At 50.7% G+C, this 71,345-nt stretch overlaps 2 long non-coding RNA genes across 2 annotated transcripts; both read left to right on the forward strand.

The window, feature by feature from the left end:
* Window positions 1–16,700: 16,700 nt before the first annotated feature.
* LOC138100548 (uncharacterized) lies at window positions 16,701–24,306 on the forward strand. Its single transcript, XR_011146843.1, has 2 exons — window positions 16,701–17,222; window positions 18,667–24,306. It is a non-coding gene; the product is annotated as an uncharacterized lncRNA (long non-coding RNA).
* Window positions 24,307–37,623: 13,317 nt separating this feature from the next.
* Window positions 37,624–45,229, forward strand: LOC138100547 (uncharacterized). The gene is made up of 2 exons (XR_011146842.1): window positions 37,624–38,145; window positions 39,590–45,229. It is a non-coding gene; the product is annotated as an uncharacterized lncRNA (long non-coding RNA).
* The last annotated feature ends 26,116 nt before the right edge of the window (window positions 45,230–71,345 follow it).

The raw sequence follows: 71,345 nt of genomic DNA on the forward strand, positions 1-71,345 counted from the left end.
CTCAGTGCACCCTGGCTTCCATGTGGATCTGGAGTATCACAAAGGCTCCTTGGTTCCACCAGGTCCTGCTGTGTCACAATGGGTCCTGTGGTCCCTGAGGCCCTCCAAAGTCATCATGGAGGCTTGCTTCCATGAGGTTCCATTATGTGCCAGTGGTCATCTTGGTTCCAGGAGTTTCCTTGGTGTCACAATGCTCTCCATGCTTCCATGATTCCCCACAATGTCCCAATGCTCTCCAGGCTTCCATTAGGCCTTGCTTTGCCACAATGGTCCCCTTGTTTCCATGAGGCCCCGCTGTGTCACAATGGACGTACGGTTCCATGATGTTGCGTGGTGTCACCGTGCTCTTCTTGAATCCGCCGTGTAACAATGGACCATTGGTTCCGTGCGGCCTGGCCGTGTCACAATGGGCTCCTTGATTCCATGATTCCCCACGGTGTCACAATGGAGCCTTGTTTCTAGGAGATTCTGTACTGTCACAATTGTCTCCTTGATGCCATCAGCCCCTGCAGTGTCACAATGGCTCCTTGGTTCCATGAGGAACACAATAGCTTTGCATAAGCATTGAGCAACAGCTGCTGAACACACCTGGCAACATCTGCTTGCATCAAAAGAGGGCGTCAAGCTGACAATGGCACCAGCAGCTTCCATCTGACACAGACACCCAGGGAAAGGACAGGCTGTGCCAATTTGGACAAATGTGGAGGAAAATATCCTCTGATAGAAGGCAGGTTACACCCAGCCCTCCCCCAACAGGTTTGGGAAAAAAGAATTTTCCTGGGAAGAAAGTGAAAGAGATAAAACCTATTTTTTTAACAAACACACAGGAAAAGGATACCAATGCTAAATATTAAAACCTCTCGCTGTGGAGAGAAACCTGGGATAATTTGAGAGTCCTTCCGTGTTTCGGTGGGGTCTCCTGAAACATCCATAGACAGCGAGGCCCGTGCAAAGAAACAGGGAGCGATTCTTGAGAGAAGTTTCAGAGCTCTTTCTTCTCCAGCCACATGGGCGGGGCACTGCCAAAGAACTGAGCAATCACGGCACAACCAGGGCCCTCCTCACACAGGGCAACACAAAATAAGCAGTGCTGAACAGGATTAGGGCACATGTGAGCAGGGAGACCCCCGTGCCCAGGCCATGCCTCTACCCCAGGGTCCCCTCTCCCATGACCTCATGGCAGGGGGGAGGAACCCCAACACTTCCGTAGGTGTAGTCTCTCTCCTCCTCCTTGCAGCTGGCTCATGGGCCCACATTCAGGGCCCCCACCTCGGGAGAAAATTCTCCCAATGTGGTCTGATGTTGAAAGAGTCAAGAAGAGAAGAAGGGAAAAAAACCCCCAAAGTCCCAGGAAAACAAAGTTCAACTCTCCATCTCCCCCCAGAGAAAAGGAGCTGAAAACTGGCTCAAAAGAAACAAAGTTGCTTCCTCCGCTCTTGCTGCAAGCAGGATGCAGAGGAGTGTGTATGTGTGTCCTTGAACAAACGCTCTGAGAAGTTTGTCCGGTTTTTTTTCCTCTCCCCCCTCTCAGGCTCAGTTGAAAGGCACAGAAATGCACAAAGTTCACTTCTGGGCATAGAGCAGCGATAGGGGATACACATGATAAAGTCACCCCAAGACACAGGGACAGAGAATTCAGCGGAAAGACTCCGAGAATTCTGCTCCCAGAGATCATTCCTGCTCACACTGACCCTTGTAGAAAGGGGACATCGTTCCAGGCAGCCTGTACTGAGCATGTGGCTCCTGAGTGGGGTTTGTTGTTTAGGAAACCTGCTCCGGCTTTTCCATTCTTTCCTTCCAAACAGGAAAACTTCTCCTGCGGCTGTGTGCAGGCAGAGCCCTGAGGAGAGCAGGTGGCACATGGTGCGCTGGGCTGGGACAGCCAGCTGCAGAGCTCAAGGGAAGAAGCCCAAAGTGTCACAATGGCTCCTTGCCTTCACATGCAACACCTGGGTCACAATGGTCTCCTTGATTCCATGAGGCCCCACTGTGTCACACTGGCTCCTTGGTTCCATCAGGTTCCGCAGTGTCACCATGGTCTCCTTTGATCCGCATTGTCATCATGGACAATTGGTTCCATGAGGCCCCGCAGTGTCACAATGGTCCCTTGCTTCCATAGGTTTGATGTTGTAACAATGGACTCCTTGCTTCTATGAGCTAGCCTGCTTTTTGCAGAGGTGTCTTTGGTTCCAACAAGGCCCCGCTGTGTCTCAGTGCACCCTGGCTTCCATGTGGATCTGGAGTATCACAAAGGCTCCTTGGTTCCACCAGGTCCTGCTGTGTCACAATGGGTCCTGTGGTCCCTGAGGCCCTCCAAAGTCATCATGGAGGCTTGCTTCCATGAGGTTCCATTATGTGCCAGTGGTCATCTTGGTTCCAGGAGTTTCCTTGGTGTCACAATGCTCTCCATGCTTCCATGATTCCCCACAATGTCACAATGCTCTCCATGCTTCCATTAGGCCCTGCTTTGCCACAATGGTCCCCTTGTTTCCATGAGGCCCCGCTGTGTCACAATGGACGCATGGTTCCGTGATGTTGCGTGGTGTCACCGTGCTCTTCTTGAATCCACAGTGTAACAATGGACCATTGGTTCCATGCGGCCTGGCCGTGTCACAATGGGCTCCTTGATTCCATGATTCCCCACGGTGTCACAATGGAGCCTTGTTTCTAGGAGATTCTGTACTGTCACAATTGTCTCCTTGATGCCATCAGCCCCTGCAGTGTCACAATGGCTCCTTGGTTCCATGAGGAACACAATAGCTTGGCATAAGCATTGAGCAACAGCTGCTGAACACACCTGGCAACATCTGCTTGCATCAAAAGAGGGCTTCAAGCTGACAATGGCACCAGCAGCTTCCATCTGCAACAGAGACCCAGGAAAGGACAGGCTGTGCCGGTTTGGACAAATGTGGAGGAAAATATCCTCTGATAGAAGGCAGGTTACACCCAGCCCTCCCCCACCAGGTTCGGGAAAAAAGAATTTTCCTGGGAAGAAAGTGAAAGAGATAAAACCTATTTTTTTAACAAACACACAGGAAAAGGATACCAATGCTAAATATTAAAACCTCTCGCTGTGGAGAGAAACCTGGGATAATTTGAGAGTCCTTCCGTGTTTCGGTGGGGTCTCCTGAAACATCCATAGACAGCAAGGCCCGTGCAAAGAAACAGGGAGCGATTCTTGAGAGAAGTTTCAGAGCTCTTTCTTCTCCAGCCACATGGGCGGGGCACTGCCAAAGAACTGAGCAATCACGGCACAACCAGGGCCCTCCTCGCACAGGGCAACACAAAATAACCAGTGCTGAACAGGATTAGGGCACATGTGAGCAGGGAGACCCCCGTGCCCAGGCCATGCCTCTACCCCAGGGTCCCCTCTCCCATGACCTCATGGCAGGGGGGAGGAACCCCAACACTTCCGTAGGTGTAGTCTCTCTCCTCCTCCTTGCAGCTGGCTCATGGGCCCACATTCAGGGCCCCCACCTCGGGAGAAAATTCTCCCAATGTGGTCTGATGTGGAAACAGTCAAGAAGAGAAGAAGGGAAAAAAACCCCCAAAGTCCCAGGAAAACAAAGTTCAACTCTCCATCTCCCTCCAGAGAAAAGGAGCTGAAAACTGGCTAAAAAGAAACAAGGTTGCTTCCTCTGCTCTTGCTGCAAGCAGGATGCAGAGGAGTGTGTATGTGTGTCCTTGAACAAACGCTCTGAGAAGTTTGTCCGGTTTTTTTTCCTCTCCCCCCTCTCAGGCTCAGTTGAAAGGCACAGAAATGCACAAAGTTACCTTCTGGGCATAGAGCAGCGATAGGGGATACACATGATAAAGTCACCCCAAGACACAGGGACAGAGAATTCAGTGGAAAGACTCCGAGAATTCTGCTCCCAGAGATCATTCCTGCTCACACTGACCCTTGTAGAAAGGGGACATCGCTCCAGGCAGCCTGTACTGAGCATGTGGCTCCTGAGTGGGGTTTGTTGTTTAGGAAACCTGCTCAGGCTTTTCCATTCTTTCCTTCCAAACAGGAAAACTTCTCCTGGGGCTGTGTGCAGGCAGAGCCCTGAGGAGAGCAGGTGGCACATGGTGCGCTGGGCTGGGACAGCCAGCTGCAGAGCTCAAGGGAAGAAGCCCAAAGTGTCACAATGGCTCCTTGCCTTCACATGCAACACCTGGGTCACAATGGTCTCCTTGATTCCATGAGGCCCCACTGTGTCACAATGGCTCCTTGGTTCCATCAGGTTCCGCAGTGTCACCATGGTCTCCTTTGATCCGCATTGTCATCATGGACAATTGGTTCCATGAGGCCCCGCAGTGTCACAATGGTCCCTTGCTTCCATAGCTTTGATGTTGTAACAATGGACTCCTTGCTTCTATGAGCTAGCCTGCTTTTTGCAGAGGTGTCTTTGGTTCCCACAAGGCCCCGCTGTGTCTCAGTGCACCCTGGCTTCCATGTGGATCTGGAGTATCACAAAGGCTCCTTGGTTCCACCAGGTCCTGCTGTGTCACAATGGGTCCTGTGGTCCCTGAGGCCCTCCAAAGTCATCATGGAGGCTTGCTTCCATGAGGTTCCATTATGTGCCAGTGGTCATCTTGGTTCCAGGAGTTTCCTTGGTGTCACAATGCTCTCCATGCTTCCATGATTCCCCACAATGTCCCAATGCTCTCCAGGCTTCCATTAGGCCTTGCTTTGCCACAATGGTCCCCTTGTTTCCATGAGGCCCCGCTGTGTCACAATGGACGTACGGTTCCATGATGTTGCGTGGTGTCACCGTGCTCTTCTTGAATCCGCCGTGTAACAATGGACCATTGGTTCCGTGCGGCCTGGCCGTGTCACAATGGGCTCCTTGATTCCATGATTCCCCACGGTGTCACAATGGAGCCTTGTTTCTAGGAGATTCTGTACTGTCACAATTGTCTCCTTGATGCCATCAGCCCCTGCAGTGTCACAATGGCTCCTTGGTTCCATGAGGAACACAATAGCTTTGCATAAGCATTGAGCAACAGCTGCTGAACACACCTGGCAACATCTGCTTGCATCAAAAGAGGGCGTCAAGCTGACAATGGCACCAGCAGCTTCCATCTGACACAGACACCCAGGGAAAGGACAGGCTGTGCCAATTTGGACAAATGTGGAGGAAAATATCCTCTGATAGAAGGCAGGTTACACCCAGCCCTCCCCCAACAGGTTTGGGAAAAAAGAATTTTCCTGGGAAGAAAGTGAAAGAGATAAAACCTATTTTTTTAACAAACACACAGGAAAAGGATACCAATGCTAAATATTAAAACCTCTCGCTGTGGAGAGAAACCTGGGATAATTTGAGAGTCCTTCCGTGTTTCGGTGGGGTCTCCTGAAACATCCATAGACAGCGAGGCCCGTGCAAAGAAACAGGGAGCGATTCTTGAGAGAAGTTTCAGAGCTCTTTCTTCTCCAGCCACATGGGCGGGGCACTGCCAAAGAACTGAGCAATCACGGGACAACCAGGGCCCTCCTCACACAGGGCAACACAAAATAAGCAGTGCTGAACAGGATTAGGGCACATGTGAGCAGGGAGACCCCCGTGCCCAGGCCATGCCTCTACCCCAGGGTCCCCTCTCCCATGACCTCATGGCAGGGGGGAGGAACCCCAACACTTCCGTAGGTGTAGTCTCTCTCCTCCTCCTTGCAGCTGGCTCATGGGCCCACATTCAGGGCCCCCACCTCGGGAGAAAATTCTCCCAATGTGGTCTGATGTTGAAAGAGTCAAGAAGAGAAGAAGGGAAAAAAACCCCCAAAGTCCCAGGAAAACAAAGTTCAACTCTCCATCTCCCCCCAGAGAAAAGGAGCTGAAAACTGGCTCAAAAGAAACAAAGTTGCTTCCTCCGCTCTTGCTGCAAGCAGGATGCAGAGGAGTGTGTATGTGTGTCCTTGAACAAACGCTCTGAGAAGTTTGTCCGGTTTTTTTTCCTCTCCCCCCTCTCAGGCTCAGTTGAAAGGCACAGAAATGCACAAAGTTCACTTCTGGGCATAGAGCAGCGATAGGGGATACACATGATAAAGTCACCCCAAGACACAGGGACAGAGAATTCAGCGGAAAGACTCCGAGAATTCTGCTCCCAGAGATCATTCCTGCTCACACTGACCCTTGTAGAAAGGGGACATCGTTCCAGGCAGCCTGTACTGAGCATGTGGCTCCTGAGTGGGGTTTGTTGTTTAGGAAACCTGCTCCGGCTTTTCCATTCTTTCCTTCCAAACAGGAAAACTTCTCCTGCGGCTGTGTGCAGGCAGAGCCCTGAGGAGAGCAGGTGGCACATGGTGCGCTGGGCTGGGACAGCCAGCTGCAGAGCTCAAGGGAAGAAGCCCAAAGTGTCACAATGGCTCCTTGCCTTCACATGCAACACCTGGGTCACAATGGTCTCCTTGATTCCATGAGGCCCCACTGTGTCACACTGGCTCCTTGGTTCCATCAGGTTCCGCAGTGTCACCATGGTCTCCTTTGATCCGCATTGTCATCATGGACAATTGGTTCCATGAGGCCCCGCAGTGTCACAATGGTCCCTTGCTTCCATAGGTTTGATGTTGTAACAATGGACTCCTTGCTTCTATGAGCTAGCCTGCTTTTTGCAGAGGTGTCTTTGGTTCCAACAAGGCCCCGCTGTGTCTCAGTGCACCCTGGCTTCCATGTGGATCTGGAGTATCACAAAGGCTCCTTGGTTCCACCAGGTCCTGCTGTGTCACAATGGGTCCTGTGGTCCCTGAGGCCCTCCAAAGTCATCATGGAGGCTTGCTTCCATGAGGTTCCATTATGTGCCAGTGGTCATCTTGGTTCCAGGAGTTTCCTTGGTGTCACAATGCTCTCCATGCTTCCATGATTCCCCACAATGTCACAATGCTCTCCATGCTTCCATTAGGCCCTGCTTTGCCACAATGGTCCCCTTGTTTCCATGAGGCCCCGCTGTGTCACAATGGACGCATGGTTCCATGATGTTGCGTGGTGTCACCGTGCTCTTCTTGAATCCACAGTGTAACAATGGACCATTGGTTCCATGCGGCCTGGCCGTGTCACAATGGGCTCCTTGATTCCATGATTCCCCACGGTGTCACAATGGAGCCTTGTTTCTAGGAGATTCTGTACTGTCACAATTGTCTCCTTGATGCCATCAGCCCCTGCAGTGTCACAATGGCTCCTTGGTTCCATGAGGAACACAATAGCTTGGCATAAGCATTGAGCAACAGCTGCTGAACACACCTGGCAACATCTGCTTGCATCAAAAGAGGGCTTCAAGCTGACAATGGCACCAGCAGCTTCCATCTGCAACAGAGACCCAGGAAAGGACAGGCTGTGCCGGTTTGGACAAATGTGGAGGAAAATATCCTCTGATAGAAGGCAGGTTACACCCAGCCCTCCCCCACCAGGTTCGGGAAAAAAGAATTTTCCTGGGAAGAAAGTGAAAGAGATAAAACCTATTTTTTTAACAAACACACAGGAAAAGGATACCAATGCTAAATATTAAAACCTCTCGCTGTGGAGAGAAACCTGGGATAATTTGAGAGTCCTTCCGTGTTTCGGTGGGGTCTCCTGAAACATCCATAGACAGCAAGGCCCGTGCAAAGAAACAGGGAGCGATTCTTGAGAGAAGTTTCAGAGCTCTTTCTTCTCCAGCCACATGGGCGGGGCACTGCCAAAGAACTGAGCAATCACGGCACAACCAGGGCCCTCCTCGCACAGGGCAACACAAAATAAGCAGTGCTGAACAGGATTAGGGCACATGTAAGCAGGGAGACCCCCGTGCCCAGGCCATGCCTCTACCCCAGGGTCCCCTCTCCCATGACCTCATGGCAGGGGGGAGGAACCCCAACACTTCCGGAGGTGTAGTCTCTCTCCTCCTCCTTGCAGCTGGCTCATGGGCCCACATTCAGGGCCCCCACCTCGGGAGAAAATTCTCCCAATGTGGTCTGATGTGGAAACAGTCAAGAAGAGAAGAAGGGAAAAAAACCCCCAAAGTCCCAGGAAAACAAAGTTCAACTCTCCATCTCCCTCCAGAGAAAAGGAGCTGAAAACTGGCTAAAAAGAAACAAGGTTGCTTCCTCCGCTCTTGCTGCAAGCAGGATGCAGAGGAGTGTGTATGTGTGTCCTTGAACAAACGCTCTGAGAAGTTTGTCCGGTTTTTTTTCCTCTCCCCCCTCTCAGGCTCAGTTGAAAGGCACAGAAATGCACAAAGTTACCTTCTGGGCATAGAGCAGCGATAGGGGATACACATGATAAAGTCACCCCAAGACACAGGGACAGAGAATTCAGTGGAAAGACTCCGAGAATTCTGCTCCCAGAGATCATTCCTGCTCACACTGACCCTTGTAGAAAGGGGACATCGCTCCAGGCAGCCTGTACTGAGCATGTGGCTCCTGAGTGGGGTTTGTTGTTTAGGAAACCTGCTCAGGCTTTTCCATTCTTTCCTTCCAAACAGGAAAACTTCTCCTGGGGCTGTGTGCAGGCAGAGCCCTGAGGAGAGCAGGTGGCACATGGTGCGCTGGGCTGGGACAGCCAGCTGCAGAGCTCAAGGGAAGAAGCCCAAAGTGTCACAATGGCTCCTTGCCTTCACATGCAACACCTGGGTCACAATGGTCTCCTTGATTACATGAGGCCCCACTGTGTCACAATGGCTCCTTGGTTCCATCAGGTTCCGCAGTGTCACCATGGTCTCCTTTGATCCGCATTGTCATCATGGACAATTGGTTCCATGAGGCCCCGCAGTGTCACAATGGTCCCTTGCTTCCATAGCTTTTACGTTGTAACAATGGACTCCTTGCTTCTATGAGCTAGCCTGCTTTTTGCAGAGGTGTCTTTGGTTCCAACAAGGCCCCGCTGTGTCTCAGTGCACCCTGGCTTCCATGTGGATCTGGAGTATCACAAAGGCTCCTTGGTTCCACCAGGTCCTGCTGTGTCACAATGGGTCCTGTGGTCCCTGAGGCCCTCCAAAGTCATCATGGAGGCTTGCTTCCATGAGGTTCCATTATGTGCCAGTGGTCATCTTGGTTCCAGGAGTTTCCTTAGTGTCACAATGCTCTCCATGCTTCCATGATTCCCCACAATGTCCCAATGCTCTCCAGGCTTCCATTAGGCCCCGCTTTGCCACAATGGTCCCCTTGTTTCCATGAGGCCCCGCTGTGTCACAATGGACGTATGGTTCCATGATGTTGCGTGGTGTCACCGTGCTCGTCTTGAATCCGCCGTGTAACAATGGACCATTGGTTCCGTGCGGCCTGGCCGTGTCACAATGGGCTCCTTGATTCCATGATTCCCCACGGTGTCACAATGGAGCCTTGTTTCTAGGAGGTTCTGTACTGTCACAATTGTCTCCTTGATGCCATCAGCCCCTGCAGTGTCACAATGGCTCCTTGGTTCCATGAGGAACACAATAGCTTGGCATAAGCATTGAGCAACAGCTGCTGAACACACCTGGCAACATCTGCTTGCATCAAAAGAGGGCGTCAAGCTGACAATGGCACCAGCAGCTTCCATCTGCAACAGACACCCAGGGAAAGGACAGGCTGTGCCAATTTGGACAAATTTGGAGGAAAATATCCTCTGATAGAAGGCAGGTTACACCCAGCCCTCCCCCACCAGGTTCGGGAAAAAAGAATTTTCCTGGGAAGAAAGTGAAAGAGATAAAACCTATTTTTTTAACAAACACACAGGAAAAGGATACCAATGCTAAATATTAAAACCTCTCGCTGTGGAGAGAAACCTGGGATAATTTGAGAGTCCTTCCGTGTTTCGGTGGGGTCTCCTGAAACATCCATAGACAGCGAGGCCCGTGCAAAGAAACAGGGAGCGATTCTTGAGAGAAGTTTCAGAGCTCTTTCTTCTCCAGCCACATGGGCGGGGCACTGCCAAAGAACTGAGCAATCACAGGACAACCAGGGCCCTCCTGGCACAGGGCAACACAAAATAAGCAGTGCTGAACAGGATTAGGGCACATGTGAGCAGGGAGACCCCCGTGCCCAGGCCATGCCTCTACCCCAGGGTCCCCTCTCCCATGACCTCATGGCAGGGGGGAGGAACCCCAACACTTCCGTAGGTGTAGTCTCTCTCCTCCTCCTTGCAGCTGGCTCATGGGCCCACATTCAGGGCCCCCACCTCGGTAGAAAATTCTCCCAATGTGGTCTGATGTGGAAACAGTCAAGAAGAGAAGAAGGGAAAAAAAAACCCCAAAGTCCCAGGAAAACAAAGTTCAACTCTCCATCTCCCCCCAGAGAAAAGGAGCTGAAAACTGGCTCAAAAGAAACAAGGTTGCTTCCTCTGCTCTTGCTGCAAGCAGGATGCAGAGGAGTGTGTATGTGTGTCCTTGAACAAACGCTCTGAGAAGTTTGTCCGGTTTATTTTCCTCTCCCCCCTCTCAGGCTCAGTTGAAAGGCACAGAAATGCACAAAGTTCACTTCTGGGCATAGAGCAGCGATAGGGGATACACATGATAAAGTCACCCCAAGACACAGGGACAGAGAATTCAGTGGAAAGACTCCGAGAATTCTGCTCCCAGAGATCATTCCTGCTCACACTGACCCTTGTAGAAAGGGGACATCGCTCCAGGCAGCCTGTACTGAGCATGTGGCTCCTGAGTGGGGTTTGTTGTTTAGGAAACCTGCTCAGGCTTTTCCATTCTTTCCTTCCAAACAGGAAAACTTCTCCTGGGGCTGTGTGCAGGCAGAGCCCTGAGGAGAGCAGGTGGCACATGGTGCGCTGGGCTGGGACAGCCAGCTGCAGAGCTCAAGGGAAGAAGCCCAAAGTGTCACAATGGCTCCTTGCCTTCACATGCAACACCTGGGTCACAATGGTCTCCTTGATTACATGAGGCCCCACTGTGTCACAATGGCTCCTTGGTTCCATCAGGTTCCGCAGTGTCACCATGGTCTCCTTTGATCCGCATTGTCATCATGGACAATTGGTTCCATGAGGCCCCGCAGTGTCACAATGGTCCCTTGCTTCCATAGCTTTTACGTTGTAACAATGGACTCCTTGCTTCTATGAGCTAGCCTGCTTTTTGCAGAGGTGTCTTTGGTTCCAACAAGGCCCCGCTGTGTCTCAGTGCACCCTGGCTTCCATGTGGATCTGGAGTATCACAAAGGCTCCTTGGTTCCACCAGGTCCTGCTGTGTCACAATGGGTCCTGTGGTCCCTGAGGCCCTCCAAAGTCATCATGGAGGCTTGCTTCCATGAGGTTCCATTATGTGCCAGTGGTCATCTTGGTTCCAGGAGTTTCCTTAGTGTCACAATGCTCTCCATGCTTCCATGATTCCCCACAATGTCCCAATGCTCTCCAGGCTTCCATTAGGCCCCGCTTTGCCACAATGGTCCCCTTGTTTCCATGAGGCCCCGCTGTGTCACAATGGACGTATGGTTCCATGATGTTGCGTGGTGTCACCGTGCTCGTCTTGAATCCGCCGTGTAACAATGGACCATTGGTTCCGTGCGGCCTGGCCGTGTCACAATGGGCTCCTTGATTCCATGATTCCCCACGGTGTCACAATGGAGCCTTGTTTCTAGGAGGTTCTGTACTGTCACAATTGTCTCCTTGATGCCATCAGCCCCTGCAGTGTCACAATGGCTCCTTGGTTCCATGAGGAACACAATAGCTTGGCATAAGCATTGAGCAACAGCTGCTGAACACACCTGGCAACATCTGCTTGCATCAAAAGAGGGCGTCAAGCTGACAATGGCACCAGCAGCTTCCATCTGCAACAGACACCCAGGGAAAGGACAGGCTGTGCCAATTTGGACAAATTTGGAGGAAAATATCCTCTGATAGAAGGCAGGTTACACCCAGCCCTCCCCCACCAGGTTCGGGAAAAAAGAATTTTCCTGGGAAGAAAGTGAAAGAGATAAAACCTATTTTTTTAACAAACACACAGGAAAAGGATACCAATGCTAAATATTAAAACCTCTCGCTGTGGAGAGAAACCTGGGATAATTTGAGAGTCCTTCCGTGTTTCGGTGGGGTCTCCTGAAACATCCATAGACAGCGAGGCCCGTGCAAAGAAACAGGGAGCGATTCTTGAGAGAAGTTTCAGAGCTCTTTCTTCTCCAGCCACATGGGCGGGGCACTGCCAAAGAACTGAGCAATCACAGGACAACCAGGGCCCTCCTGGCACAGGGCAACACAAAATAAGCAGTGCTGAACAGGATTAGGGCACATGTGAGCAGGGAGACCCCCGTGCCCAGGCCATGCCTCTACCCCAGGGTCCCCTCTCCCATGACCTCATGGCAGGGGGGAGGAACCCCAACACTTCCGTAGGTGTAGTCTCTCTCCTCCTCCTTGCAGCTGGCTCATGGGCCCACATTCAGGGCCCCCACCTCGGTAGAAAATTCTCCCAATGTGGTCTGATGTGGAAACAGTCAAGAAGAGAAGAAGGGAAAAAAAAACCCCAAAGTCCCAGGAAAACAAAGTTCAACTCTCCATCTCCCCCCAGAGAAAAGGAGCTGAAAACTGGCTCAAAAGAAACAAGGTTGCTTCCTCTGCTCTTGCTGCAAGCAGGATGCAGAGGAGTGTGTATGTGTGTCCTTGAACAAACGCTCTGAGAAGTTTGTCCGGTTTATTTTCCTCTCCCCCCTCTCAGGCTCAGTTGAAAGGCACAGAAATGCACAAAGTTCACTTCTGGGCATAGAGCAGCGATAGGGGATACACATGATAAAGTCACCCCAAGACACAGGGACAGAGAATTCAGTGGAAAGACTCCGAGAATTCTGCTCCCAGAGATCATTCATTCCTGCTCACACTGACCCTTGTAGAAAGGGGACATCGCTCCAGGCAGCCTGTACTGAGCATGTGGCTCCTGAGTGGGGTTTGTTGTTTAGGAAACCTGCTCAGGCTTTTCCATTCTTTCCTTCCAAACAGGAAAACTTCTCCTGCGGCTGTGTGCAGGCAGAGCCTTGAGGAGAGCAGGTGGCGCATGGTGCGCTGGGCTGGGACAGCCAGCTGCAGAGCTCAAGGGAAGAAGCCCAAAGTGTCACAATGGCTCCTTGCCTTCACATGCAACACCTGGGTCACAATGGTCTCCTTGATTCCATGAGGCCCCACTGTGTCACAATGGCTCCTTGGTTCCATCAGGTTCCGCAGTGTCACCATGGTCTCCTTTGATCCGCATTGTCATCATGGACAATTGGTTCCATGAGGCCCCGCAGTGTCACAATGGTCCCTTGGTTCCATAGGTTTGATGTTGTAACAATGGACTCCTTGCTTCTATGAGCTAGCCTGCTTTTTGCAGAGGTGTCTTTGGTTCCCACAAGGCCCCGCTGTGTCTCAGTGCACCCTGGCTTCCATGTGGATCTGGAGTATCACAAAGGCTCCTTGGTTCCACCAGGTCCTGCTGTGTCACAATGGGTCCTGTGGTCCCTGAGGCCCTCCAAAGTCATCATGGAGGCTTGCTTCCATGAGGTTCCATTATGTGCCAGTGGTCATCTTGGTTCCAGGAGTTTCCTTAGTGTCACAATGCTCTCCATGCTTCCATGATTCCCCACAATGTCCCAATGCTCTCCAGGCTTCCATTAGGCCCTGCTTTGCCACAATGGTCCCCTTGTTTCCATGAGGCCCCGCTGTGTCACAATGGACGTACGGTTCCAGGATGTTGCGTGGTGTCACCGTGCTCTTCTTGAATCCGCCGTGTAACAATGGACCATTGGTTCCGTGCGGCCTGGCCGTGTCACAATGGGCTCCTTGATTCCATGATTCTCCACGGTGTCACAATGGAGCCTTGTTTCTAGGAGGTTCTGTACTGTCACAATTGTCTCCTTGATGCCATCAGCCCCTGCAGTGTCACAATGGCTCCTTGGTTCCATGAGGAACACAATAGCTTTGCATAAGCATTGAGCAACAGCTGCTGAACACACCTGGCAACATCTGCTTGCATCAAAAGAGGGCGTCAAGCTGAGAATGGCGCCAGCAGCTTCCATCTGCAACAGACACCCAGGGAAAGGACAGGCTGTGCCAATTTGGACAAATGTGGAGGAAAATATCCTCTGATAGAAGGCAGGTTACACCCAGCCCTCCCCCACTAGGTTCGGGAAAAAAGAATTTTCCTGGGAAGAAAGTGAAAGAGATAAAACCTCTTTTTTTAACAAACACACAGGAAAAGGATACCAATGCTAAATATTAAAACCTCTCGCTGTGGAGAGAAAGCTGGGATAATTTGAGAGTCCTTCCGTGTTTCGGTGGGGTCTCCTGAAACATCCATAGACAGCGAGGCCCGTGCAAAGAAACAGGGAGTGATTCTTGAGAGAAGTTTCAGAGCTCTTTCTTCTCCAGCCACACGGGCGGGGCACTGCCAAAGAACTGAGCAATCAAGGGACAACCAGGGCCCTCCTCACACAGGGCAACACAAAATAAGCAGTGCTGAACAGGATTAGGGCACATGTAAGCAGGGAGACCCCGTGCCCAGGCCATGCCTCTACCCCAGGGTCCCCTCTCCCATGACCTCATGGCAGGGGGGAGGAACCCCAACACTTCCGTAGGTGTAGCCTCTCTCCTCCTCCTTGCAGCTGGCTCATGGGCCCACATTCAGGGCCCCCACCTCGGGAGAAAATTCTCCCAATGTGGTCTGATGTGGAAACAGTCAAGAAGAGAAGAAGGGAAAAAAAACCCCCAAAGTCCCAGGAAAACAAAGTTCAACTCTCCATCTCCCTCCAGAGAAAAGGAGCTGAAAACTGGCTCAAAAGAAACAAGGTTGCTTCCTCTGCTCTTGCTGCAAGCAGGATGCAGAGGAGTGTGTATGTGTGTCCTTGAACAAACGCTCTGAGAAGTTTGTCCGGTTTATTTTCCTCTCCCCCCTCTCAGGCTCAGTTGAAAGGCACATAAATGCACAAAGTTCACTTCTGGGCATAGAGCAGCGATAGGGGATACACATGATAAAGTCACCCCAAGACACAGGGACAGAGAATTCAGTGGAAAGACTCCGAGAATTCTGCTCCCAGAGATCATTCATTCCTGCTCACACTGACCCTTGTAGAAAGGGGACATCGTTCCAGGCAGCCTGTACTGAGCATGTGGCTCCTGAGTGGGGTTTGTTGTTTAGGAAACCTGCTCCGGCTTTTCCATTCTTTCCTTCCAAACAGGAAAACTTCTCCTGGGGCTGTGTGCAGGCAGAGCCCTGAGGAGAGCAGGTGGCACATGGTGCGCTGGGCTGGGACAGCCAGCTGCAGAGCTCAAGGGAAGAAGCCCAAAGTGTCACAATGGCTCCGTGCCTTCACATGCAACACCTGGGTCACAATGGTCTCCTTGATTCCATGAGGCCCCACTGTGTCACAATGGCTCCTTGGTTCCATCAGGTTCCGCAGTGTCACCATGGTCTCCTTTGATCCGCATTGTCATCATGGACAATTGGTTCCATGAGGCCCCGCAGTGTCACAATGGTCCCTTGCTTCCATAGGTTTGATGTTGTAACAATGGACTCCTTGCTTCTATGAGCTAGCCTGCTTTTTGCAGAGGTGTCTTTGGTTCCCACAAGGCCCCGCTGTGTCTCAGTGCACCCTGGCTTCCATGTGGATCTGGAGTATCACAAAGGCTCCTTGGTTCCACCAGGTCCTGCTGTGTCACAATGGGTCCTGTGGTCCCTGAGGCCCTCCAAAGTCATCATGGAGGCTTGCTTCCATGAGGTTCCATTATGTGCCAGTGGTCATCTTGGTTCCAGGAGTTTCCTTGGTGTCACAATGCTCTCCATGCTTCCATGATTCCCCACAATGTCCCAATGCTCTCCAGGCTTCCATTAGGCCCTGCTTTGCCACAATGGTCCCCTTGTTTCCATGAGGCCCTGCTGTGTCACAATGGACCTATGGTTCCATGATGTTGCGTGGTGTCACCGTGCTCTTCTTGAATCCGCAGTGTAACCATGAACCATTGGTTCCGTGCGGCCTGGCCGTGTCACAATGGGCTCCTTGATTCCATGATTCCCCACGGTGTCACAATGGAGCCTTGTTTCTAGGAGGTTCTGTACTGTCACAATTGCCTCCTTGATGCCATCAGCCCCTGCAGTGTCACAATGGCTCCTTGGTTCCATGAGGAACACAATAGCTTGGCATAAGCATTGAGCAACAGCTGCTGAACACACCTGGCAACATCTGCTTGCATCAAAAAAGGGGGGGTCAAGCTGAGAATGGCACCAGCAGCTTCCATCTGTACCAGACACCCAGGGAAAGGACAGGCTGTGCCAATTTGGACAAATGTGGAGGAAAATATCCTCTGATAGAAGGCAGGTTACACCCAGCCCTCCCCCAACAGGTTCGGGAAAAAAGAATTTTCCTGGGAAGAAAGTGAAAGAGATAAAACCTATTTTTTTAACAAACACACAGGAAAAGGATACCAATGCTAAATATTAAAACCTCTCGCTGTGGAGAGAAACCTGGGATAATTTGAGAGTCCTTCCGTGTTTCGGTGGGGTCTCCTGAAACATCCATAGACAGCGAGGCCCGTGCAAAGAAACAGGGAGCGATTCTTGAGAGAAGTTTCAGAGCTCTTTCTTCTCCAGCCACATGGGCGGGGCACTGCCAAAGAACTGAGCAATCACGGGACAACCAGGGCCCTCCTCACACAGGGCAACACAAAATAAGCAGTGCTGAACAGGATTAGGGCACATGTGAGCAGGGAGACCCCCGTGCCCAGGCCATGCCTCTACCCCAGGGTCCCCTCTCCCATGACCTCATGGCAGGGGGGAGGAACCCCAACACTTCCGTAGGTGTAGTCTCTTGTAGAGAGCTTATCTGAGGAATGGCTGCGCAGCAGAGGACATGATAAGATAGAGCCTTGCAGGATGTAGGAGTTAGCCTGTCGTGGGAAAAGGGGTTTCTTATCATCAAGGTGTCCAACAGGACACAAGCCAGAGCAGATTGGAATGAAGAAACCATCACCGCGGGGTGTGTTGTTCCCACGAGAGAAGATGACCAATCGTGAGCTCAGGTTTTGCAATATGTATGAGCTGTTTAAGTGTTGTATAAATAAGAGATGAAAAGACAATAAAATCGAGGCTTGCCGATCATGAAATCATGAGCTTGTCTCCCGCGCCTTTCCCGACATCTGACGCCCGAACAGAAGGCACGTCATGTACCCCCCCCTACCCCCACTTCCACAAGGAAAGGTGCGTTGGGTTCAGGTCCTGCAGCTAGAGGGACGGCAATAAGAGCGGAGAACAACTGTTTCCGTCTCCGTGCCCGAACGACCACACCGGTGGGTTCGCTGATACGTGCTGCCGAAGCCTGGAGGGCTAGCAACGGTACCGTAAGTATGGATAGGCAAGCAGCACAGGATTTATTTAAAGCTTTTCTTCTTAAGCGTCACTTTAAAGCTTTTAACTTAGAAAAAGACCTCCCTTCCCTACTAACTCACGCGCGTTCTTATGGTTTCTTTAAGGACCCTCACAGCATTCACGAATTAGCAGAATGGCGGAGGTACGGGGATGAACTTTTTAGCCTTGTTTTAGACGATGATAAGTCAGCCAAGAAAATAAGCAAACTTTGGAAAGCAGTTCATAATGAGTTACTGTTAGTGCAGGCAGAGAAGCAAGCAGTCATAGGTTTTAAGACAGCGCATTCCCGTAACCAAGATAATGACTCCTCGGTTTTCCCTACAGCCCCCAACCCCCCCGCCTTTGCCACTATTGAGATTCCTCCAGAGCCACCCCCCACTGACAGTCAATCCCCCGCGCTGCCTAACCCCCTGCCTGCCCCCCCACCTTCCGCTTCAATCGCCGTTTCTGCATTAACCCCCTCATGCCCGCCGCTGCCGCCCGACCCCTCTAATGCCACGGAGCCTGTCCCTGGGGCAGAATCTGACCCGGCGGAGGCTATGGCAGCAAGGAGGAGAGAGTTGTGGCAGGCGCTTGCCCGAGACGGCATGGAAAGGGGAGATTCCGAGCTCCTAGCAGCGGCACAAGAAGCGATGGCTTTCCCTGTTGTTTTCACTACTAATGCGCAAGGGGGTCAGAACGCGCAGTTTGCCCATCTCGACTGGAAACTCCTGTCCCAGCTGAGAGCAACAGTCAGTAACTTTGGGGTGTCTAGTGAACCAGCTAAGCAGATGTTAGATTATCTTTTTAATGCCCACATTCTCCTGCCTGCCGATATCCTGGCTATCACGAAACTCATTTACACCCCCTCTCAGAGATTGCTTTTTGAGGCAAGGTGGAGAGAGGAAGCGGCAAGTAGCACTAATCTCCCCAGACCCCAAGGGGATCCCTTAACAGGCCTTACTGTAGACGAGCTTATGGGACAGGGCCTGTATCTCAGAGTTGAAGCTCAAGCTGGACTAGGGCCACATAAACTTAGGGAGGCAATGGCAGTAGCTAAGAGAGCAATAGATAAAGTCAGGACATCGGGAGGGACCCCCCTATATATGAGCATCAAGCAGGGTCGTGATGAATCGTTAAGCTCCTTTGTTGATAAGGTTATGGATGCTATCTCTAGGGCAGGGATACCCGATCATATGCAAGATGCTATTTTAAGACAGTGCATTTTGCAAAATAGCAATCCTGCCACTAGATCTCTGATTACCTCTATACCTGGTGATTGGACCACTCAGGCATTACTAGATAAAGCTGCGACCTTGCCCTCAGGTGCTCAAGCCTTTTTAGTCCACGCATTAGAAAAGCTGGGGGAGGGATTGAAGGAACAAGCAGCTAGTGCTCAGACGCAGGTAATGGCCGCCCTTGCTCCCCTCCAAGCAGCAGCCACGCGCCCCCGGTTGCCTCCAGAGAGAAACAGAATGAGATGCTATCGATGTGGCCAGTCGGGTCACCTTCGTCGGGAGTGCTCAGCATCCGGAGTTTGGTGCAACAAATGCCAATCCAACACGCATAACTCGAATGCCTGCCGCAACAAGAAGCAGGGAAACTCCCGGAGCAGCGCGTCCAGCAGCCGCGCAGGGACACAAGTAGCAGCTGCAAACCCTTGCCCTGCCTCCAGCCAGCAACAAGTGGCAGCATCGGCCTGGACTTGGCAGCCTCAGTAGACTGTGATCTCCTGACGTCTGAAATCCATAACATCCCTACAGGACTCACAGGACCCATCTGCCTCAATGGTACACCAGTAGGAGGCTTGATTCTTGGCCGATCATCTGCCACTGCCCTAGGACTGTTCGTTCAACCAGGCGTGGTGGACGCTGACTCACAGGGTGATATCTTCATACTGGCTTATACTGTTCATCCACCTGTAAGGATTCCTAAAGGCCAAAGACTAGCTCAATTTGTACCTTTGCCTCAAGCCACACAAGGCATGCAACCCTTGCAGGCTCAACCAAATGCTCATACAGGCTACGGCTCAACTGGGGAACTAACCTTGCTCACCATCGATCTTAATAGCCGTCCACGGAAGCCGTGTGCCCTAACCTATAAAGGAGAAACAATCACGTTACAGAGCCTCCTAGACACAGGGGCAGACTCCAGCATTGTCGATGTGAACACATGGCCCTCACATTGGCCTCTTCTGCCAGCAATGACAGCCATCACTGGTGTCGGAGGAATGAAACTAGCACACAAATCTCCACTGATAACTGTAGAAATTGAGGGCAAGAAAACTACCGCAACCTTTTCTATCGCCCCTCTACCCCCCACAGTTGACTGCCTCATTGGAAGAGATGTATTGGCCCAAATGAGTTTTGTGCTTACCGATGATCGCCATTTCTGCTAAGGGCCGTTGCTTGGAATTTCCCGCTGCCACTAAGATGGACTGACAATAACCCTGTAGTGGTTAAGCAATGGCCTTTAAAACGGGAAAATCTGCTTCAAGCACACGCTCTAGTCAATGAGCAGCTTCAACAAGGACATCTCAAGCCGTCGACAAGCCCATGGAACACCCCAATTTTTGTCATCCAAAAGAAAAATGGCACGTTTCGTCTGCTACAAGACCTTCGAACTGTCAATGCTCGTATGGAGCCTATGGGAGCGCTGCAGCCAGGACTCCCTAATCCAGCAATGTTGCCACAAGATTGGCCTCTTCTCATTATTGACTTAAAAGATTGCTTTTTCACAATTCCACTACATCCAGATGATACAAAGCGATTTGCCTTTTCATTGCCTGCTCTCAATCGTGGTGAACCAGACAAACGTTTTGAGTGGACTGTATTGCCGCAAGGAATGCGCAACTCTCCCACCATATGTCAATTGTATGTCGATGCAGCATTACAGCCACTGCGACAAAAGTTACCTCAGACCATCATTTATCATTATATGGATGATATTTTGTTTGCGCAGAAGAAGCCTTTTGACCAAACAGAAATTCAGCTTATTACCTCCTCTCTTCAAGAATGGTCTTTAGTAATAGCTGCTAACAAAATTCAAATATCCTCCCCGTGGAAGTATTTAGGATGGGTCATCACCAATCAAAGAGTGAAGCCTCAAAAACTGCATATCCAAGCCTCAATCACCACTTTAAATGATGCTCAAAAACTGTTAGGTGATCTGCAGTGGTTAAAGCCAATAGTAGGAATCCCTAATGTTCTTTTAGACCAGCTCCGTCCCTTACTAAAAGGATCAGATCCATGCACACCGGTACACCTAACGCCGCAGCAGCAAGAAGCTCTACAACAAATCACCACCTGTATCACAGACGGTTTTGTTTCGCGTCTTAATCCAGACATCCCCCTCTCTCTTACTATTTGGAATTCTGAAACTCACCTCTTCGGCGCAATTACGCAGCTAAAGAAAACGGGGGAGCTGACGGTTTTAGAATGGATATCACCACAGTTGCAGCAGCGAAAAACTATTACCACAAAACTTGAAAATTTGGCTAATTTAATTAAGAAAGGACGTTTGCGCATTCTGGAAATTGGAGGACAAGAACCTGAGTGCATCAATCTCCCGATGGAAAAACCTGCCTTGGACTGGTACTTGCTAAATTCTTCATCACTCACGGAAGCGCTGTTGTCCTCAGGAGCCAAAATTCAGACTGGTCCCCTGTTTCCCAAGGCATTACAGTGGATAGGAGCATGGAACTGGATTTCAAAACCCTTGCGAGAAGATAAGCCTATCCACAATGCCATTACTGCATTCACAGACGCCGGAAGAAAGACAAGGAAAGCAGCCGTCGTATGGAAACAAGACCAGCAATGGCATCAGCATTTAATAAACGCCTCGTCAGATGATACCCTGCAAACCTTAGAATTACTTGCAGTCGTTTGGGCAGTAACCCACCTCACAGGACCCTTAAACGTAGTTTCGGACTCGCTGTATGTAGTGGGCGTCGCCTCAAGAATTGAGGATGCAGTCATTAAGGAAGTACAAAACAAAAGGCTTTATGAACTCTTTCTGCAACTAAAACGCGCCCTAAGAGAACGGTCACACCCCTATTCCATTCTCCATATTCGCAGCCACATGTGGAATGAAGGCCTGGGTGAAGGAAACGAAAGAGCAGATAAACTTGTCTCGCTTGCCCAAAATATTCTCCCGAAACAAACAATGGCGCGAGAAAGCCATGCTATTTTTCATCAGAATTCCAAAGGCTTGTCAAGGGAATTTGGTATCCCAATTGAAGAGGCAAAAGCCATAGTTAAAGCGTGTCCCGTGTGCAGTTTCCACAATAAGGGGCTAGGTTTAGGAGCAGGTGTTAACCCCAGGGGCCTAAAGGCTAACGAAATTTGGCAAATGGATGTCACTCATGTCGCCAGCTTTGGACGGCTAAAATATGTTCATGTTACTATAGACACCTATAGTCATTTTATGTGGGCAACTGCTCAAGCAGGAGAAACAGCCAAACATGTTGAACGCCACATGAATAGCTGTATTGCTATTATGGGAGTCCCTATAACAGTTAAAACAGACAATGGGCCCGCCTATTGCAGTATGCGAATAGCCAAATATATGACCCAATGGAATATTGTCCACAAAAGGGGAATTCCTCACTCCCCCACGGGTCAAGCAATTGTGGAAAGAGCACACGGTACATTAAAACAGTATCTAGAAAAATATCCTGACATTCCTAATACCCAAGACAAACTACTGAAATGCTTATTTGTTTTAAATCATCTTTGCATTTTTGGAGATAGACAGTCTCCTCCTGCCATAATCCATTTTACCCCACCTTCTAATCCGCAACCAGAAGTGTGGGTCAGATTTAAAGACCCCCAGTCAGGATTATGGCAGGACCCAGCCAAAGTTTTGTACTGGGGCAGAGGTTATGTTTGTGTTTCTACCCCGACAGGACCGCAGTGGATCCCTGCCAAATGGACTAAGCCAGCTTATACGCAGGGACAGTCCGCGACAGAGGAAGAAGAGACGACTCCAACAGGTGGTCTCACAAGTGCTACATAACACCGAAGAGGAATTCCATACTAAATTTCTAATAGACTCTGAACGGGAAATTGAAGAGACCCTCATTCCCCGATTATACGCGGACTTTTTGCCACATTGCCAACGCTCATGCATTGTTTGTTATAATTGTTGCCATTTAAGCTCGGGTTAGAATTCATTGCAGAGGTTGTAATTTACAGTGGTGGATCTTTCAGCGACAAGTGTCCACAGGGTTAAGGTGTCTCAATTGTGAGTTTCAGTGGAATCGAGCATCAGCTCAGGAAAATCTTGGTAAACTAACGGGAGTACCTCTAGATCAGAGTTTAGCGTTACTAGAAAATATCAAAGACCTCCACCTACGAGAATTGCGGTGGGAATTAAAGCATATTAGCTAACAAACGTTCCGCTATCCTAGAAGCCCGTTGCAAGACAGGCCTTGATGTCCCAGAGCTGTGGCAGGTTAAACCCCGTGACTGGGACAATGTGTGCCGCCGGTATACTCGCCGTATTGGGTCTTCTAAGCGTCCCAGGCACTTTGGCCCTCAAGCATAGATACCCTCCTAAGCTATTCGATCCAAGGCAAAATGTTTGGGTATCTTTGGCACACGAATTAAATACAACTACGTTCTGTGCCAGCTTAGCTACCCCAAGTACTCCTTTTCTTACGTGCCTAATAGGAGTCCCCCTAACAAATACAACTTGGCTCCATTTCAGGTCAGCCGCCAATGATACAGGGTTCCGATCAGGCCGAATTACTGGCAATAACATCATTGAAAGTTTCGAGCAGTATGATGTATGGGATGACCGCCTCCCATTCGGGCCTGAGCCGCAAGAGATTGAATTGATTGATTCTTTAAACGCCACTAGTTGCTTTTATATAGATAGCAGAAATTCACACTGCTCTGAAGGCACGCATACCAACTGCTGGAAAAATGTATCTACTCCTACTTGGTTGTCTCCCATAGGGAACAGTTTAGAATGGGAAAAATCGTGGTGCAACCACACTGGTAGGACACAGGAAAAACCTGCACCAGGCACAGTCATACCCAGAAGGCTGCCCCCTGGATATTTTCTAATTTGCGGAAATCGTGCTTGGTCCGGCATCCCTACCTTGCCCGTTGGCGGTCCGTGTACAATCGGACAGCTTAGTTTAGCCCTTCCACAGCACCACCCAAATAAAACCCACCCCACCAGATGGCGCAGAGACCTATCCCAGACCCTCCAATCAAATTGTGATGATGAATTGACCTTGTGGAACAAGTGGGAGGTAATTTTTTCATCACTATTTTTGCCTGGAGGGGCAGCAGCTCGAGCTCATCGCAATATAGAGAGATTAAGCTGCTGGGTAGTGAAGCAAGCAAATGGAACAAGTAGAGTACTGTCCGCACTTGCAGATGATTTAAGCACAGTCCAGCATGCTGTATTACAAAATAGAGCTGCTATTGATTTTCTGTTGTTAGCTCATGGACACGGGTGTGAAGAATTTGAGGGATTATGCTGCATGGATCTAAATGATCATTCTCGCTCTATTCATGCAGAGATTCAACAGCTTATAAATCACTCTCAAAAAATTAAGGAAGATACAGGTTTCTTTGGCCTAGATGGGCTGGTCAGTGAACTGGGATTGGGTGGTTGGGTAAGAAGCATGGTAAAAACATTGTTTCTCTTATTGATTATGGTTTTGGTAGGATTAGTCCTGTTCAGCTGCGCTCTAACTTGTATCAAGAGGGTACTGCTAAAAACAACAACTCTGAGCATGATAGCACATAAAGAAAACGGGGGAAGTGTAGAGAGCTTATCTGAGGAATGGCTGCGCAGCAGAGGACATGATAAGATAGAGCCTTGCAGGATGTAGGAGTTAGCCTGTCGTGGGAAAAGGGGTTTCTTATCATCAAGGTGTCCAACAGGACACAAGCCAGAGCAGATTGGAATGAAGAAACCATCACCGCGGGGTGTGTTGTTCCCACGAGAGAAGATGACCAATCGTGAGCTCAGGTTTTGCAATATGTATGAGCTGTTTAAGTGTTGTATAAATAAGAGATGAAAAGACAATAAAATCGAGGCTTGCCGATCATGAAATCATGAGCTTGTCTCCCGCGCCTTTCCCGACAGTCTCTCTCCTCCTCCTTGCAGCTGGCTCATGGGCCCACATTCAGGGCCCCCACCTCGGGAGAAAATTCTCCCAATGTGGTCTGATGTGGAAACAGTCAAGAAGAGAAGAAGGGAAAAAAACCCCCAAAGTCCCAGGAAAACAAAGTTCAACTCTCCATCTCCCTCCAGGGAAAAGGAGCTGAAAACTGGCTAAAAAGAAACAAGGTTGCTTCCTTCGCTCTTGCTGCAAGCAGGATGCAGAGGAGTGTGTATGTGTGTCCTTGAACAAACGCTCTGAGAAGTTTGTCCGGTTTTTTTTCCTCTCCCCCCTCTCAGGCTCAGTTGAAAGGCACAGAAATGCACAAAGTTCACTTCTGGGCATAGAGCAGCGATAGGGGATACACATGATAAAGTCACCCCAAGACACAGGGACAGAGAATTCAGTGGAAAGACTCCGAGAATTCTGCTCCCAGAGATCATTCATTCCTGCTCACACTGACCCTTGTAGAAAGGGGACATCGTTCCAGGCAGCCTGTACTGAGCATGTGGCTCCTGAGTGGGGTTTGTTGTTTAGGAAACCTGCTCCGGCTTTTCCATTCTTTCCTTCCAAACAGGAAAACTTCTCCTGGGGCTGTGTGCAGGCAGAGCCCTGAGGAGAGCAGGTGGCACATGGTGCGCTGGGCTGGGACAGCCAGCTGCAGAGCTCAAGGGAAGAAGCCCAAAGTGTCACAATGGCTCCTTGCCTTCACATGCAACACCTGGGTCACAATGGTCTCCTTGATTCCATGAGGCCCCACTGTGTCACAATGGCTCCTTGGTTCCATCAGGTTCCGCAGTGTCACCATGGTCTCCTTTGATCCGCATTGTCATCATGGACAATTGGTTCCATCAGGCCCCGCAGTGTCACAATGGTCCCTTGCTTCCATAGCTTTGATGTTGTAACAATGGACTCCTTGCTTCTATGAGCTAGCCTGCTTTTTGCAGAGGTGTCTTTGGTTCCCACAAGGCCCCGCTGTGTCTCAGTGCACCCTGGCTTCCATGTGGATCTGGAGTATCACAAAGGCTCCTTGGTTCCACCAGGTCCTGCTGTGTCACAATGGGTCCTGTGGTCCCTGAGGCCCTCCAAAGTCATCATGGAGGCTTGCTTCCATGAGGTTCCATTATGTGCCAGTGGTCATCTTGGTTCCAGGAGTTTCCTTGGTGTCACAATGCTCTCCATGCTTCCATGATTCCCCACAATGTCCCAATGCTCTCCAGGCTTCCATTAGGCCTTGCTTTGCCACAATGGTCCCCTTGTTTCCATGAGGCCCCGCTGTGTCACAATGGACGTATGGTTCCATGATGTTGCGTGGTGTCACCGTGCTCTTCTTGAATCCGCCGTGTAACAATGGACCATTGGTTCCGTGCGGCCTGGCCGTGTCACAATGGGCTCCTTGATTCCATGATTCCCCACGGTGTCACAATGGAGCCTTGTTTCTAGGAGGTTCTGTACTGTCACAATTGTCTCCTTGATGCCATCAGCCCCTGCAGTGTCACAATGGCTCCTTGGTTCCATGAGGAACACAATAGCTTTGCATAAGCATTGAGCAACAGCTGCTGAACACACCTGGCAACATCTGCTTGCATCAAAAGAGGGCGTCAAGCTGACAATGGCACCAGCAGCTTCCATCTGACACAGACACCCAGGGAAAGGACAGGCTGTGCCAATTTGGACAAATGTGGAGGAAAATATCCTCTGATAGAAGGCAGGTTACACCCAGCCCTCCCCCAACAGGTTTGGGAAAAAAGAATTTTCCTGGGAAGAAAGTGAAAGAGATAAAACCTATTTTTTTAACAAACACACAGGAAAAGGATACCAATGCTAAATATTAAAACCTCTCGCTGTGGAGAGAAACCTGGGATAATTTGAGAGTCCTTCCGTGTTTCGGTGGGGTCTCCTGAAACATCCATAGACAGCGAGGCCCGTGCAAAGAAACAGGGAGCGATTCTTGAGAGAAGTTTCAGAGCTCTTTCTTCTCCAGCCACATGGGCGGGGCACTGCCAAAGAACTGAGCAATCAAGGGACAACCAGGGCCCTCCTGGCACAGGGCAACACAAAATAAGCAGTGCTGAACAGGATTAGGGCACATGTGAGCAGGGAGACCCCCGTGCCCAGGCCATGCCTCTACCCCAGGGTCCCCTCTCCCATGACCTCATGGCAGGGGGGAGGAACCCCAACACTTCCGTAGGTGTAGTCTCTCTCCTCCTCCTTGCAGCTGGCTCATGGGCCCACATTCAGGGCCCCCACCTCGGTAGAAAATTCTCCCAATGTGGTCTGATGTGGAAACAGTCAAGAAGAGAAGAAGGGAAAAAAACCCCCGAAGTCCCAGGAAAACAAAGTTCAACTCTCCATCTCCCTCCAGGGAAAAGGAGCTGAAAACTGGCTAAAAAGAAACAAGGTTGCTTCCTTCGCTCTTGCTGCAAGCAGGATGCAGAGGAGTGTGTATGTGTGTCCTTGAACAAACGCTCTGAGAAGTTTGTCCGGTTTTTTTTCCTCTCCCCCCTCTCAGGCTCAGTTGAAAGGCACAGAAATGCACAAAGTTCACTTCTGGGCATAGAGCAGCGATAGGGGATACACATGACAAAGTCACCCCAAGACACAGGGACAGAGAATTCAGTGGAAAGACTCCGAGAATTCTGCTCCCAGAGATCATTCATTCCTGCTCACACTGACCCTTGTAGAAAGGGGACATCGTTCCAGGCAGCCTGTACTGAGCATGTGGCTCCTGAGTGGGGTTTGTTGTTTAGGAAACCTGCTCAGGCTTTTCCATTCTTTCCTTCCAAACAGGAAAACTTCTCCTGGGGCTGTGTGCAGGCAGAGCCCTGAGGAGAGCAGGTGGCACATGGTGCGCTGGGCTGGGACAGCCAGCTGCAGATCTCAAGGGAAGAAGCCCAAAGTGTCACAATGGCTCCTTGCCTTCACATGCAACACCTGGGTCACAATGGTCTCCTTGATTCCATGAGGCCCCACTGTGTCACAATGGCTCCTTGGTTCCATCAGGTTCCGCAGTGTCACCGTGGTCTCCTTTGATCCGCATTGTCATCATGGACAATTGGTTCCATGAGGCCCCGCAGTGTCACAATGGTCCCTTGCTTCCATAGGTTTGATGTTGTAACAATGGACTCCTTGCTTCTATGAGCTAGCCTGCTTTTTGCAGAGGTGTCTTTGGTTCCAACAAGGCCCCGCTGTGTCTCAGTGCACCCTGGCTTCCATGTGGATCTGGAGTATCACAAAGGCTCCTTGGTTCCACCAGGTCCTGCTGTGTCACAATGGGTCCTGTGGTCCCCGAGGCCCTCCAAAGTCATCATGGAGGCTTGCTTCCATGAGGTTCCATTATGTGCCAGTGGTCATCTTGGTTCCAGGAGTTTCCTTGGTGTCACAATGCTCTCCATGCTTCCATGATTCCCCACAATGTCACAATGCTCTCCATGCTTCCATTAGGCCCTGCTTTGCCACAATGGTCCCCTTGTTTCCATGAGGCCCCGCTGTGTCACAATGGACCTATGGTTCCATGATGTTGCGTGGTGTCACCGTGCTCTTCTTGAATCCGCAGTGTAACCATGGACCATTGGTTCCATGCGGCCTGGCCGTGTCACAATGGGCTCCTTGATTCCATGATTCCCCACGGTGTCACAATGGAGCCTTGTTTCTAGGAGGTTCTGTACTGTCACAATTGCCTCCTTGATGCCATCAGCCCCTGCAGTGTCACAATGGCTCCTTGGTTCCATGAGGAACACAATAGCTTGGCATAAGCATTGAGCAACAGCTGCTGAACACACCTGGCAACATCTGCTTGCATCAAAAGAGGGCTTCAAGCTGACAATGGCACCAGCACCTTCCATCTGCAACAGAGACCCAGGAAAGGACAGGCTGTGCCGGTTCGGACAAATGTGGAGGAAAATATCCTCTGATAGAAGGCAGGTTACACCCAGCCCTCCCCCACCAGGTTTGGGAAAAAAGAATTTTCCTGGGAAGAAAGTGAAAGAGATAAAAACTATTTTTTTAACAAACACACAGGAAAAGGATAACAATGCTAAATATTAAAAGCTCTCGCTGTGCAGAGAAAGCTGGGATAATTTGAGAGTCCTTCCGTGTTTCGGTGGGGTCTCCTGAAACATCCATAGACAGCAAGGCCCGTGCAAAGAAACAGGGAGCGATTCTTGAGAGAAGTTTCAGAGCTCTTTCTTCTCCAGCCACACGGGCGGGGCACTGCCAAAGAACTGAGCAATCAAGGGACAACCAGGGCCCTCCTCACACAGGGCAACACAAAATAAGCAGTGCTGAACAGGATTAGGGCACATGTAAGCAGGGAGACCCCGTGCCCAGGCCATGCCTCTACCCCAGGGTCCCCTCTCCCATGACCTCATGGCAGGGGGGAGGAACCCCAACACTTCCGTAGGTGTAGCCTCTCTCCTCCTCCTTGCAGCTGGCTCATGGGCCCACATTCAGGGCCCCCACCTCGGGAGAAAATTCTCCCAATGTGGTCTGATGTGGAAACAGTCAAGAAGAGAAGAAGGGAAAAAAAACCCCCAAAGTCCCAGGAAAACAAAGTTCAACTCTCCATCTCCCTCCAGAGAAAAGGAGCTGAAAACTGGCTCAAAAGAAACAAGGTTGCTTCCTCTGCTCTTGCTGCAAGCAGGATGCAGAGGAGTGTGTATGTGTGTCCTTGAACAAACGCTCTGAGAAGTTTGTCCGGTTTATTTTCCTCTCCCCCCTCTCAGGCTCAGTTGAAAGGCACATAAATGCACAAAGTTCACTTCTGGGCATAGAGCAGCGATAGGGGATACACATGATAAAGTCACCCCAAGACACAGGGACAGAGAATTCAGTGGAAAGACTCCGAGAATTCTGCTCCCAGAGATCATTCATTCCTGCTCACACTGACCCTTGTAGAAAGGGGACATCGTTCCAGGCAGCCTGTACTGAGCATGTGGCTCCTGAGTGGGGTTTGTTGTTTAGGAAACCTGCTCCGGCTTTTCCATTCTTTCCTTCCAAACAGGAAAACTTCTCCTGGGGCTGTGTGCAGGCAGAGCCCTGAGGAGAGCAGGTGGCACATGGTGCGCTGGGCTGGGACAGCCAGCTGCAGAGCTCAAGGGAAGAAGCCCAAAGTGTCACAATGGCTCCGTGCCTTCACATGCAACACCTGGGTCACAATGGTCTCCTTGATTCCATGAGGCCCCACTGTGTCACAATGGCTCCTTGGTTCCATCAGGTTCCGCAGTGTCACCATGGTCTCCTTTGATCCGCATTGTCATCATGGACAATTGGTTCCATGAGGCCCCGCAGTGTCACAATGGTCCCTTGGTTCCATAGGTTTGATGTTGTAACAATGGACTCCTTGCTTCTATGAGCTAGCCTGCTTTTTGCAGAGGTGTCTTTGGTTCCCACAAGGCCCCGCTGTGTCTCAGTGCACCCTGGCTTCCATGTGGATCTGGAGTATCACAAAGGCTCCTTGGTTCCACCAGGTCCTGCTGTGTCACAATGGGTCCTGTGGTCCCTGAGGCCCTCCAAAGTCATCATGGAGGCTTGCTTCCATGAGGTTCCATTATGTGCCAGTGGTCATCTTGGTTCCAGGAGTTTCCTTGGTGTCACAATGCTCTCCATGCTTCCATGATTCCCCACAATGTCCCAATGCTCTCCAGGCTTCCATTAGGCCCTGCTTTGCCACAATGGTCCCCTTGTTTCCATGAGGCCCTGCTGTGTCACAATGGACCTATGGTTCCATGATGTTGCGTGGTGTCACCGTGCTCTTCTTGAATCCGCAGTGTAACCATGAACCATTGGTTCCGTGCGGCCTGGCCGTGTCACAATGGGCTCCTTGATTCCATGATTCCCCACGGTGTCACAATGGAGCCTTGTTTCTAGGAGGTTCTGTACTGTCACAATTGCCTCCTTGATGCCATCAGCCCCTGCAGTGTCACAATGGCTCCTTGGTTCCATGAGGAACACAATAGCTTGGCATAAGCATTGAGCAACAGCTGCTGAACACACCTGGCAACATCTGCTTGCATCAAAAAAGGGGGGGTCAAGCTGAGAATGGCACCAGCAGCTTCCATCTGTACCAGACACCCAGGGAAAGGACAGGCTGTGCCAATTTGGACAAATGTGGAGGAAAATATCCTCTGATAGAAGGCAGGTTACACCCAGCCCTCCCCCAACAGGTTCGGGAAAAAAGAATTTTCCTGGGAAGAAAGTGAAAGAGATAAAACCTATTTTTTTAACAAACACACAGGAAAAGGATACCAATGCTAAATATTAAAACCTCTCGCTGTGGAGAGAAACCTGGGATAATTTGAGAGTCCTTCCGTGTTTCGGTGGGGTCTCCTGAAACATCCATAGACAGCGAGGCCCGTGCAAAGAAACAGGGAGCGATTCTTGAGAGAAGTTTCAGAGCTCTTTCTTCTCCAGCCACATGGGCGGGGCACTGCCAAAGAACTGAGCAATCAAGGGACAACCAGGGCCCTCCTGGCACAGGGCAACACAAAATAAGCAGTGCTGAACAGGATTAGGGCACATGTGAGCAGGGAGACCCCCGTGCCCAGGCCATGCCTCTACCCCAGGGTCCCCTCTCCCATGACCTCATGGCAGGGGGGAGGAACCCCAACACTTCCGTAGGTGTAGTCTCTCTCCTCCTCCTTGCAGCTGGCTCATGGGCCCACATTCAGGGCCCCCACCTCGGGAGAAAATTCTCCCAATGTGGTCTGATGTGGAAACAGTCAAGAAGAGAAGAAGGGAAAAAAACCCCCAAAGTCCCAGGAAAACAAAGTTCAACTCTCCATCTCCCCCCAGAGAAAAGGAGCTGAAAACTGGCTCAAAAGAAACAAGGTTGCTTCCTTCGCTCTTGCTGCAAGCAGGATGCAGAGGAGTGTGTATGTGTGTCCTTGAACAAACGCTCTGAGAAGTTTGTCCGGTTTTTTTTCCTCTCCCCCCTCTCAGGCTCAGTTGAAAGGCACAGAAATGCACAAAGTTCACTTCTGGGCATAGAGCAGCGATAGGGGATACACATGATAAAGTCACCCCAAGACACAGGGACAGAGAATTCAGTGGAAAGACTCCGAGAATTCTGCTCCCAGAGATCATTCATTCCTGCTCACACTGACCCTTGTAGAAAGGGGACATCGTTCCAGGCAGCCTGTACTGAGCATGTGGCTCCTGAGTGGGGTTTGTTGTTTAGGAAACCTGCTCCGGCTTTTCCATTCTTTCCTTCCAAACAGGAAAACTTCTCCTGGGGCTGTGTGCAGGCAGAGCCCTGAGGAGAGCAGGTGGCACATGGTGCGCTGGGCTGGGACAGCCAGCTGCAGAGCTCAAGGGAAGAAGCCCAAAGTGTCACAATGGCTCCTTGCCTTCACATGCAACACCTGGGTCACAATGGTCTCCTTGATTCCATGAGGCCCCACTGTGTCACAATGGCTCCTTGGTTCCATCAGGTTCCGCAGTGTCACCATGGTCTCCTTTGATCCGCATTGTCATCATGGACAATTGGTTCCATGAGGCCCCGCAGTGTCACAATGGTCCCTTGCTTCCATAGCTTTGATGTTGTAACAATGGACTCCTTGCTTCTATGAGCTAGCCTGCTTTTTGCAGAGGTGTCTTTGGTTCCCACAAGGCCCCGCTGTGTCTCAGTGCACCCTGGCTTCCATGTGGATCTGGAGTATCACAAAGGCTCCTTGGTTCCACCAGGTCCTGCTGTGTCACAATGGGTCCTGTGGTCCCTGAGGCCCTCCAAAGTCATCATGGAGGCTTGCTTCCATGAGGTTCCATTATGTGCCAGTGGTCATCTTGGTTCCAGGAGTTTCCTTGGTGTCACAATGCTCTCCATGCTTCCATGATTCCCCACAATGTCCCAATGCTCTCCAGGCTTCCATTAGGCCTTGCTTTGCCACAATGGTCCCCTTGTTTCCATGAGGCCCCGCTGTGTCACAATGGACGTATGGTTCCATGATGTTGCGTGGTGTCACCGTGCTCTTCTTGAATCCGCCGTGTAACAATGGACCATTGGTTCCGTGCGGCCTGGCCGTGTCACAATGGGCTCCTTGATTCCATGATTCCCCACGGTGTCACAATGGAGCCTTGTTTCTAGGAGGTTCTGTACTGTCACAATTGTCTCCTTGATGCCATCAGCCCCTGCAGTGTCACAATGGCTCCTTGGTTCCATGAGGAACACAATAGCTTTGCATAAGCATTGAGCAACAGCTGCTGAACACACCTGGCAACATCTGCTTGCATCAAAAGAGGGCGTCAAGCTGACAATGGCACCAGCAGCTTCCATCTGACACAGACACCCAGGGAAAGGACAGGCTGTGCCAATTTGGACAAATGTGGAGGAAAATATCCTCTGATAGAAGGCAGGTTACACCCAGCCCTCCCCCAACAGGTTTGGGAAAAAAGAATTTTCCTGGGAAGAAAGTGAAAGAGATAAAACCTATTTTTTTAACAAACACACAGGAAAAGGATACCAATGCTAAATATTAAAACCTCTCGCTGTGGAGAGAAACCTGGGATAATTTGAGAGTCCTTCCGTGTTTCGGTGGGGTCTCCTGAAACATCCATAGACAGCGAGGCCCGTGCAAAGAAACAGGGAGCGATTCTTGAGAGAAGTTTCAGAGCTCTTTCTTCTCCAGCCACATGGGCGGGGCACTGCCAAAGAACTGAGCAATCAAGGGACAACCAGGGCCCTCCTGGCACAGGGCAACACAAAATAAGCAGTGCTGAACAGGATTAGGGCACATGTGAGCAGGGAGACCCCCGTGCCCAGGCCATGCCTCTACCCCAGGGTCCCCTCTCCCATGACCTCATGGCAGGGGGGAGGAACCCCAACACTTCCGTAGGTGTAGTCTCTCTCCTCCTCCTTGCAGCTGGCTCATGGGCCCACATTCAGGGCCCCCACCTCGGTAGAAAATTCTCCCAATGTGGTCTGATGTGGAAACAGTCAAGAAGAGAAGAAGGGAAAAAAACCCCCAAAGTCCCAGGAAAACAAAGTTCAACTCTCCATCTCCCTCCAGGGAAAAGGAGCTGAAAACTGGCTAAAAAGAAACAAGGTTGCTTCCTTCGCTCTTGCTGCAAGCAGGATGCAGAGGAGTGTGTATGTGTGTCCTTGAACAAACGCTCTGAGAAGGTTGTCCGGTTTTTTTTCCTCTCCCCCCTCTCAGGCTCAGTTGAAAGGCACAGAAATGCACAAAGTTCACTTCTTGGCATAGAGCAGCGATAGGGGATACACATGATAAAGTCACCCCAAGACACAGGGACAGAGAATTCAGTGGAAAGACTCCGAGAATTCTGCTCCCAGAGATCATTCCTGCTCACACTGACCCTTGTAGAAAGGGGACATCGTTCCAGGCAGCCTGTACTGAGCATGTGGCTCCTGAGTGGGGTTTGTTGTTTAGGAAACCTGCTCAGGCTTTTCCATTCTTTCCTTCCAAACAGGAAAACTTCTCCTGGGGCTGTGTGCAGGCAGAGCCCTGAGGAGAGCAGGTGGCACATGGTGCGCTGGGCTGGGACAGCCAGCTGCAGAGCTCAAGGGAAGAAGCCCAAAGTGTCACAATGGCTCCGTGCCTTCACATGCAACACCTGGGTCACAATGGTCTCCTTGATTCCATGAGGCCCCACTGTGTCACAATGGCTCCTTGGTTCCATCAGGTTCCGCAGTGTCACCATGGTCTCCTTTGATCCGCATTGTCATCATGGACAATTGGTTCCATCAGGCCCCGCAGTGTCACAATGGTCCCTTGCTTCCATAGGTTTGATGTTGTAACAATGGACTCCTTGCTTCTATGAGCTAGCCTGCTTTTTGCAGAGGTGTCTTTGGTTCCCACAAGGCCCCGCTGTGTCTCAGTGCACCCTGGCTTCCATGTGGATCTGGAGTATCACAAAGGCTCCTTGGTTCCACCAGGTCCTGCTGTGTCACAATGGGTCCTGTGGTCCCTGAGGCCCTCCAAAGTCATCATGGAGGCTTGCTTCCATGAGGTTCCATTATGTGCCAGTGGTCATCTTGGTTCCAGGAGTTTCCTTAGTGTCACAATGCTCTCCATGCTTCCATGATTCCCCACAATGTCCCAATGCTCTCCAGGCTTCCATTAGGCCCTGCTTTGCCACAATGGTCCCCTTGTTTCCATGAGGCCCCGCTGTGTCACAATGGACCTATGGTTCCATGATGTTGCGTGGTGTCACCGTGCTCTTCTTGAATCCGCAGTGTAACAATGGACCATTGGTTCCGTGCGGCCTGGCCGTGTCACAATGGGCTCCTTGATTCCATGATTCCCCACGGTGTCACAATGGAGCCTTGTTTCTAGGAGGTTCTGTACTGTCACAATTGTCTCCTTGATGCCATCAGCCCTTGCAGTGTCACAATGGCTCCTTGGTTCCATGAGGAACACAATAGCTTGGCATAAGCATTGAGCAACAGCTGCTGAACACACCTGGCAACATCTGCTTGCATCAAAAGAGGGCTTCAAGCTGACAATGGCACCAGCAGCTTCCATCTGCAACAGAGACCCAGGAAAGGACAGGCTGTGCCGGTTTGGACAAATGTGGAGGAAAATATCCTCTGATAGAAGGCAGGTTACACCCAGCCCTCCCCCACCAGGTTTGGGAAAAAAGAATTTTCCTGGGAAGAAAGTGAAAGAGATAAAACCTATTTTTTTAACAAACACACAGGAAAAGGATACCAATGCTAAATATTAAAAGCTCTCGCTGTGCAGAGAAACCTGGGATAATTTGAGAGTCCTTCCGTGTTTCGGTGGGGTCTCCTGAAACATCCATAGACAGCGAGGCCCGTGCAAAGAAACAGGGAGCGATTCTTGAGAGAAGTTTCAGAGCTCTTTCTTCTCCAGCCACACGGGCGGGGCACTGCCAAAGAACTGAGCAATCACGGCACAACCAGGGCCCTCCTGGCACAGGGCAACACAAAATAAGCAGTGCTGAACAGGATTAGGGCACATGTAAGCAGGGAGACCCCCGTGCCCAGGCCATGCCTCTACCCCAGGGTCCCCTCTCCCATGACCTCATGGCAGGGGGGAGGAACCCCAACACTTCCGTAGGTGTAGTCTCTCTCCTCCTCCTTGCAGCTGGCTCATGGGCCCACATTCAGGGCCCCCACCTCGGTAGAAAATTCTCCCAATGTGGTCTGATGTGGAAACAGTCAAGAAGAGAAGAAGGGAAAAAAACCCCCGAAGTCCCAGGAAAACAAAGTTCAACTCTCCATCTCCCTCCAGGGAAAAGGAGCTGAAAACTGGCTAAAAAGAAACAAGGTTGCTTCCTTCGCTCTTGCTGCAAGCAGGATGCAGAGGAGTGTGTATGTGTGTCCTTGAACAAACGCTCTGAGAAGTTTGTCCGGTTTTTTTTCCTCTCCCCCCTCTCAGGCTCAGTTGAAAGGCACAGAAATGCACAAAGTTACCTTCTGGGCATAGAGCAGCGATAGGGGATACACATGACAAAGTCACCCCAAGACACAGGGACAGAGAATTCAGTGGAAAGACTCCGAGAATTCTGCTCCCAGAGATCATTCATTCCTGCTCACACTGACCCTTGTAGAAAGGGGACATCGTTCCAGGCAGCCTGTACTGAGCATGTGGCTCCTGAGTGGGGTTTGTTGTTTAGGAAACCTGCTCCGGCTTTTCCATTCTTTCCTTCCAAACAGGAAAACTTCTCCTGGGGCTGTGTGCAGGCAGAGCCCTGAGGAGAGCAGGTGGCACATGGTGCGCTGGGCTGGGACAGCCAGCTGCAGAGCTCAAGGGAAGAAGCCCAAAGTGTCACAATGGCTCCGTGCCTTCACATGCAACACCTGGGTCACAATGGTCTCCTTGATTCCATGAGGCCCCACTGTGTCACAATGGCTCCTTGGTTCCATCAGGTTCCGCAGTGTCACCATGGTCTCCTTTGATCCGCATTGTCATCATGGACAATTGGTTCCATGAGGCCCCGCAGTGTCACAATGGTCCCTTGCTTCCATAGGTTTGATGTTGTAACAATGGACTCCTTGCTTCTATGAGCTAGCCTGCTTTTTGCAGAGGTGTCTTTGGTTCCCACAAGGCCCCGCTGTGTCTCAGTGCACCCTGGCTTCCATGTGGATCTGGAGTATCACAAAGGCTCCTTGGTTCCACCAGGTCCTGCTGTGTCACAATGGGTCCTGTGGTCCCTGAGGCCCTCCAAAGTCATCATGGAGGCTTGCTTCCATGAGGTTCCATTATGTGCCAGTGGTCATCTTGGTTCCAGGAGTTTCCTTGGTGTCACAATGCTCTCCATGCTTCCATGATTCCCCACAATGTCCCAATGCTCTCCAGGCTTCCATTAGGCCCTGCTTTGCCACAATGGTCCCCTTGTTTCCATGAGGCCCTGCTGTGTCACAATGGACCTATGGTTCCATGATGTTGCGTGGTGTCACCGTGCTCTTCTTGAATCCGCAGTGTAACCATGAACCATTGGTTCCGTGCGGCCTGGCCGTGTCACAATGGGCTCCTTGATTCCATGATTCCCCACGGTGTCACAATGGAGCCTTGTTTCTAGGAGGTTCTGTACTGTCACAATTGCCTCCTTGATGCCATCAGCCCCTGCAGTGTCACAATGGCTCCTTGGTTCCATGAGGAACACAATAGCTTGGCATAAGCATTGAGCAACAGCTGCTGAACACACCTGGCAACATCTGCTTGCATCAAAAAAGGGGGGGTCAAGCTGAGAATGGCACCAGCAGCTTCCATCTGTACCAGACACCCAGGGAAAGGACAGGCTGTGCCAATTTGGACAAATGTGGAGGAAAATATCCTCTGATAGAAGGCAGGTTACACCCAGCCCTCCCCCAACAGGTTCGGGAAAAAAGAATTTTCCTGGGAAGAAAGTGAAAGAGATAAAACCTATTTTTTTAACAAACACACAGGAAAAGGATACCAATGCTAAATATTAAAACCTCTCGCTGTGGAGAGAAACCTGGGATAATTTGAGAGTCCTTCCGTGTTTCGGTGGGGTCTCCTGAAACATCCATAGACAGCGAGGCCCGTGCAAAGAAACAGGGAGCGATTCTTGAGAGAAGTTTCAGAGCTCTTTCTTCTCCAGCCACATGGGCGGGGCACTGCCAAAGAACTGAGCAATCACGGGACAACCAGGGCCCTCCTCACACAGGGCAACACAAAATAAGCAGTGCTGAACAGGATTAGGGCACATGTGAGCAGGGAGACCCCCGTGCCCAGGCCATGCCTCTACCCCAGGGTCCCCTCTCCCATGACCTCATGGCAGGGGGGAGGAACCCCAACACTTCCGTAGGTGTAGTCTCTTGTAGAGAGCTTATCTGAGGAATGGCTGCGCAGCAGAGGACATGATAAGATAGAGCCTTGCAGGATGTAGGAGTTAGCCTGTCGTGGGAAAAGGGGTTTCTTATCATCAAGGTGTCCAACAGGACACAAGCCAGAGCAGATTGGAATGAAGAAACCATCACCGCGGGGTGTGTTGTTCCCACGAGAGAAGATGACCAATCGTGAGCTCAGGTTTTGCAATATGTATGAGCTGTTTAAGTGTTGTATAAATAAGAGATGAAAAGACAATAAAATCGAGGCTTGCCGATCATGAAATCATGAGCTTGTCTCCCGCGCCTTTCCCGACATCTGACGCCCGAACAGAAGGCACGTCATGTACCCCCCCCTACCCCCACTTCCACAAGGAAAGGTGCGTTGGGTTCAGGTCCTGCAGCTAGAGGGACGGCAATAAGAGCGGAGAACAACTGTTTCCGTCTCCGTGCCCGAACGACCACACCGGTGGGTTCGCTGATACGTGCTGCCGAAGCCTGGAGGGCTAGCAACGGTACCGTAAGTATGGATAGGCAAGCAGCACAGGATTTATTTAAAGCTTTTCTTCTTAAGCGTCACTTTAAAGCTTTTAACTTAGAAAAAGACCTCCCTTCCCTACTAACTCACGCGCGTTCTTATGGTTTCTTTAAGGACCCTCACAGCATTCACGAATTAGCAGAATGGCGGAGGTACGGGGATGAACTTTTTAGCCTTGTTTTAGACGATGATAAGTCAGCCAAGAAAATAAGCAAACTTTGGAAAGCAGTTCATAATGAGTTACTGTTAGTGCAGGCAGAGAAGCAAGCAGTCATAGGTTTTAAGACAGCGCATTCCCGTAACCAAGATAATGACTCCTCGGTTTTCCCTACAGCCCCCAACCCCCCCGCCTTTGCCACTATTGAGATTCCTCCAGAGCCACCCCCCACTGACAGTCAATCCCCCGCGCTGCCTAACCCCCTGCCTGCCCCCCCACCTTCCGCTTCAATCGCCGTTTCTGCATTAACCCCCTCATGCCCGCCGCTGCCGCCCGACCCCTCTAATGCCACGGAGCCTGTCCCTGGGGCAGAATCTGACCCGGCGGAGGCTATGGCAGCAAGGAGGAGAGAGTTGTGGCAGGCGCTTGCCCGAGACGGCATGGAAAGGGGAGATTCCGAGCTCCTAGCAGCGGCACAAGAAGCGATGGCTTTCCCTGTTGTTTTCACTACTAATGCGCAAGGGGGTCAGAACGCGCAGTTTGCCCATCTCGACTGGAAACTCCTGTCCCAGCTGAGAGCAACAGTCAGTAACTTTGGGGTGTCTAGTGAACCAGCTAAGCAGATGTTAGATTATCTTTTTAATGCCCACATTCTCCTGCCTGCCGATATCCTGGCTATCACGAAACTCATTTACACCCCCTCTCAGAGATTGCTTTTTGAGGCAAGGTGGAGAGAGGAAGCGGCAAGTAGCACTAATCTCCCCAGACCCCAAGGGGATCCCTTAACAGGCCTTACTGTAGACGAGCTTATGGGACAGGGCCTGTATCTCAGAGTTGAAGCTCAAGCTGGACTAGGGCCACATAAACTTAGGGAGGCAATGGCAGTAGCTAAGAGAGCAATAGATAAAGTCAGGACATCGGGAGGGACCCCCCTATATATGAGCATCAAGCAGGGTCGTGATGAATCGTTAAGCTCCTTTGTTGATAAGGTTATGGATGCTATCTCTAGGGCAGGGATACCCGATCATATGCAAGATGCTATTTTAAGACAGTGCATTTTGCAAAATAGCAATCCTGCCACTAGATCTCTGATTACCTCTATACCTGGTGATTGGACCACTCAGGCATTACTAGATAAAGCTGCGACCTTGCCCTCAGGTGCTCAAGCCTTTTTAGTCCACGCATTAGAAAAGCTGGGGGAGGGATTGAAGGAACAAGCAGCTAGTGCTCAGACGCAGGTAATGGCCGCCCTTGCTCCCCTCCAAGCAGCAGCCACGCGCCCCCGGTTGCCTCCAGAGAGAAACAGAATGAGATGCTATCGATGTGGCCAGTCGGGTCACCTTCGTCGGGAGTGCTCAGCATCCGGAGTTTGGTGCAACAAATGCCAATCCAACACGCATAACTCGAATGCCTGCCGCAACAAGAAGCAGGGAAACTCCCGGAGCAGCGCGTCCAGCAGCCGCGCAGGGACACAAGTAGCAGCTGCAAACCCTTGCCCTGCCTCCAGCCAGCAACAAGTGGCAGCATCGGCCTGGACTTGGCAGCCTCAGTAGACTGTGATCTCCTGACGTCTGAAATCCATAACATCCCTACAGGACTCACAGGACCCATCTGCCTCAATGGTACACCAGTAGGAGGCTTGATTCTTGGCCGATCATCTGCCACTGCCCTAGGACTGTTCGTTCAACCAGGCGTGGTGGACGCTGACTCACAGGGTGATATCTTCATACTGGCTTATACTGTTCATCCACCTGTAAGGATTCCTAAAGGCCAAAGACTAGCTCAATTTGTACCTTTGCCTCAAGCCACACAAGGCATGCAACCCTTGCAGGCTCAACCAAATGCTCATACAGGCTACGGCTCAACTGGGGAACTAACCTTGCTCACCATCGATCTTAATAGCCGTCCACGGAAGCCGTGTGCCCTAACCTATAAAGGAGAAACAATCACGTTACAGAGCCTCCTAGACACAGGGGCAGACTCCAGCATTGTCGATGTGAACACATGGCCCTCACATTGGCCTCTTCTGCCAGCAATGACAGCCATCACTGGTGTCGGAGGAATGAAACTAGCACACAAATCTCCACTGATAACTGTAGAAATTGAGGGCAAGAAAACTACCGCAACCTTTTCTATCGCCCCTCTACCCCCCACAGTTGACTGCCTCATTGGAAGAGATGTATTGGCCCAAATGAGTTTTGTGCTTACCGATGATCGCCATTTCTGCTAAGGGCCGTTGCTTGGAATTTCCCGCTGCCACTAAGATGGACTGACAATAACCCTGTAGTGGTTAAGCAATGGCCTTTAAAACGGGAAAATCTGCTTCAAGCACACGCTCTAGTCAATGAGCAGCTTCAACAAGGACATCTCAAGCCGTCGACAAGCCCATGGAACACCCCAATTTTTGTCATCCAAAAGAAAAATGGCACGTTTCGTCTGCTACAAGACCTTCGAACTGTCAATGCTCGTATGGAGCCTATGGGAGCGCTGCAGCCAGGACTCCCTAATCCAGCAATGTTGCCACAAGATTGGCCTCTTCTCATTATTGACTTAAAAGATTGCTTTTTCACAATTCCACTACATCCAGATGATACAAAGCGATTTGCCTTTTCATTGCCTGCTCTCAATCGTGGTGAACCAGACAAACGTTTTGAGTGGACTGTATTGCCGCAAGGAATGCGCAACTCTCCCACCATATGTCAATTGTATGTCGATGCAGCATTACAGCCACTGCGACAAAAGTTACCTCAGACCATCATTTATCATTATATGGATGATATTTTGTTTGCGCAGAAGAAGCCTTTTGACCAAACAGAAATTCAGCTTATTACCTCCTCTCTTCAAGAATGGTCTTTAGTAATAGCTGCTAACAAAATTCAAATATCCTCCCCGTGGAAGTATTTAGGATGGGTCATCACCAATCAAAGAGTGAAGCCTCAAAAACTGCATATCCAAGCCTCAATCACCACTTTAAATGATGCTCAAAAACTGTTAGGTGATCTGCAGTGGTTAAAGCCAATAGTAGGAATCCCTAATGTTCTTTTAGACCAGCTCCGTCCCTTACTAAAAGGATCAGATCCATGCACACCGGTACACCTAACGCCGCAGCAGCAAGAAGCTCTACAACAAATCACCACCTGTATCACAGACGGTTTTGTTTCGCGTCTTAATCCAGACATCCCCCTCTCTCTTACTATTTGGAATTCTGAAACTCACCTCTTCGGCGCAATTACGCAGCTAAAGAAAACGGGGGAGCTGACGGTTTTAGAATGGATATCACCACAGTTGCAGCAGCGAAAAACTATTACCACAAAACTTGAAAATTTGGCTAATTTAATTAAGAAAGGACGTTTGCGCATTCTGGAAATTGGAGGACAAGAACCTGAGTGCATCAATCTCCCGATGGAAAAACCTGCCTTGGACTGGTACTTGCTAAATTCTTCATCACTCACGGAAGCGCTGTTGTCCTCAGGAGCCAAAATTCAGACTGGTCCCCTGTTTCCCAAGGCATTACAGTGGATAGGAGCATGGAACTGGATTTCAAAACCCTTGCGAGAAGATAAGCCTATCCACAATGCCATTACTGCATTCACAGACGCCGGAAGAAAGACAAGGAAAGCAGCCGTCGTATGGAAACAAGACCAGCAATGGCATCAGCATTTAATAAACGCCTCGTCAGATGATACCCTGCAAACCTTAGAATTACTTGCAGTCGTTTGGGCAGTAACCCACCTCACAGGACCCTTAAACGTAGTTTCGGACTCGCTGTATGTAGTGGGCGTCGCCTCAAGAATTGAGGATGCAGTCATTAAGGAAGTACAAAACAAAAGGCTTTATGAACTCTTTCTGCAACTAAAACGCGCCCTAAGAGAACGGTCACACCCCTATTCCATTCTCCATATTCGCAGCCACATGTGGAATGAAGGCCTGGGTGAAGGAAACGAAAGAGCAGATAAACTTGTCTCGCTTGCCCAAAATATTCTCCCGAAACAAACAATGGCGCGAGAAAGCCATGCTATTTTTCATCAGAATTCCAAAGGCTTGTCAAGGGAATTTGGTATCCCAATTGAAGAGGCAAAAGCCATAGTTAAAGCGTGTCCCGTGTGCAGTTTCCACAATAAGGGGCTAGGTTTAGGAGCAGGTGTTAACCCCAGGGGCCTAAAGGCTAACGAAATTTGGCAAATGGATGTCACTCATGTCGCCAGCTTTGGACGGCTAAAATATGTTCATGTTACTATAGACACCTATAGTCATTTTATGTGGGCAACTGCTCAAGCAGGAGAAACAGCCAAACATGTTGAACGCCACATGAATAGCTGTATTGCTATTATGGGAGTCCCTATAACAGTTAAAACAGACAATGGGCCCGCCTATTGCAGTATGCGAATAGCCAAATATATGACCCAATGGAATATTGTCCACAAAAGGGGAATTCCTCACTCCCCCACGGGTCAAGCAATTGTGGAAAGAGCACACGGTACATTAAAACAGTATCTAGAAAAATATCCTGACATTCCTAATACCCAAGACAAACTACTGAAATGCTTATTTGTTTTAAATCATCTTTGCATTTTTGGAGATAGACAGTCTCCTCCTGCCATAATCCATTTTACCCCACCTTCTAATCCGCAACCAGAAGTGTGGGTCAGATTTAAAGACCCCCAGTCAGGATTATGGCAGGACCCAGCCAAAGTTTTGTACTGGGGCAGAGGTTATGTTTGTGTTTCTACCCCGACAGGACCGCAGTGGATCCCTGCCAAATGGACTAAGCCAGCTTATACGCAGGGACAGTCCGCGACAGAGGAAGAAGAGACGACTCCAACAGGTGGTCTCACAAGTGCTACATAACACCGAAGAGGAATTCCATACTAAATTTCTAATAGACTCTGAACGGGAAATTGAAGAGACCCTCATTCCCCGATTATACGCGGACTTTTTGCCACATTGCCAACGCTCATGCATTGTTTGTTATAATTGTTGCCATTTAAGCTCGGGTTAGAATTCATTGCAGAGGTTGTAATTTACAGTGGTGGATCTTTCAGCGACAAGTGTCCACAGGGTTAAGGTGTCTCAATTGTGAGTTTCAGTGGAATCGAGCATCAGCTCAGGAAAATCTTGGTAAACTAACGGGAGTACCTCTAGATCAGAGTTTAGCGTTACTAGAAAATATCAAAGACCTCCACCTACGAGAATTGCGGTGGGAATTAAAGCATATTAGCTAACAAACGTTCCGCTATCCTAGAAGCCCGTTGCAAGACAGGCCTTGATGTCCCAGAGCTGTGGCAGGTTAAACCCCGTGACTGGGACAATGTGTGCCGCCGGTATACTCGCCGTATTGGGTCTTCTAAGCGTCCCAGGCACTTTGGCCCTCAAGCATAGATACCCTCCTAAGCTATTCGATCCAAGGCAAAATGTTTGGGTATCTTTGGCACACGAATTAAATACAACTACGTTCTGTGCCAGCTTAGCTACCCCAAGTACTCCTTTTCTTACGTGCCTAATAGGAGTCCCCCTAACAAATACAACTTGGCTCCATTTCAGGTCAGCCGCCAATGATACAGGGTTCCGATCAGGCCGAATTACTGGCAATAACATCATTGAAAGTTTCGAGCAGTATGATGTATGGGATGACCGCCTCCCATTCGGGCCTGAGCCGCAAGAGATTGAATTGATTGATTCTTTAAACGCCACTAGTTGCTTTTATATAGATAGCAGAAATTCACACTGCTCTGAAGGCACGCATACCAACTGCTGGAAAAATGTATCTACTCCTACTTGGTTGTCTCCCATAGGGAACAGTTTAGAATGGGAAAAATCGTGGTGCAACCACACTGGTAGGACACAGGAAAAACCTGCACCAGGCACAGTCATACCCAGAAGGCTGCCCCCTGGATATTTTCTAATTTGCGGAAATCGTGCTTGGTCCGGCATCCCTACCTTGCCCGTTGGCGGTCCGTGTACAATCGGACAGCTTAGTTTAGCCCTTCCACAGCACCACCCAAATAAAACCCACCCCACCAGATGGCGCAGAGACCTATCCCAGACCCTCCAATCAAATTGTGATGATGAATTGACCTTGTGGAACAAGTGGGAGGTAATTTTTTCATCACTATTTTTGCCTGGAGGGGCAGCAGCTCGAGCTCATCGCAATATAGAGAGATTAAGCTGCTGGGTAGTGAAGCAAGCAAATGGAACAAGTAGAGTACTGTCCGCACTTGCAGATGATTTAAGCACAGTCCAGCATGCTGTATTACAAAATAGAGCTGCTATTGATTTTCTGTTGTTAGCTCATGGACACGGGTGTGAAGAATTTGAGGGATTATGCTGCATGGATCTAAATGATCATTCTCGCTCTATTCATGCAGAGATTCAACAGCTTATAAATCACTCTCAAAAAATTAAGGAAGATACAGGTTTCTTTGGCCTAGATGGGCTGGTCAGTGAACTGGGATTGGGTGGTTGGGTAAGAAGCATGGTAAAAACATTGTTTCTCTTATTGATTATGGTTTTGGTAGGATTAGTCCTGTTCAGCTGCGCTCTAACTTGTATCAAGAGGGTACTGCTAAAAACAACAACTCTGAGCATGATAGCACATAAAGAAAACGGGGGAAGTGTAGAGAGCTTATCTGAGGAATGGCTGCGCAGCAGAGGACATGATAAGATAGAGCCTTGCAGGATGTAGGAGTTAGCCTGTCGTGGGAAAAGGGGTTTCTTATCATCAAGGTGTCCAACAGGACACAAGCCAGAGCAGATTGGAATGAAGAAACCATCACCGCGGGGTGTGTTGTTCCCACGAGAGAAGATGACCAATCGTGAGCTCAGGTTTTGCAATATGTATGAGCTGTTTAAGTGTTGTATAAATAAGAGATGAAAAGACAATAAAATCGAGGCTTGCCGATCATGAAATCATGAGCTTGTCTCCCGCGCCTTTCCCGACAGTCTCTCTCCTCCTCCTTGCAGCTGGCTCATGGGCCCACATTCAGGGCCCCCACCTCGGGAGAAAATTCTCCCAATGTGGTCTGATGTGGAAACAGTCAAGAAGAGAAGAAGGGAAAAAAACCCCCAAAGTCCCAGGAAAACAAAGTTCAACTCTCCATCTCCCTCCAGGGAAAAGGAGCTGAAAACTGGCTAAAAAGAAACAAGGTTGCTTCCTTCGCTCTTGCTGCAAGCAGGATGCAGAGGAGTGTGTATGTGTGTCCTTGAACAAACGCTCTGAGAAGTTTGTCCGGTTTTTTTTCCTCTCCCCCCTCTCAGGCTCAGTTGAAAGGCACAGAAATGCACAAAGTTCACTTCTGGGCATAGAGCAGCGATAGGGGATACACATGATAAAGTCACCCCAAGACACAGGGACAGAGAATTCAGTGGAAAGACTCCGAGAATTCTGCTCCCAGAGATCATTCATTCCTGCTCACACTGACCCTTGTAGAAAGGGGACATCGTTCCAGGCAGCCTGTACTGAGCATGTGGCTCCTGAGTGGGGTTTGTTGTTTAGGAAACCTGCTCCGGCTTTTCCATTCTTTCCTTCCAAACAGGAAAACTTCTCCTGGGGCTGTGTGCAGGCAGAGCCCTGAGGAGAGCAGGTGGCACATGGTGCGCTGGGCTGGGACAGCCAGCTGCAGAGCTCAAGGGAAGAAGCCCAAAGTGTCACAATGGCTCCTTGCCTTCACATGCAACACCTGGGTCACAATGGTCTCCTTGATTCCATGAGGCCCCACTGTGTCACAATGGCTCCTTGGTTCCATCAGGTTCCGCAGTGTCACCATGGTCTCCTTTGATCCGCATTGTCATCATGGACAATTGGTTCCATCAGGCCCCGCAGTGTCACAATGGTCCCTTGCTTCCATAGCTTTGATGTTGTAACAATGGACTCCTTGCTTCTATGAGCTAGCCTGCTTTTTGCAGAGGTGTCTTTGGTTCCCACAAGGCCCCGCTGTGTCTCAGTGCACCCTGGCTTCCATGTGGATCTGGAGTATCACAAAGGCTCCTTGGTTCCACCAGGTCCTGCTGTGTCACAATGGGTCCTGTGGTCCCTGAGGCCCTCCAAAGTCATCATGGAGGCTTGCTTCCATGAGGTTCCATTATGTGCCAGTGGTCATCTTGGTTCCAGGAGTTTCCTTGGTGTCACAATGCTCTCCATGCTTCCATGATTCCCCACAATGTCCCAATGCTCTCCAGGCTTCCATTAGGCCTTGCTTTGCCACAATGGTCCCCTTGTTTCCATGAGGCCCCGCTGTGTCACAATGGACGTATGGTTCCATGATGTTGCGTGGTGTCACCGTGCTCTTCTTGAATCCGCCGTGTAACAATGGACCATTGGTTCCGTGCGGCCTGGCCGTGTCACAATGGGCTCCTTGATTCCATGATTCCCCACGGTGTCACAATGGAGCCTTGTTTCTAGGAGGTTCTGTACTGTCACAATTGTCTCCTTGATGCCATCAGCCCCTGCAGTGTCACAATGGCTCCTTGGTTCCATGAGGAACACAATAGCTTTGCATAAGCATTGAGCAACAGCTGCTGAACACACCTGGCAACATCTGCTTGCATCAAAAGAGGGCGTCAAGCTGACAATGGCACCAGCAGCTTCCATCTGACACAGACACCCAGGGAAAGGACAGGCTGTGCCAATTTGGACAAATGTGGAGGAAAATATCCTCTGATAGAAGGCAGGTTACACCCAGCCCTCCCCCAACAGGTTTGGGAAAAAAGAATTTTCCTGGGAAGAAAGTGAAAGAGATAAAACCTATTTTTTTAACAAACACACAGGAAAAGGATACCAATGCTAAATATTAAAACCTCTCGCTGTGGAGAGAAACCTGGGATAATTTGAGAGTCCTTCCGTGTTTCGGTGGGGTCTCCTGAAACATCCATAGACAGCGAGGCCCGTGCAAAGAAACAGGGAGCGATTCTTGAGAGAAGTTTCAGAGCTCTTTCTTCTCCAGCCACATGGGCGGGGCACTGCCAAAGAACTGAGCAATCAAGGGACAACCAGGGCCCTCCTGGCACAGGGCAACACAAAATAAGCAGTGCTGAACAGGATTAGGGCACATGTGAGCAGGGAGACCCCCGTGCCCAGGCCATGCCTCTACCCCAGGGTCCCCTCTCCCATGACCTCATGGCAGGGGGGAGGAACCCCAACACTTCCGTAGGTGTAGTCTCTCTCCTCCTCCTTGCAGCTGGCTCATGGGCCCACATTCAGGGCCCCCACCTCGGTAGAAAATTCTCCCAATGTGGTCTGATGTGGAAACAGTCAAGAAGAGAAGAAGGGAAAAAAACCCCCGAAGTCCCAGGAAAACAAAGTTCAACTCTCCATCTCCCTCCAGGGAAAAGGAGCTGAAAACTGGCTAAAAAGAAACAAGGTTGCTTCCTTCGCTCTTGCTGCAAGCAGGATGCAGAGGAGTGTGTATGTGTGTCCTTGAACAAACGCTCTGAGAAGTTTGTCCGGTTTTTTTTCCTCTCCCCCCTCTCAGGCTCAGTTGAAAGGCACAGAAATGCACAAAGTTCACTTCTGGGCATAGAGCAGCGATAGGGGATACACATGACAAAGTCACCCCAAGACACAGGGACAGAGAATTCAGTGGAAAGACTCCGAGAATTCTGCTCCCAGAGATCATTCATTCCTGCTCACACTGACCCTTGTAGAAAGGGGACATCGTTCCAGGCAGCCTGTACTGAGCATGTGGCTCCTGAGTGGGGTTTGTTGTTTAGGAAACCTGCTCAGGCTTTTCCATTCTTTCCTTCCAAACAGGAAAACTTCTCCTGGGGCTGTGTGCAGGCAGAGCCCTGAGGAGAGCAGGTGGCACATGGTGCGCTGGGCTGGGACAGCCAGCTGCAGATCTCAAGGGAAGAAGCCCAAAGTGTCACAATGGCTCCTTGCCTTCACATGCAACACCTGGGTCACAATGGTCTCCTTGATTCCATGAGGCCCCACTGTGTCACAATGGCTCCTTGGTTCCATCAGGTTCCGCAGTGTCACCGTGGTCTCCTTTGATCCGCATTGTCATCATGGACAATTGGTTCCATGAGGCCCCGCAGTGTCACAATGGTCCCTTGCTTCCATAGGTTTGATGTTGTAACAATGGACTCCTTGCTTCTATGAGCTAGCCTGCTTTTTGCAGAGGTGTCTTTGGTTCCAACAAGGCCCCGCTGTGTCTCAGTGCACCCTGGCTTCCATGTGGATCTGGAGTATCACAAAGGCTCCTTGGTTCCACCAGGTCCTGCTGTGTCACAATGGGTCCTGTGGTCCCCGAGGCCCTCCAAAGTCATCATGGAGGCTTGCTTCCATGAGGTTCCATTATGTGCCAGTGGTCATCTTGGTTCCAGGAGTTTCCTTGGTGTCACAATGCTCTCCATGCTTCCATGATTCCCCACAATGTCACAATGCTCTCCATGCTTCCATTAGGCCCTGCTTTGCCACAATGGTCCCCTTGTTTCCATGAGGCCCCGCTGTGTCACAATGGACCTATGGTTCCATGATGTTGCGTGGTGTCACCGTGCTCTTCTTGAATCCGCAGTGTAACCATGGACCATTGGTTCCATGCGGCCTGGCCGTGTCACAATGGGCTCCTTGATTCCATGATTCCCCACGGTGTCACAATGGAGCCTTGTTTCTAGGAGGTTCTGTACTGTCACAATTGCCTCCTTGATGCCATCAGCCCCTGCAGTGTCACAATGGCTCCTTGGTTCCATGAGGAACACAATAGCTTGGCATAAGCATTGAGCAACAGCTGCTGAACACACCTGGCAACATCTGCTTGCATCAAAAGAGGGCTTCAAGCTGACAATGGCACCAGCACCTTCCATCTGCAACAGAGACCCAGGAAAGGACAGGCTGTGCCGGTTCGGACAAATGTGGAGGAAAATATCCTCTGATAGAAGGCAGGTTACACCCAGCCCTCCCCCACCAGGTTTGGGAAAAAAGAATTTTCCTGGGAAGAAAGTGAAAGAGATAAAAACTATTTTTTTAACAAACACACAGGAAAAGGATAACAATGCTAAATATTAAAAGCTCTCGCTGTGCAGAGAAAGCTGGGATAATTTGAGAGTCCTTCCGTGTTTCGGTGGGGTCTCCTGAAACATCCATAGACAGCAAGGCCCGTGCAAAGAAACAGGGAGCGATTCTTGAGAGAAGTTTCAGAGCTCTTTCTTCTCCAGCCACACGGGCGGGGCACTGCCAAAGAACTGAGCAATCAAGGGACAACCAGGGCCCTCCTCACACAGGGCAACACAAAATAAGCAGTGCTGAACAGGATTAGGGCACATGTAAGCAGGGAGACCCCGTGCCCAGGCCATGCCTCTACCCCAGGGTCCCCTCTCCCATGACCTCATGGCAGGGGGGAGGAACCCCAACACTTCCGTAGGTGTAGCCTCTCTCCTCCTCCTTGCAGCTGGCTCATGGGCCCACATTCAGGGCCCCCACCTCGGGAGAAAATTCTCCCAATGTGGTCTGATGTGGAAACAGTCAAGAAGAGAAGAAGGGAAAAAAAACCCCCAAAGTCCCAGGAAAACAAAGTTCAACTCTCCATCTCCCTCCAGAGAAAAGGAGCTGAAAACTGGCTCAAAAGAAACAAGGTTGCTTCCTCTGCTCTTGCTGCAAGCAGGATGCAGAGGAGTGTGTATGTGTGTCCTTGAACAAACGCTCTGAGAAGTTTGTCCGGTTTATTTTCCTCTCCCCCCTCTCAGGCTCAGTTGAAAGGCACATAAATGCACAAAGTTCACTTCTGGGCATAGAGCAGCGATAGGGGATACACATGATAAAGTCACCCCAAGACACAGGGACAGAGAATTCAGTGGAAAGACTCCGAGAATTCTGCTCCCAGAGATCATTCATTCCTGCTCACACTGACCCTTGTAGAAAGGGGACATCGTTCCAGGCAGCCTGTACTGAGCATGTGGCTCCTGAGTGGGGTTTGTTGTTTAGGAAACCTGCTCCGGCTTTTCCATTCTTTCCTTCCAAACAGGAAAACTTCTCCTGGGGCTGTGTGCAGGCAGAGCCCTGAGGAGAGCAGGTGGCACATGGTGCGCTGGGCTGGGACAGCCAGCTGCAGAGCTCAAGGGAAGAAGCCCAAAGTGTCACAATGGCTCCGTGCCTTCACATGCAACACCTGGGTCACAATGGTCTCCTTGATTCCATGAGGCCCCACTGTGTCACAATGGCTCCTTGGTTCCATCAGGTTCCGCAGTGTCACCATGGTCTCCTTTGATCCGCATTGTCATCATGGACAATTGGTTCCATGAGGCCCCGCAGTGTCACAATGGTCCCTTGGTTCCATAGGTTTGATGTTGTAACAATGGACTCCTTGCTTCTATGAGCTAGCCTGCTTTTTGCAGAGGTGTCTTTGGTTCCCACAAGGCCCCGCTGTGTCTCAGTGCACCCTGGCTTCCATGTGGATCTGGAGTATCACAAAGGCTCCTTGGTTCCACCAGGTCCTGCTGTGTCACAATGGGTCCTGTGGTCCCTGAGGCCCTCCAAAGTCATCATGGAGGCTTGCTTCCATGAGGTTCCATTATGTGCCAGTGGTCATCTTGGTTCCAGGAGTTTCCTTGGTGTCACAATGCTCTCCATGCTTCCATGATTCCCCACAATGTCCCAATGCTCTCCAGGCTTCCATTAGGCCCTGCTTTGCCACAATGGTCCCCTTGTTTCCATGAGGCCCTGCTGTGTCACAATGGACCTATGGTTCCATGATGTTGCGTGGTGTCACCGTGCTCTTCTTGAATCCGCAGTGTAACCATGAACCATTGGTTCCGTGCGGCCTGGCCGTGTCACAATGGGCTCCTTGATTCCATGATTCCCCACGGTGTCACAATGGAGCCTTGTTTCTAGGAGGTTCTGTACTGTCACAATTGCCTCCTTGATGCCATCAGCCCCTGCAGTGTCACAATGGCTCCTTGGTTCCATGAGGAACACAATAGCTTGGCATAAGCATTGAGCAACAGCTGCTGAACACACCTGGCAACATCTGCTTGCATCAAAAAAGGGGGGGTCAAGCTGAGAATGGCACCAGCAGCTTCCATCTGACACAGACACCCAGGGAAAGGACAGGCTGTGCCAATTTGGACAAATGTGGAGGAAAATATCCTCTGATAGAAGGCAGGTTACACCCAGCCCTCCCCCAACAGGTTCGGGAAAAAAGAATTTTCCTGGGAAGAAAGTGAAAGAGATAAAACCTATTTTTTTAACAAACACACAGGAAAAGGATACCAATGCTAAATATTAAAACCTCTCGCTGTGGAGAGAAACCTGGGATAATTTGAGAGTCCTTCCGTGTTTCGGTGGGGTCTCCTGAAACATCCATAGACAGCGAGGCCCGTGCAAAGAAACAGGGAGCGATTCTTGAGAGAAGTTTCAGAGCTCTTTCTTCTCCAGCCACATGGGCGGGGCACTGCCAAAGAACTGAGCAATCAAGGGACAACCAGGGCCCTCCTGGCACAGGGCAACACAAAATAAGCAGTGCTGAACAGGATTAGGGCACATGTGAGCAGGGAGACCCCCGTGCCCAGGCCATGCCTCTACCCCAGGGTCCCCTCTCCCATGACCTCATGGCAGGGGGGAGGAACCCCAACACTTCCGTAGGTGTAGTCTCTCTCCTCCTCCTTGCAGCTGGCTCATGGGCCCACATTCAGGGCCCCCACCTCGGGAGAAAATTCTCCCAATGTGGTCTGATGTGGAAACAGTCAAGAAGAGAAGAAGGGAAAAAAACCCCCAAAGTCCCAGGAAAACAAAGTTCAACTCTCCATCTCCCCCCAGAGAAAAGGAGCTGAAAACTGGCTCAAAAGAAACAAGGTTGCTTCCTTCGCTCTTGCTGCAAGCAGGATGCAGAGGAGTGTGTATGTGTGTCCTTGAACAAACGCTCTGAGAAGTTTGTCCGGTTTTTTTTCCTCTCCCCCCTCTCAGGCTCAGTTGAAAGGCACAGAAATGCACAAAGTTCACTTCTGGGCATAGAGCAGCGATAGGGGATACACATGATAAAGTCACCCCAAGACACAGGGACAGAGAATTCAGTGGAAAGACTCCGAGAATTCTGCTCCCAGAGATCATTCATTCCTGCTCACACTGACCCTTGTAGAAAGGGGACATCGTTCCAGGCAGCCTGTACTGAGCATGTGGCTCCTGAGTGGGGTTTGTTGTTTAGGAAACCTGCTCCGGCTTTTCCATTCTTTCCTTCCAAACAGGAAAACTTCTCCTGGGGCTGTGTGCAGGCAGAGCCCTGAGGAGAGCAGGTGGCACATGGTGCGCTGGGCTGGGACAGCCAGCTGCAGAGCTCAAGGGAAGAAGCCCAAAGTGTCACAATGGCTCCTTGCCTTCACATGCAACACCTGGGTCACAATGGTCTCCTTGATTCCATGAGGCCCCACTGTGTCACAATGGCTCCTTGGTTCCATCAGGTTCCGCAGTGTCACCATGGTCTCCTTTGATCCGCATTGTCATCATGGACAATTGGTTCCATGAGGCCCCGCAGTGTCACAATGGTCCCTTGCTTCCATAGCTTTGATGTTGTAACAATGGACTCCTTGCTTCTATGAGCTAGCCTGCTTTTTGCAGAGGTGTCTTTGGTTCCCACAAGGCCCCGCTGTGTCTCAGTGCACCCTGGCTTCCATGTGGATCTGGAGTATCACAAAGGCTCCTTGGTTCCACCAGGTCCTGCTGTGTCACAATGGGTCCTGTGGTCCCTGAGGCCCTCCAAAGTCATCATGGAGGCTTGCTTCCATGAGGTTCCATTATGTGCCAGTGGTCATCTTGGTTCCAGGAGTTTCCTTGGTGTCACAATGCTCTCCATGCTTCCATGATTCCCCACAATGTCCCAATGCTCTCCAGGCTTCCATTAGGCCTTGCTTTGCCACAATGGTCCCCTTGTTTCCATGAGGCCCCGCTGTGTCACAATGGACCTATGGTTCCATGATGTTGCGTGGTGTCACCGTGCTCTTCTTGAATCCGCCGTGTAACAATGGACCATTGGTTCCGTGCGGCCTGGCCGTGTCACAATGGGCTCCTTGATTCCATGATTCCCCACGGTGTCACAATGGAGCCTTGTTTCTAGGAGGTTCTGTACTGTCACAATTGTCTCCTTGATGCCATCAGCCCCTGCAGTGTCACAATGGCTCCTTGGTTCCATGAGGAACACAATAGCTTTGCATAAGCATTGAGCAACAGCTGCTGAACACACCTGGCAACATCTGCTTGCATCAAAAGAGGGCGTCAAGCTGACAATGGCACCAGCAGCTTCCATCTGACACAGACACCCAGGGAAAGGACAGGCTGTGCCAATTTGGACAAATGTGGAGGAAAATATCCTCTGATAGAAGGCAGGTTACACCCAGCCCTCCCCCAACAGGTTTGGGAAAAAAGAATTTTCCTGGGAAGAAAGTGAAAGAGATAAAACCTATTTTTTTAACAAACACACAGGAAAAGGATACCAATGCTAAATATTAAAACCTCTCGCTGTGGAGAGAAACCTGGGATAATTTGAGAGTCCTTCCGTGTTTCGGTGGGGTCTCCTGAAACATCCATAGACAGCGAGGCCCGTGCAAAGAAACAGGGAGCGATTCTTGAGAGAAGTTTCAGAGCTCTTTCTTCTCCAGCCACATGGGCGGGGCACTGCCAAAGAACTGAGCAATCAAGGGACAACCAGGGCCCTCCTGGCACAGGGCAACACAAAATAAGCAGTGCTGAACAGGATTAGGGCACATGTGAGCAGGGAGACCCCCGTGCCCAGGCCATGCCTCTACCCCAGGGTCCCCTCTCCCATGACCTCATGGCAGGGGGGAGGAACCCCAACACTTCCGTAGGTGTAGTCTCTCTCCTCCTCCTTGCAGCTGGCTCATGGGCCCACATTCAGGGCCCCCACCTCGGTAGAAAATTCTCCCAATGTGGTCTGATGTGGAAACAGTCAAGAAGAGAAGAAGGGAAAAAAACCCCCAAAGTCCCAGGAAAACAAAGTTCAACTCTCCATCTCCCTCCAGGGAAAAGGAGCTGAAAACTGGCTAAAAAGAAACAAGGTTGCTTCCTTCGCTCTTGCTGCAAGCAGGATGCAGAGGAGTGTGTATGTGTGTCCTTGAACAAACGCTCTGAGAAGGTTGTCCGGTTTTTTTTCCTCTCCCCCCTCTCAGGCTCAGTTGAAAGGCACAGAAATGCACAAAGTTCACTTCTTGGCATAGAGCAGCGATAGGGGATACACATGATAAAGTCACCCCAAGACACAGGGACAGAGAATTCAGTGGAAAGACTCCGAGAATTCTGCTCCCAGAGATCATTCCTGCTCACACTGACCCTTGTAGAAAGGGGACATCGTTCCAGGCAGCCTGTACTGAGCATGTGGCTCCTGAGTGGGGTTTGTTGTTTAGGAAACCTGCTCAGGCTTTTCCATTCTTTCCTTCCAAACAGGAAAACTTCTCCTGGGGCTGTGTGCAGGCAGAGCCCTGAGGAGAGCAGGTGGCACATGGTGCGCTGGGCTGGGACAGCCAGCTGCAGAGCTCAAGGGAAGAAGCCCAAAGTGTCACAATGGCTCCGTGCCTTCACATGCAACACCTGGGTCACAATGGTCTCCTTGATTCCATGAGGCCCCACTGTGTCACAATGGCTCCTTGGTTCCATCAGGTTCCGCAGTGTCACCATGGTCTCCTTTGATCCGCATTGTCATCATGGACAATTGGTTCCATCAGGCCCCGCAGTGTCACAATGGTCCCTTGCTTCCATAGGTTTGATGTTGTAACAATGGACTCCTTGCTTCTATGAGCTAGCCTGCTTTTTGCAGAGGTGTCTTTGGTTCCCACAAGGCCCCGCTGTGTCTCAGTGCACCCTGGCTTCCATGTGGATCTGGAGTATCACAAAGGCTCCTTGGTTCCACCAGGTCCTGCTGTGTCACAATGGGTCCTGTGGTCCCTGAGGCCCTCCAAAGTCATCATGGAGGCTTGCTTCCATGAGGTTCCATTATGTGCCAGTGGTCATCTTGGTTCCAGGAGTTTCCTTAGTGTCACAATGCTCTCCATGCTTCCATGATTCCCCACAATGTCCCAATGCTCTCCAGGCTTCCATTAGGCCCTGCTTTGCCACAATGGTCCCCTTGTTTCCATGAGGCCCCGCTGTGTCACAATGGACCTATGGTTCCATGATGTTGCGTGGTGTCACCGTGCTCTTCTTGAATCCGCAGTGTAACAATGGACCATTGGTTCCGTGCGGCCTGGCCGTGTCACAATGGGCTCCTTGATTCCATGATTCCCCACGGTGTCACAATGGAGCCTTGTTTCTAGGAGGTTCTGTACTGTCACAATTGTCTCCTTGATGCCATCAGCCCCTGCAGTGTCACAATGGCTCCTTGGTTCCATGAGGAACACAATAGCTTGGCATAAGCATTGAGCAACAGCTGCTGAACACACCTGGCAACATCTGCTTGCATCAAAAGAGGGCTTCAAGCTGACAATGGCACCAGCAGCTTCCATCTGCAACAGAGACCCAGGAAAGGACAGGCTGTGCCGGTTTGGACAAATGTGGAGGAAAATATCCTCTGATAGAAGGCAGGTTACACCCAGCCCTCCCCCACCAGGTTTGGGAAAAAAGAATTTTCCTGGGAAGAAAGTGAAAGAGATAAAACCTATTTTTTTAACAAACACACAGGAAAAGGATACCAATGCTAAATATTAAAAGCTCTCGCTGTGCAGAGAAACCTGGGATAATTTGAGAGTCCTTCCGTGTTTCGGTGGGGTCTCCTGAAACATCCATAGACAGCGAGGCCCGTGCAAAGAAACAGGGAGCGATTCTTGAGAGAAGTTTCAGAGCTCTTTCTTCTCCAGCCACACGGGCGGGGCACTGCCAAAGAACTGAGCAATCACGGCACAACCAGGGCCCTCCTGGCACAGGGCAACACAAAATAAGCAGTGCTGAACAGGATTAGGGCACATGTAAGCAGGGAGACCCCCGTGCCCAGGCCATGCCTCTACCCCAGGGTCCCCTCTCCCATGACCTCATGGCAGGGGGGAGGAACCCCAACACTTCCGTAGGTGTAGTCTCTCTCCTCCTCCTTGCAGCTGGCTCATGGGCCCACATTCAGGGCCCCCACCTCGGTAGAAAATTCTCCCAATGTGGTCTGATGTGGAAACAGTCAAGAAGAGAAGAAGGGAAAAAAACCCCCGAAGTCCCAGGAAAACAAAGTTCAACTCTCCATCTCCCTCCAGGGAAAAGGAGCTGAAAACTGGCTAAAAAGAAACAAGGTTGCTTCCTTCGCTCTTGCTGCAAGCAGGATGCAGAGGAGTGTGTATGTGTGTCCTTGAACAAACGCTCTGAGAAGTTTGTCCGGTTTTTTTTCCTCTCCCCCCTCTCAGGCTCAGTTGAAAGGCACAGAAATGCACAAAGTTACCTTCTGGGCATAGAGCAGCGATAGGGGATACACATGACAAAGTCACCCCAAGACACAGGGACAGAGAATTCAGTGGAAAGACTCCGAGAATTCTGCTCCCAGAGATCATTCATTCCTGCTCACACTGACCCTTGTAGAAAGGGGACATCGTTCCAGGCAGCCTGTACTGAGCATGTGGCTCCTGAGTGGGGTTTGTTGTTTAGGAAACCTGCTCAGGCTTTTCCATTCTTTCCTTCCAAACAGGAAAACTTCTCCTGGGGCTGTGTGCAGGCAGAGCCCTGAGGAGAGCAGGTGGCACATGGTGCGCTGGGCTGGGACAGCCAGCTGCAGATCTCAAGGGAAGAAGCCCAAAGTGTCACAATGGCTCCTTGCCTTCACATGCAACACCTGGGTCACAATGGTCTCCTTGATTCCATGAGGCCCCACTGTGTCACAATGGCTCCTTGGTTCCATCAGGTTCCGCAGTGTCACCGTGGTCTCCTTTGATCCGCATTGTCATCATGGACAATTGGTTCCATGAGGCCCCGCAGTGTCACAATGGTCCCTTGCTTCCATAGGTTTGATGTTGTAACAATGGACTCCTTGCTTCTATGAGCTAGCCTGCTTTTTGCAGAGGTGTCTTTGGTTCCAACAAGGCCCCGCTGTGTCTCAGTGCACCCTGGCTTCCATGTGGATCTGGAGTATCACAAAGGCTCCTTGGTTCCACCAGGTCCTGCTGTGTCACAATGGGTCCTGTGGTCCCCGAGGCCCTCCAAAGTCATCATGGAGGCTTGCTTCCATGAGGTTCCATTATGTGCCAGTGGTCATCTTGGTTCCAGGAGTTTCCTTGGTGTCACAATGCTCTCCATGCTTCCATGATTCCCCACAATGTCACAATGCTCTCCATGCTTCCATTAGGCCCTGCTTTGCCACAATGGTCCCCTTGTTTCCATGAGGCCCCGCTGTGTCACAATGGACCTATGGTTCCATGATGTTGCGTGGTGTCACCGTGCTCTTCTTGAATCCGCAGTGTAACAATGAACCATTGGTTCCGTGCGGCCTGGCCGTGTCACAATGGGCTCCTTGATTCCATGATTCCCCACGGTGTCACAATGGAGCCTTGTTTCTAGGAGGTTCTGTACTGTCACAATTGCCTCCTTGATGCCATCAGCCCCTGCAGTGTCACAATGGCTCCTTGGTTCCATGAGGAACACAATAGCTTGGCATAAGCATTGAGCAACAGCTGCTGAACACACCTGGCAACATCTGCTTGCATCAAAAGAGGGCTTCAAGCTGACAATGGCACCAGCACCTTCCATCTGCAACAGACACCCAGGGAAAGGACAGGCTGTGCCGGTTTGGACAAATGTGGAGGAAAATATCCTCTGATAGAAGGCAGGTTACACCCAGCCCTCCCCCACCAGGTTTGGGAAAAAAGAATTTTCCTGGGAAGAAAGTGAAAGAGATAAAAACTATTTTTTTAACAAACACACAGGAAAAGGATAACAATGCTAAATATTAAAAGCTCTCGCTGTGCAGAGAAAGCTGGGATAATTTGAGAGTCCTTCCGTGTTTCGGTGGGGTCTCCTGAAACATCCATAGACAGCAAGGCCCGTGCAAAGAAACAGGGAGCGATTCTTGAGAGAAGTTTCAGAGCTCTTTCTTCTCCAGCCACACGGGCGGGGCACTGCCAAAGAACTGAGCAATCACGGGACAACCAGGGCCCTCCTCACACAGGGCAACACAAAATAAGCAGTGCTGAACAGGATTAGGGCACATGTGAGCAGGGAGCAGGGAGACCCCGTGCCCAGGCCATGCCTCTACCCCAGGGTCCCCTCTCCCATGACCTCATGGCAGGGGGGAGGAACCCCAACACTTCCGTAGGTGCAGTCTCTCTCCTCCTCCTTGCAGCTGGCTCATGGGCCCACATTCAGGGCCCCCACCTCGGGAGAAAATTCTCCCAATGTGGTCTGATGTGGAAACCGTCAAGAAGAGAAGAAGGGAAAAAAAACCCCCAAAGTCCCAGGAAAACAAAGTTCAACTCTCCATCTCCCTCCAGAGAAAAGGAGCTGAAAACTGGCTCAAAAGAAACAAGGTTGCTTCCTCTGCTCTTGCTGCAAGCAGGATGCAGAGGAGTGTGTATGTGTGTCCTTGAACAAACGCTCTGAGAAGTTTGTCCGGTTTTTTTTCCTCTCCCCCCTCTCAGGCTCAGTTGAAAGGCACATAAATGCACAAAGTTCACTTCTGGGCATAGAGCAGCGATAGGGGATACACATGATAAAGTCACCCCAAGACACAGGGACAGAGAATTCAGTGGAAAGACTCCGAGAATTCTGCTCCCAGAGATCATTCATTCCTGCTCACACTGACCCTTGTAGAAAGGGGACATCGTTCCAGGCAGCCTGTACTGAGCATGTGGCTCCTGAGTGGGGTTTGTTGTTTAGGAAACCTGCTCCGGCTTTTCCATTCTTTCCTTCCAAACAGGAAAACTTCTCCTGGGGCTGTGTGCAGGCAGAGCCCTGAGGAGAGCAGGTGGCACATGGTGCGCTGGGCTGGGACAGCCAGCTGCAGAGCTCAAGGGAAGAAGCCCAAAGTGTCACAATGGCTCCGTGCCTTCACATGCAACACCTGGGTCACAATGGTCTCCTTGATTCCATGAGGCCCCACTGTGTCACAATGGCTCCTTGGTTCCATCAGGTTCCGCAGTGTCACCATGGTCTCCTTTGATCCGCATTGTCATCATGGACAATTGGTTCCATCAGGCCCCGCAGTGTCACAATGGTCCCTTGCTTCCATAGGTTTGATGTTGTAACAATGGACTCCTTGCTTCTATGAGCTAGCCTGCTTTTTGCAGAGGTGTCTTTGGTTCCCACAAGGCCCCGCTGTGTCTCAGTGCACCCTGGCTTCCATGTGGATCTGGAGTATCACAAAGGCTCCTTGGTTCCACCAGGTCCTGCTGTGTCACAATGGGTCCTGTGGTCCCTGAGGCCCTCCAAAGTCATCATGGAGGCTTGCTTCCATGAGGTTCCATTATGTGCCAGTGGTCATCTTGGTTCCAGGAGTTTCCTTGGTGTCACAATGCTCTCCATGCTTCCATGATTCCCCACAATGTCCCAATGCTCTCCAGGCTTCCATTAGGCCCTGCTTTGCCACAATGGTCCCCTTGTTTCCATGAGGCCCTGCTGTGTCACAATGGACCTATGGTTCCATGATGTTGCGTGGTGTCACCGTGCTCTTCTTGAATCCGCAGTGTAACCATGAACCATTGGTTCCGTGCGGCCTGGCCGTGTCACAATGGGCTCCTTGATTCCATGATTCCCCACGGTGTCACAATGGAGCCTTGTTTCTAGGAGGTTCTGTACTGTCACAATTGCCTCCTTGATGCCATCAGCCCCTGCAGTGTCACAATGGCTCCTTGGTTCCATGAGGAACACAATAGCTTGGCATAAGCATTGAGCAACAGCTGCTGAACACACCTGGCAACATCTGCTTGCATCAAAAAAGGGGGGGTCAAGCTGAGAATGGCACCAGCAGCTTCCATCTGTACCAGACACCCAGGGAAAGGACAGGCTGTGCCAATTTGGACAAATGTGGAGGAAAATATCCTCTGATAGAAGGCAGGTTACACCCAGCCCTCCCCCAACAGGTTCGGGAAAAAAGAATTTTCCTGGGAAGAAAGTGAAAGAGATAAAACCTATTTTTTTAACAAACACACAGGAAAAGGATAACAATGCTAAATATTAAAACCTCTCGCTGTGGAGAGAAACCTGGGATAATTTGAGAGTCCTTCCGTGTTTCGGTGGGGTCTCCTGAAACATCCATAGACAGCGAGGCCCGTGCAAAGAAACAGGGAGCGATTCTTGAGAGAAGTTTCAGAGCTCTTTCTTCTCCAGCCACATGGGCGGGGCACTGCCAAAGAACTGAGCAATCAAGGGACAACCAGGGCCCTCCTGGCACAGGGCAACACAAAATAAGCAGTGCTGAACAGGATTAGGGCACATGTGAGCAGGGAGACCCCCGTGCCCAGGCCATGCCTCTACCCCAGGGTCCCCTCTCCCATGACCTCATGGCAGGGGGGAGGAACCCCAACACTTCCGGAGGTGTAGTCTCTCTCCTCCTCCTTGCAGCTGGCTCATGGGCCCACATTCAGGGCCCCCACCTCGGGAGAAAATTCTCCCAATGTGGTCTGATGTGGAAACAGTCAAGAAGAGAAGAAGGGAAAAAAACCCCCAAAGTCCCAGGAAAACAAAGTTCAACTCTCCATCTCCCTCCAGGGAAAAGGAGCTGAAAACTGGCTAAAAAGAAACAAGGTTGCTTCCTTCGCTCTTGCTGCAAGCAGGATGCAGAGGAGTGTGTATGTGTGTCCTTGAACAAACGCTCTGAGAAGGTTGTCCGGTTTTTTTTCCTCTCCCCCCTCTCAGGCTCAGTTGAAAGGCACAGAAATGCACAAAGTTCACTTCTGGGCATAGAGCAGCGATAGGGGATACACATGATAAAGTCACCCCAAGACACAGGGACAGAGAATTCAGTGGAAAGACTCCGAGAATTCTGCTCCCAGAGATCATTCATTCCTGCTCACACTGACCCTTGTAGAAAGGGGACATCGTTCCAGGCAGCCTGTACTGAGCATGTGGCTCCTGAGTGGGGTTTGTTGTTTAGGAAACCTGCTCCGGCTTTTCCATTCTTTCCTTCCAAACAGGAAAACTTCTCCTGGGGCTGTGTGCAGGCAGAGCCCTGAGGAGAGCAGGTGGCACATGGTGCGCTGGGCTGGGACAGCCAGCTGCAGAGCTCAAGGGAAGAAGCCCAAAGTGTCACAATGGCTCCTTGCCTTCACATGCAACACCTGGGTCACAATGGTCTCCTTGATTCCATGAGGCCCCACTGTGTCACAATGGCTCCTTGGTTCCATCAGGTTCCGCAGTGTCACCGTGGTCTCCTTTGATCCGCATTGTCATCATGGACAATTGGTTCCATGAGGCCCCGCAGTGTCACAATGGTCCCTTGCTTCCATAGGTTTGATGTTGTAACAATGGACTCCTTGCTTCTATGAGCTAGCCTGCTTTTTGCAGAGGTGTCTTTGGTTCCAACAAGGCCCCGCTGTGTCTCAGTGCACCCTGGCTTCCATGTGGATCTGGAGTATCACAAAGGCTCCTTGGTTCCACCAGGTCCTGCTGTGTCACAATGGGTCCTGTGGTCCCCGAGGCCCTCCAAAGTCATCATGGAGGCTTGCTTCCATGAGGTTCCATTATGTGCCAGTGGTCATCTTGGTTCCAGGAGTTTCCTTGGTGTCACAATGCTCTCCATGCTTCCATGATTCCCCACAATGTCACAATGCTCTCCATGCTTCCATTAGGCCCTGCTTTGCCACAATGGTCCCCTTGTTTCCATGAGGCCCCGCTGTGTCACAATGGACGGATGGTTCCATGATGTTGCGTGGTGTCACCGTGCTCTTCTTGAATCCGCAGTGTAACAATGAACCATTGGTTCCGTGCGGCCTGGCCGTGTCACAATGGGCTCCTTGATTCCATGATTCCCCACGGTGTCACAATGGAGCCTTGTTTCTAGGAGGTTCTGTACTGTCACAATTGCCTCCTTGATGCCATCAGCCCCTGCAGTGTCACAATGGCTCCTTGGTTCCATGAGGAACACAATAGCTTGGCATAAGCATTGAGCAACAGCTGCTGAACACACCTGGCAACATCTGCTTGCATCAAAAGAGGGCTTCAAGCTGACAATGGCACCAGCAGCTTCCATCTGCAACAGACACCCAGGGAAAGGACAGGCTGTGCCGGTTTGGACAAATGTGGAGGAAAATATCCTCTGATAGAAGGCAGGTTACACCCAGCCCTCCCCCACCAGGTTTGGGAAAAAAGAATTTTCCTGGGAAGAAAGTGAAAGAGATAAAAACTATTTTTTTAACAAACACACAGGAAAAGGATAACAATGCTAAATATTAAAAGCTCTCGCTGTGCAGAGAAAGCTGGGATAATTTGAGAGTCCTTCCGTGTTTCGGTGGGGTCTCCTGAAACATCCATAGACAGCGAGGCCCGTGCAAAGAAACAGGGAGCGATTCTTGAGAGAAGTTTCAGAGCTCTTTCTTCTCCAGCCACATGGGCGGGGCACTGCCAAAGAACTGAGCAATCACGGCACAACCAGGGCCCTCCTCACACAGGGCAACACAAAATAACCAGTGCTGAACAGGATTAGGGCACATGTGAGCAGGGAGACCCCCGTGCCCAGGCCATGCCTCTACCCCAGGGTCCCCTCTCCCATGACCTCATGGCAGGGGGGAGGAACCCCAACACTTCCGTAGGTGTAGCCTCTCTCCTCCTCCTTGCAGCTGGCTCATGGGCCCACATTCAGGGCCCCCACCTCGGGAGAAAATTCTCCCAATGTGGTCTGATGTTGAAAGAGTCAAGAAGAGAAGAAGGGAAAAAAACCCCCAAAGTCCCAGGAAAACAAAGTTCAACTCTCCATCTGCCTCCAGAGAAAAGGAGCTGAAAACTGGCTCAAAAGAAACAAGGTTGCTTCCTTCGCTCTTGCTGCAAGCAGGATGCAGAGGAGTGTGTATGTGTGTCCTTGAACAAACGCTCTGAGAAGGTTGTCCGGTTTTTTTCCTCTCCCCCCTCTCAGGCTCAGTTGAAAGGCACAGAAATGCACAAAGTTCACTTCTGGGCATAGAGCAGCGATAGGGGATACACATGATAAAGTCACCCCAAGACACAGGGACAGAGAATTCAGTGGAAAGACTCCGAGAATTCTGCTCCCAGAGATCATTCATTCCTGCTCACACTGACCCTTGTAGAAAGGGGACATCGTTCCAGGCAGCCTGTACTGAGCATGTGGCTCCTGAGTGGGGTTTGTTGTTTAGGAAACCTGCTCCGGCTTTTCCATTCTTTCCTTCCAAACAGGAAAACTTCTCCTGCGGCTGTGTGCAGGCAGAGCCCTGAGGAGAGCAGGTGGCACATGGTGCGCTGGGCTGGGACAGCCAGCTGCAGAGCTCAAGGGAAGAAGCCCAAAGTGTCACAATGGCTCCTTGCCTTCACATGCAACACCTGGGTCACAATGGTCTCCTTGATTCCATGAGGCCCCACTGTGTCACACTGGCTCCTTGGTTCCATCAGGTTCCGCAGTGTCACCGTGGTCTCCTTTGATCCGCATTGTCATCATGGACAATTGGTTCCATGAGGCCCCGCAGTGTCACAATGGTCCCTTGCTTCCATAGGTTTGATGTTGTAACAATGGACTCCTTGCTTCTATGAGCTAGCCTGCTTTTTGCAGAGGTGTCTTTGGTTCCAACAAGGCCCCGCTGTGTCTCAGTGCACCCTGGCTTCCATGTGGATCTGGAGTATCACAAAGGCTCCTTGGTTCCACCAGGTCCTGCTGTGTCACAATGGGTCCTGTGGTCCCCGAGGCCCTCCAAAGTCATCATGGAGGCTTGCTTCCATGAGGTTCCATTATGTGCCAGTGGTCATCTTGGTTCCAGGAGTTTCCTTGGTGTCACAATGCTCTCCATGCTTCCATGATTCCCCACAATGTCACAATGCTCTCCATGCTTCCATTAGGCCCTGCTTTGCCACAATGGTCCCCTTGTTTCCATGAGGCCCCGCTGTGTCACAATGGACCTATGGTTCCATGATGTTGCGTGGTGTCACCGTGCTCTTCTTGAATCCGCAGTGTAACAATGGACCATTGGTTCCATGCGGCCTGGCCGTGTCACAATGGGCTCCTTGATTCCATGATTCCCCACGGTGTCACAATGGAGCCTTGTTTCTAGGAGGTTCTGTACTGTCACAATTGCCTCCTTGATGCCATCAGCCCCTGCAGTGTCACAATGGCTCCTTGGTTCCATGAGGAACACAATAGCTTGGCATAAGCATTGAGCAACAGCTGCTGAACACACCTGGCAACATCTGCTTGCATCAAAAGAGGGCTTCAAGCTGACAATGGCACCAGCAGCTTCCATCTGCAACAGACACCCAGGGAAAGGACAGGCTGTGCCGGTTTGGACAAATGTGGAGGAAAATATCCTCTGATAGAAGGCAGGTTACACCCAGCCCTCCCCCACCAGGTTTGAGAAAAAAGAATTTTCCTGGGAAGAAAGTGAAAGAGATAAAAACTATTTTTTTAACAAACACACAGGAAAAGGATAACAATGCTAAATATTAAAAGCTCTCGCTGTGCAGAGAAAGCTGGGATAATTTGAGAGTCCTTCCGTGTTTCGGTGGGGTCTCCTGAAACATCCATAGACAGCGAGGCCCGTGCAAAGAAACAGGGAGCGATTCTTGAGAGAAGTTTCAGAGCTCTTTCTTCTCCAGCCACATGGGCGGGGCACTGCCAAAGAACTGAGCAATCACGGCACAACCAGGGCCCTCCTCACACAGGGCAACACAAAATAACCAGTGCTGAACAGGATTAGGGCACATGTGAGCAGGGAGACCCCCGTGCCCAGGCCATGCCTCTACCCCAGGGTCCCCTCTCCCATGACCTCATGGCAGGGGGGAGGAACCCCAACACTTCCGTAGGTGTAGCCTCTCTCCTCCTCCTTGCAGCTGGCTCATGGGCCCACATTCAGGGCCCCCACCTCGGGAGAAAATTCTCCCAATGTGGTCTGATGTTGAAAGAGTCAAGAAGAGAAGAAGGGAAAAAAACCCCCAAAGTCCCAGGAAAACAAAGTTCAACTCTCCATCTCCCCCCAGAGAAAAGGAGCTGAAAACTGGCTCAAAAGAAACAAGGTTGCTTCCTTCGCTCTTGCTGCAAGCAGGATGCAGAGGAGTGTGTATGTGTGTCCTTGAACAAACGCTCTGAGAAGTTTGTCCGGTTTTTTTTCCTCTCCCCCCTCTCAGGCTCAGTTGAAAGGCACAGAAATGCACAAAGTTCACTTCTGGGCATAGAGCAGCGATAGGGGATACACATGATAAAGTCACCCCAAGACACAGGGACAGAGAATTCAGTGGAAAGACTCCGAGAATTCTGCTCCCAGAGATCATTCATTCCTGCTCACACTGACCCTTGTAGAAAGGGGACATCGTTCCAGGCAGCCTGTACTGAGCATGTGGCTCCTGAGTGGGGTTTGTTGTTTAGGAAACCTGCTCCGGCTTTTCCATTCTTTCCTTCCAAACAGGAAAACTTCTCCTGCGGCTCTGTGCAGGCAGAGCCCTGAGGAGAGCAGGTGGCACATGGTGCGCTGGGCTGGGACAGCCAGCTGCAGAGCTCAAGGGAAGAAGCCCAAAGTGTCACAATGGCTCCTTGCCTTCACATGCAACACCTGGGTCACAATGGTCTCCTTGATTCCATGAGGCCCCACTGTGTCACAATGGCTCCTTGGTTCCATCAGGTTCCGCAGTGTCACCATGGTCTCCTTTGATCCGCATTGTCATCATGGACAATTGGTTCCATGAGGCCCCGCAGTGTCACAATGGTCCCTTGCTTCCATAGGTTTGATGTTGTAACAATGGACTCCTTGCTTCTATGAGCTAGCCTGCTTTTTGCAGAGGTGTCTTTGGTTCCAACAAGGCCCCGCTGTGTCTCAGTGCACCCTGGCTTCCATGTGGATCTGGAGTATCACAAAGGCTCCTTGGTTCCACCAGGTCCTGCTGTGTCACAATGGGTCCTGTGGTCCCCGAGGCCCTCCAAAGTCATCATGGAGGCTTGCTTCCATGAGGTTCCATTATGTGCCAGTGGTCATCTTGGTTCCAGGAGTTTCCTTAGTGTCACAATGCTCTCCATGCTTCCATGATTCCCCACAATGTCACAATGCTCTCCATGCTTCCATTAGGCCCTGCTTTGCCACAATGGTCCCCTTGTTTCCATGAGGCCCTGCTGTGTCACAATGGACCTATGGTTCCATGATGTTGCGTGGTGTCACCGTGCTCTTCTTGAATCCGCAGTGTAACCATGAACCATTGGTTCCATGCGGCCTGGCCGTGTCACAATGGGCTCCTTGATTCCATGATTCCCCACGGTGTCACAATGGAGCCTTGTTTCTAGGAGGTTCTGTACTGTCACAATTGCCTCCTTGATGCCATCAGCCCCTGCAGTGTCACAATGGCTCCTTGGTTCCATGAGGAACACAATAGCTTGGCATAAGCATTGAGCAACAGCTGCTGAACACACCTGGCAACATCTGCTTGCATCAAAAGAGGGCTTCAAGCTGACAATGGCACCAGCAGCTTCCATCTGCAACAGACACCCAGGGAAAGGACAGGCTGTGCCGGTTTGGACAAATGTGGAGGAAAATATCCTCTGATAGAAGGCAGGTTACACCCAGCCCTCCCCCACCAGGTTTGGGAAAAAAGAATTTTCCTGGGAAGAAAGTGAAAGAGAGAAAAACTATTTTTTTAACAAACACACAGGAAAAGGATAACAATGCTAAATATTAAAAGCTCTCGCTGTGCAGAGAAAGCTGGGATAATTTGAGAGTCCTTCCGTGTTTCGGTGGGGTCTCCTGAAACATCCATAGACAGCGAGGCCCGTGCAAAGAAACAGGGAGCGATTCTTGAGAGAAGTTGCAGAGCTCTTTCTTCTCCAGCCACATGGGCGGGGCACTGCCAAAGAACTGAGCAATCACGGGACAACCAGGGCCCTCCTGGCACAGGGCAACACAAAATAACCAGTGCTGAACAGGATTAGGGCACATGTGAGCAGGGAGACCCCCGTGCCCAGGCCATGCCTCTACCCCAGGGTCCCCTCTCCCATGACCTCATGGCAGGGGGGAGGAACCCCAACACTTCCGTAGGTGTAGTCTCTCTCCTCCTCCTTGCAGCTGGCTCATGGGCCCACATTCAGGGCCCCCACCTCGGGAGAAAATTCTCCCAATGTGCTCTGATGTTGAAAGAGTCAAGAAGAGAAGAAGGGAAAAAAACCCCCAAAGTCCCAGGAAAACAAAGTTCAACTCTCCATCTCCCCCCAGAGAAAAGGAGCTGAAAACTGGCTCAAAAGAAACAAGGTTGCTTCCTTCGCTCTTGCTGCAAGCAGGATGCAGAGGAGTGTGTATGTGTGTCCTTGAACAAACGCTCTGAGAAGGTTGTCCGGTTTTTTTTCCTCTCCCCCCTCTCAGGCTCAGTTGAAAGGCACAGAAATGCACAAAGTTCACTTCTGGGCATAGAGCAGCGATAGGGGATACACATGATAAAGTCACCCCAAGACACAGGGACAGAGAATTCAGCGGAAAGACTCCGAGAATTCTGCTCCCAGAGATCATTCCTGCTCACACTGACCCTTGTAGAAAGGGGACATCGTTCCAGGCAGCCTGTACTGAGCATGTGGCTCCTGAGTGGGGTTTGTTGTTTAGGAAACCTGCTCCGGCTTTTCCATTCTTTCCTTCCAAACAGGAAAACTTCTCCTGCGGCTGTGTGCAGGCAGAGCCCTGAGGAGAGCAGGTGGCACATGGTGCGCTGGGCTGGGACAGCCAGCTGCAGAGCTCAAGGGAAGAAGCCCAAAGTGTCACAATGGCTCCTTGCCTTCACATGCAACACCTGGGTCACAATGGTCTCCTTGATTCCATGAGGCCCCACTGTGTCACACTGGCTCCTTGGTTCCATCAGGTTCCGCAGTGTCACCATGGTCTCCTTTGATCCGCATTGTCATCATGGACAATTGGTTCCATGAGGCCCCGCAGTGTCACAATGGTCCCTTGCTTCCATAGGTTTGATGTTGTAACAATGGACTCCTTGCTTCTATGAGCTAGCCTGCTTTTTGCAGAGGTGTCTTTGGTTCCAACAAGGCCCCGCTGTGTCTCAGTGCACCCTGGCTTCCATGTGGATCTGGAGTATCACAAAGGCTCCTTGGTTCCACCAGGTCCTGCTGTGTCACAATGGGTCCTGTGGTCCCTGAGGCCCTCCAAAGTCATCATGGAGGCTTGCTTCCATGAGGTTCCATTATGTGCCAGTGGTCATCTTGGTTCCAGGAGTTTCCTTGGTGTCACAATGCTCTCCATGCTTCCATGATTCCCCACAATGTCACAATGCTCTCCATGCTTCCATTAGGCCCTGCTTTGCCACAATGGTCCCCTTGTTTCCATGAGGCCCCGCTGTGTCACAATGGACCTATGGTTCCATGATGTTGCGTGGTGTCACCGTGCTCTTCTTGAATCCGCAGTGTAACCATGGACCATTGGTTCCATGCGGCCTGGCCGTGTCACAATGGGCTCCTTGATTCCATGATTCCCCACGGTGTCACAATGGAGCCTTGTTTCTAGGAGGTTCTGTACTGTCACAATTGCCTCCTTGAAGCCATCAGCCCCTGCAGTGTCACAATGGCTCCTTGGTTCCATGAGGAACACAATAGCTTGGCATAAGCATTGAGCAACAGCTGCTGAACACACCTGGCAACATCTGCTTGCATCAAAAGAGGGCTTCAAGCTGACAATGGCACCAGCAGCTTCCATCTGCAACAGACACCCAGGGAAAGGACAGGCTGTGCCGGTTTGGACAAATGTGGAGGAAAATATCCTCTGATAGAAGGCAGGTTACACCCAGCCCTCCCCCACCAGGTTTGGGAAAAAAGAATTTTCCTGGGAAGAAAGTGAAAGAGATAAAAACTATTTTTTTAACAAACACACAGGAAAAGGATAACAATGCTAAATATTAAAAGCTCTCGCTGTGCAGAGAAAGCTGGGATAATTTGAGAGTCCTTCCGTGTTTCGGTGGGGTCTCCTGAAACATCCATAGACAGCAAGGCCCGTGCAAAGAAACAGGGAGCGATTCTTGAGAGAAGTTTCAGAGCTCTTTCTTCTCCAGCCACATGGGCGGGGCACTGCCAAAGAACTGAGCAATCACGGGACAACCAGGGCCCTCCTCACACAGGGCAACACAAAATAACCAGTGCTGAACAGGATTAGGGCACATGTGAGCAGGGAGACCCCCGTGCCCAGGCCATGCCTCTACCCCAGGGTCCCCTCTCCCATGACCTCATGGCAGGGGGGAGGAACCCCAACACTTCCGTAGGTGTAGTCTCTCTCCTCCTCCTTGCAGCTGGCTCATGGGCCCACATTCAGGGCCCCCACCTCGGGAGAAAATTCTCCCAATGTGCTCTGATGTTGAAAGAGTCAAGAAGAGAAGAAGGGAAAAAAACCCCCAAAGTCCCAGGAAAACAAAGTTCAACTCTCCATCTCCCCCCAGAGAAAAGGAGCTGAAAACTGGCTCAAAAGAAACAAGGTTGCTTCCTTCGCTCTTGCTGCAAGCAGGATGCAGAGGAGTGTGTATGTGTGTCCTTGAACAAACGCTCTGAGAAGGTTGTCCGGTTTTTTTTCCTCTCCCCCCTCTCAGGCTCAGTTGAAAGGCACAGAAATGCACAAAGTTCACTTCTGGGCATAGAGCAGCGATAGGGGATACACATGATAAAGTCACCCCAAGACACAGGGACAGAGAATTCAGCGGAAAGACTCCGAGAATTCTGCTCCCAGAGATCATTCCTGCTCACACTGACCCTTGTAGAAAGGGGACATCGTTCCAGGCAGCCTGTACTGAGCATGTGGCTCCTGAGTGGGGTTTGTTGTTTAGGAAACCTGCTCCGGCTTTTCCATTCTTTCCTTCCAAACAGGAAAACTTCTCCTGGGGCTGTGTGCAGGCAGAGCCCTGAGGAGAGCAGGTGGCACATGGTGCGCTGGGCTGGGACAGCCAGCTGCAGAGCTCAAGGGAAGAAGCCCAAAGTGTCACAATGGCTCCTTGCCTTCACATGCAACACCTGGGTCACAATGGTCTCCTTGATTCCATGAGGCCCCACTGTGTCACACTGGCTCCTTGGTTCCATCAGGTTCCGCAGTGTCACCATGGTCTCCTTTGATCCGCATTGTCATCATGGACAATTGGTTCCATGAGGCCCCGCAGTGTCACAATGGTCCCTTGCTTCCATAGGTTTGATGTTGTAACAATGGACTCCTTGCTTCTATGAGCTAGCCTGCTTTTTGCAGAGGTGTCTTTGGTTCCCACAAGGCCCCGCTGTGTCTCAGTGCACCCTGGCTTCCATGTGGATCTGGAGTATCACAAAGGCTCCTTGGTTCCACCAGGTCCTGCTGTGTCACAATGGGTCCTGTGGTCCCTGAGGCCCTCCAAAGTCATCATGGAGGCTTGCTTCCATGAGGTTCCATTATGTGCCAGTGGTCATCTTGGTTCCAGGAGTTTCCTTGGTGTCACAATGCTCTCCATGCTTCCATGATTCCCCACAATGTCACAATGCTCTCCATGCTTCCATTAGGCCCTGCTTTGCCACAATGGTCCCCTTGTTTCCATGAGGCCCCGCTGTGTCACAATGGACCTATGGTTCCATGATGTTGCGTGGTGTCACCGTGCTCTTCTTGAATCCGCAGTGTAACCATGGACCATTGGTTCCATGCGGCCTGGCCGTGTCACAATGGGCTCCTTGATTCCATGATTCCCCACGGTGTCACAATGGAGCCTTGTTTCTAGGAGGTTCTGTACTGTCACAATTGCCTCCTTGATGCCATCAGCCCCTGCAGTGTCACAATGGCTCCTTGGTTCCATGAGGAACACAATAGCTTGGCATAAGCATTGAGCAACAGCTGCTGAACACACCTGGCAACATCTGCTTGCATCAAAAGAGGGCTTCAAGCTGACAATGGCACCAGCAGCTTCCATCTGCAACAGACACCCAGGGAAAGGACAGGCTGTGCCGGTTTGGACAAATGTGGAGGAAAATATCCTCTGATAGAAGGCAGGTTACACCCAGCCCTCCCC

Source organism: Aphelocoma coerulescens, unplaced genomic scaffold (genome assembly GCF_041296385.1).
Source record: "Aphelocoma coerulescens isolate FSJ_1873_10779 unplaced genomic scaffold, UR_Acoe_1.0 HiC_scaffold_103, whole genome shotgun sequence".
Taxonomy (NCBI): domain Eukaryota; kingdom Metazoa; phylum Chordata; class Aves; order Passeriformes; family Corvidae; genus Aphelocoma; species Aphelocoma coerulescens.